This window comes from Jaculus jaculus, chromosome 1 (genome assembly GCF_020740685.1).
Source record: "Jaculus jaculus isolate mJacJac1 chromosome 1, mJacJac1.mat.Y.cur, whole genome shotgun sequence".
NCBI lineage: Eukaryota > Metazoa > Chordata > Mammalia > Rodentia > Dipodidae > Jaculus > Jaculus jaculus.
The window spans coordinates 178,243,096-178,307,145 of NC_059102.1; the positions used below are offsets into that span (position 1 = coordinate 178,243,096).

General features: G+C 48.0%; 3 protein-coding genes, 1 non-coding gene and 1 pseudogene across 10 annotated transcripts; 2 read left to right on the forward strand and 3 right to left on the reverse strand.

Moving 5' to 3' along the window:
* Positions 1-296: 296 nt before the first annotated feature.
* LOC105943947 lies at positions 297-515 on the reverse strand (annotated as a pseudogene).
* A 7,525-nt stretch (positions 516-8,040) lies between these two features.
* Rapsn (receptor associated protein of the synapse) lies at positions 8,041-18,562 on the forward strand. The gene is made up of 8 exons (XM_004657243.2): positions 8,041-8,232; positions 8,804-9,142; positions 14,808-14,966; positions 16,043-16,141; positions 16,216-16,338; positions 16,789-16,842; positions 17,822-18,021; positions 18,419-18,562. The coding sequence occupies exons 1-8, from the start codon at positions 8,041-8,043 to the stop codon at positions 18,489-18,491; spliced, it is 1,239 nt and encodes a 412-aa protein (XP_004657300.1). The 3' UTR covers positions 18,492-18,562.
* LOC123458189 lies at positions 14,213-14,319 on the reverse strand. Its single transcript, XR_006635487.1, has one exon. It is a non-coding gene; the product is annotated as a U6 spliceosomal RNA (small nuclear RNA).
* A 5,708-nt stretch (positions 18,563-24,270) lies between the features above and the next one.
* Positions 24,271-32,665, forward strand: Psmc3 (proteasome 26S subunit, ATPase 3). 2 transcript variants are annotated; one of them, XM_004657242.2, is made up of 12 exons: positions 24,271-24,533; positions 24,745-24,828; positions 26,123-26,248; positions 27,755-27,859; positions 27,972-28,034; positions 28,255-28,392; positions 29,656-29,799; positions 29,916-30,064; positions 31,092-31,188; positions 31,362-31,507; positions 32,262-32,343; positions 32,495-32,665. In XM_004657242.2, the coding sequence occupies exons 1-12, from the start codon at positions 24,459-24,461 to the stop codon at positions 32,603-32,605; spliced, it is 1,320 nt and encodes a 439-aa protein (XP_004657299.1). In that variant the 5' UTR covers positions 24,271-24,458; the 3' UTR covers positions 32,606-32,665. The 2 variants fall into 2 exon arrangements, with proteins under 2 accessions (XP_004657299.1, XP_044997860.1); XM_045141925.1 differs by lacking the exon at positions 24,271-24,533 and adding an exon at positions 24,637-24,663.
* A 3,595-nt stretch (positions 32,666-36,260) lies between these two features.
* Slc39a13 (solute carrier family 39 member 13) lies at positions 36,261-47,891 on the reverse strand. 6 transcript variants are annotated; one of them, XM_045141241.1, is made up of 10 exons: positions 47,848-47,891; positions 46,050-46,358; positions 40,239-40,352; positions 39,809-39,930; positions 39,352-39,453; positions 39,161-39,250; positions 38,099-38,149; positions 37,722-37,850; positions 37,448-37,547; positions 36,261-37,363 (listed from the first exon to the last, which is right to left on the reverse strand). In XM_045141241.1, exons 2-9 carry the CDS (start codon positions 46,348-46,350, stop codon positions 37,485-37,487), a joined length of 972 nt encoding a protein of 323 aa, XP_044997176.1. In that variant the 5' UTR covers positions 46,351-46,358; positions 47,848-47,891; the 3' UTR covers positions 36,261-37,363; positions 37,448-37,484. The 6 variants fall into 6 exon arrangements, with proteins under 6 accessions (XP_044997176.1, XP_044997165.1, XP_044997160.1 ...); XM_045141230.1 differs by having other exon boundaries at positions 37,448-37,570; XM_045141225.1 differs by having other exon boundaries at positions 37,718-37,850.
* Between the last annotated feature and the right edge of the window lie 16,159 nt (positions 47,892-64,050).

Consider the following 64,050-nt stretch of genomic DNA (forward strand, 5'->3'; position numbering starts at 1 on the left):
ATGGAAGAATTTCCTGAAAGTAGAGGTATTCTGGTTAAGGATAAAAGTGTGGTCAGGTCAAAAGCAAAATTAGTAATACAAATGCAATCCACAATAAGAAAAATAATTCTCCATAGCTATTCTGTAGAGAGGTATCACTTCTAAGTCCCAGTGGAAGGAATGGAGTCACCAGTTTTGTTTCTACTTATGTGCCTTTAAGCTACCTTACTTCAAAACAGAAGCACTTCTTCCCACTGTCTCTGAAGGCAAGTCCTTGTTTGTAGTGAAATCTGATGAAAAATGTCACTTTTTCCAAACTACTGCACAAAAAGGATGCTGAAGACAATCACTACACAGCACACTGCGCCATAAGGACCTTTTCATTCACCAATTCTGGCGTATTTCCAAAATATCCCCAACAATCCAGTCTTATTTCTGTCCAGGATGCTGGGTGCCAAGGACCGGATGTAAGCACACGTATATATAAGCAGCAAGATGACGATCAGCAGACTTTGGAAATTGAAAATGGTAGACATAATGAGGCCGGCTGATCCCCAGCCACATCACCCTTTCGCACCTGTGGAGGAAACCCGCAGTATTGTTTGTTTGTTTGTTTGTTTGTTTGTTTGTTTGTTTGTTTTTCAAGGTAGGGTCTCACTCTAGCTCAGGCTGACCTGGAATTCAGGTGGCCTGGAACTCACAGCTATCCTCCTACCTCTGCCTCCCAAGTGCTGGGGTTAAAGTTGTGGGCCACCACCCCTGGCTTGCAGTATAGCTTTTTCCAGCTTTGTGTCAGCTGGTCTACATGGAGGAGGCTTTCAGCTCAGCTCCAGTAGGATTTCCTAGTGACCTTGCAGCCCAAGTATGTGGAGTCTTCAGCAATAGGGTCTTACCATCTATTCCAGGTGGGAAATCAAGGACCTTGCCAATGACCTGTAATGTGTTTGGGGGCATCAGGGACTGCCCTGGCCAACAACTCACTGGAAGGTATCCCATCCCTGGCACTGAAGTTTTTCTAAAAACAATCTTAAGGTTTCTGGGTGCACCGTTATCCAAAAAAATGAGGTTTCCATATGGCTCATTCACACCTTCTTAAATATTGATTACCCTCCTCCCTGTTCTGCCTTTACTCAACTTCCCTTGACCTCAGGCCATTCCACCCCCACTAACCCTTTCATCTATTTACATATATACAATACCATCCTCTTAAGTCCTCCTTTCTCCTTCCTTCTAGCTTACTAGCCTCTGCTACTGATCTTTCTGGTTTTTTTTGTTGTTGTTATTTTTTTGAGGCAGGGTCTTGCAGTAGCCCAAGCTGACCTGGAATTCACTATGTAGTCTCAGGGTGACCTCGAACTCCCCATGATCCTCCTACCTCTGCCTCCCGAGCGTTGGGATTAAAGGTGTGCACCACAACGCCTGGCTTCTTTATGCATACTCCACCTTGTGCATCTGGAGAATCGAACCTGGGGTCTTTAGGCTTCTCAGGCAAGCACTTCAACCGCTAAGCCATCTCTCCAGCCCTCTGCTACTGATTTTTACCCCAACTTGCATACAGGTAGCAATACATTTGCATACATTTGTAGCTAGGATCTACGTATGAGAGAGAACATGCAGCGTTTGGCTTTCTGGCCCTGGGTTACCTCAGTATAGTCCTTTTCAGATTCACCCATTTCCCTGCAAATTTCATTTTTTTTTTTTAACCACTGAATAGAACTCCATTGTATAAATGAACCACATCTTTACTATCCACTCTTCAGTTGAGGAGCCTCTAGGTTCCATTTCCTAGCTGTTGTGAATAGAACAACAATAAATATGGATGTGGAAGTATCTCTAAGGTAGTGAAAAGAGTCCTTAGGACACATGTTTAGGAGTGGTATAGGTGGGTCATAGAGTAAATACTTTATCATTATTATTATTATTTTAGTTTTTTGAGGTAGAATCTCCCACTACCCCAGTCTGACCTGGAATTCATTCTGTAGTCTCTAAGGATGGCCTGCAACTCATGTTGATCCTCCTATTACTGCCTCACAAGTGCTGGGTTTAAAGGTGTGTGCCACCGTGTCTGGCTGGCAAATCTTTTTGTCTCAGGAACCTCCACATTGATTTCCACAGTGGCTATACCAGTGTACATTCCCACCAACAGTGTAGAAGGTTTCCTCTTTTTCCCCCCAATTCTCAACAGCATTTATTATTCTTTTTTCTTTATGATAGCCATCCTGACAGGAATGAGATGAAATCTCAAAGGAGTTTTAATTTGCATCTCTCTGATTGCTAAACCATGAGTTTGTGACCAGGCTGCCTCAAACTGAGCCCCAGATCAGCTTGGACAAGATGGAGACTCTACCTTGGAAAAATTAAAGAGAGCCAGGTGTGGTGGTGCACACCTTTAATCCCAGCACTTGGAAGGTAGAGGAAGGAGGAGCACTGTGAGTTTGAGGCCACCCTGAGACTACATGGTAAATTCCAAGACAGCCTGGACTACAGTGAGACCCTACCTCAAAAAAACAAGGAAAGAAAGATCAGGATGCAGAGCTCAGCACTAAAGGAGACTTAAAACCTAGAGGACATTGCAGAGCAGCCACAGGAGATGGGAAGGAGTATCCCATGGCAGTCCCCACACACACTTAGAAAGACTGGTGCATTGCATTCATGACCTCACAGTGAATACCAAAAGCCCCACAGAGGAAGGCCTTCAGTTAAATGGGTGAGGGGATCAGAAGGACAGGGCCCAATGACACGATGACTAATATTTTCATACAGTAACTTCACGATACTTGCTTGAGAGGCAGAAATAGGCAGAAAGAATGTACACGCCAGGGCTTCTAGACACTGCAAACAAAATCCAGATGCATGTGCCACCATGCGCATCTGGTTTACATGGATACTGGGGAATTGAATCTGGGTCCTCAGGCTTCACAGTTAAGCACCTTAACTGCTAAGCCATCTCTCCAGCCCTAAATTTTTTTTTTAAATTTAATTTATTAGTTTCCTTTTCAGTAAATACAGGCAGTTTGGTGCCATTGTTTAGGCTCATCTGTTATCTACCCCCTCCCATTGGACCCTCCTTGTTGATGAAAATGGGTTGTGCATTGTGGAGTTAGCCCCCAGTTATTGGTATGATAAATGTCTCTGCAAATCATGCCCCAACATGTGGCTCTGACATTCTTTCCGCCCCCTCTTCTACAAAATTTCCCTGAGCCATGTTGGGTTCATTTTTGGTCTGCTTCAGTGCTGAGGTGTTGGGGGCCTCTGAGGCTCTGGCTCTCTGATTTGGTAGAAGTTGACTCTGAGTTTTTAAAATGATGCCCATTACACTGGGTGTGGTGCATACCTTTTTTTTTTGTAAGTTTTTTGTTTTTTTATTATTTTTTTGAGAGCAACAGAGAGAAAGGGACAGAGAGCAAGAGACAGAATGAATGCGCCAGGGCTTCCAGCCACTGCAAACGAACTCCAGATGCATGCACCCCGTTGTGCATCTGGCTAACATGGGTCCTGGGGAATCGAGCCTCAAACTGGGGTCCTTAGGCTTCACAGGCAAGCGCTTAACCACTAAACCATCTCTCCATCCCTTTTTAAGTTTTTTGTTTATTTATTTGAGAGCGACAGACAGAGAAAGAAGCAGAGAGAGAGAGAGAATGGGCATGCCAGGGTCTCCAGCCACTGCAAACAAACTCCAGATGTATGCATCACCTTATGCATCTGACTAACTTGGGTCCTGGGGAATCGAGCCTCGAACTGGGGTCTTTAGGCTACATAGGCGAGTGCTTAACCACTAAGCTATCTCTCCAGCCCATGGTGGTGCACGTCTTTAATCCCAGCACTTGAGAGGCAGAGGTAGGAGGATTGCTGTGAGATCCAGGCCACCCTGAGACTACATAGTTAGTACCAAGTCAGCCTGGGCCAGGATGAGACCCTACCTCGAAAAACCAAAAACAAATACATAAAAATCCATTGCTAGAGAGATAGCTTGCCTGCAAAGCCTAAGGAACCATGTTCAACTCTCCAGATCCCACATAAGCAGGGCACACAAAAGGTGAGGCAAGTACAAGGTCGCATGTGCCCACTAGGTGGCACAGCATTTGGAGTTCAATTACAGTGGCTGAGGCCCTGGTGTGCCAATTCCCTTTCTGTCTGAAATAAAAATTAAAAATAAACTAAAAAATGCCCATCATCAGTAGAAATGACAAAGTGGTGATGTGCCCATACCATGAATGCAGATCAAGCATAGAGAGAGATGGAGTACTGATACAGGGTAAAATGTTAACGCTACATAAAAGAATCCAGTCACAAGCTGGGCATGGTGGCACACGCCTTTAATCCCAGCATGCGGGAGGCAGAGGTAGGAGGATTGCTGTGAGTTTGAGGCCACCCTGAGATGACAGTGAACTCTAGGTCTGCCTAAGCTGGAGTGAGATCCTACCTCAGTTGGGGAAAAAAAAAAAGAATCCAGTCACAAAAGACCATGTTTGGGGCTTGAGAGAGGGATTAGCGGTTAAGGTGTTTGCCTGCAAAGCCAAAGATTCTGGTTTGATTCCCCAGGACCCACGTAAGCCAGATGCACAAGGTGGTGCACACATCTGGAGTTCGTTTGCAGTGGCTGGCAGCCCTGGCGCACCCATTCTCTCTCTCTGAAATAAATAAAAAATATTTTTGAGCCGGTCGTGGTGGCACACTCCTTTAATCCCAGCACTTGGGAGGCAGAGGTAGGAGGATCGCCATGAGTTCGAGGCCACTCTGAGATACAGAGTGAATTCCAGGTCAGCCTAGATTCGAGTGAAACCCTACCTCAAAAAGAAAAAAAAAATTTTTTTTAATGGCTATGTTTGGTGTTGGGGAGATGGCTAAATGCAAGCATGAGTACTTGAGTCCCTGAAGAGAAGTGAGGCACAGAGAGGAGAATTTTGTAGAAGCCTACAGACTAGATAATGTAGCTAACACAACAGTGAACCACAAGAACCAGAGACCCTTTTACCAAGGTGGAAGGCAAAGACAAGCTTGTGAAAATTGTCCTCTGATCTCCAGACCCATGCCAGACACACAGCTCCCCAAAAAGCCTGTAACCCCAATGCTAAGGGACCACAGACAGGAGGATGACTAGGGCTCGCTAGTCAGCCAGTGTGACTGATAAGCAAGGGTTCTTGTTTGTTTGTTTTTTTGAGAGCAAGAGAGAGAGAAAGAGGCAGATAGAGAATGGGTACATCAGGGCCTCCAGCCACTGCAAATGAACTCCAGATGCATGTGCCACCTTGTGCATCTGGCTTACATGGATCCTGGGGAATCAAGGCTTGAACTGGGGTCCCTAGGCAAGCACTTAATCACTAAACCACCTCTCCAGCCCTTTTTTAAAAAAGTTTTTTTTTTTTAATTTTTATTTATTTGACAGAGCACGAATGAATGGGCGCACCTGGGTCTCCAGCCACTGCAAACGAACTCCAGACACATGCGCCCCCTTGTGCATGTGGCCAACGTGGGTCCTGGAGAATCAAACCTGGATCCTTTGGCTTTGCAGGCAAATGCCTTAGCCACTAAGCCATCCATCCCTCCAGCCCATCTCCAGCACCTGTTTTAAAATATTGTTTGTTTATTTTTTATTTATTGATAAGCAAGCTTTAAGTTCAGTGAGAGACCCTGCCTCAAAGAAATAATGTGCAGGCATGATAGAGGAGGATTCCTGACATATTTCCCTGGCCTCTGTGCCTGTGCATGGGGTGTGTGCATCTGTAAGCATGTACACATAACCATATGCATGCATGCATGCCAAAAGCCATTATGCTGTCTGCAGTGTTAAGAGCAGTCAAATCCATAGACCCTGGGTGCTTAACAGAAATTTATATTACTGCTATTTCAGTCAGTTTCTCATTGCTGGGACAAACAGCCAAACAGAAGCAGCTATTGGGAGAATAGGTTTATTTCAGGCCCACAAACTCTAGGGGACTACCAACAATGTGGAAGCTAGCTCATTGCCATAGGTCGAAGCAGAGAGACAGCACTGGACGTCCAGCAGACACCAGCAGCCAGTGCTCCAGCTGCTCTGCACACACCTTAGGGCTGGACTTAAGGGTCTCCCCCAGTGACGTACCTCTTCCGCAGCAGGACTCCGCCTGCTGGAGACTGTTGTTGCAAGCCTGAGCCTGCAGGGCCACACACTCAAACCACCACATAGGCTCTCATAGTTCAAAGTCTAGGTCAAGGTATCAGCCAGGTTATCCAGAGGTGGTTTCCCTTGAGGCCTTTTTTGAGTTACTCTCAATGTAGCCTAGGTCTCAAACTCCTTATGTGGCTGAAGATGACTTTGAACTCCTGACCACCTTCTTCTACCTCCTGAGTGCTGGGATGATAGATATAGGCCACTAGACCTGGCTTCACATGGTGGTCTTGTGTTTGTGTCCTAAGCCTTTATTCTAAAGACACCCATAATATGTATTAAGGCCCACCCTAACACTGTGTAGCTGTTTTCCTACCAGTTTCCTGGAGCATGGAGGGAGGTTCAGAAGCTAAGGAAGTTTGATCTCAGGAAGCTGACGATCCAACAGGCCCCTCCCCAAGGTTAGTGCCCTGTAAGCATTTGGGTGAGGGACTGGAGGAGCTTCCTGAAGTTGTACCCTATTTATCCCAAAACAAATACTCCCTCTTGGGGAAACTTCACAAGGATGCAGCTTCCAGGAGTTGTCACCCATCCTGGGGTGGGCTTTCTGGTGATCCATGCTTCTGAAAATAACCCCAGTAAACTCACTGGTTAACTAAGCTCAACTTGGGTGAGATTTTCTTTGGTCTGTTGTCAGTACCCTATATGTGAATGGGTGCATGTTCACGTATCTCCAGAAAAGGTCACACAGCACACCACCTAATGACTTCACTTTAAATGCCATATTTCTAATTATTTTTTGTTTGTTTGTTTGTTTTTGTTTTTCAAGGTAGGGTCTCACCCTGGCCCAGACTGACCTGGAATTCACTATGGAGTCTCAGGGTGGCCTTGAACTCAAGGTGATCCTCCTACCTCTGCTTCCCGAGTGCTGGCATTAAAGGCGTGCGCCACCATGCCCGGTTTAAACATAGTTACATTCTGAGGAACTAGATCAGGGTGGGATAGAAACAATTCAGCCATAACCCAGAAGAAATGGAGAAAATTTTACTAGGTGCCAAGTACCTTTTACTTTTCCTTTTTTTTTTTTTTTTCTCCTCTTTCTCTTTCTCTTTCTTTTTTTTCTTCTTCCAAGTAGGGTCTCCCTCTAGCCTAGACTGACCTGGAATTCACTCTGTAGTCTTTAAAGGCATGTGCCACCACGCCTGGCCAAAACTAGGTACTATTAATTACTTCTCTTCTTTCTACAGGAGCAAGTAATTTGCCCCAGTTCCCTGTGCTCCCCTGAGCTGCACTCTGCGTGAGCCACCACACTGCTGCCTCACCTTAGAGATGAGGCCCAGGGATGTACATAACTTTGGTTAGGGAGTTGCAGGGAAACCCGACCTCTGGCCTCAGCTAACACTCCTTTCTCCAGCCTTCTCTGGGATGATCTGTTGGAAACGGCATGGACATCTGCATAGGTGTCAGGTGCATCACATGACCAAAGCCTCAGGGCTGGGCAAAGGGGAAGTGTGAGTGAGAGGGAGCAAATAAGCTGAGTATCCGTCCACCTCCCTGAGGCCTGCATCTTCCTCGAACACTTCAGGAGATTCTGACCTGCCAGGGGCATTAGGGTCAATGTCAGAGGTTCAAAGAGATGTCCCAGCAGGTACCCAGGTGGCAGGATGCTTGTATCCCTGGGGAAGCAGCCTCCAAGCTTGAAGTGGGTGCAGCAGAGGCCCGTGTGACCTTGCTACTAACATTCCTCAGAGCCCACGTGGCCCTCGACTGGCAGGAACAGCTGCAAACAGGGGCCGAACCAGCTTTGTTCCCAGTGTGGCGCCTGCTCTCCATCCAGGCCCTGCTCAGCTCCTGCCTGACGGTGTTTTCCTTCCCGGGACTCAGTGGGCTGCCACAAGTGGGTCTCATGCCATGAGGGCATAGAGTACAGAGCCACCAGGGTCTGTCTCCTTGGGGTACGAGGCTGTGGGACAATGGGGCAGGACCAGACGAAGCAACAAATTGAGAAGGGACTGCATCTGTACCAGTGCAACCAGACAGAGAAGGCACTGCGGGTGTGGACCAAAGTGCTGGAGAAGAGCTCTGACCTGGTGGGCCGCTTCCGCGTGCTGGGCTGTCTGGTCACAGCCCACTCCGAGATGGGCCGCTACAAAGAAATGCTGAAGGTGGGCGTACCCTCCTGGGGTGTTGTGAAGGCTGGAACAAGGGCCAGCTTGCTCTTAGACTCCCAGACCCCCTTGCAGCTTCCTCGGGCTTCTCTATGTCAGCTAGTGGCCCGGCCTGAGGTCTTAGATGCCGGGGCTTACTTTACAGAGATGGGCCTTGGCCTTCAACTCAATGTCTGAGATTTTCAGTCCTTAGGACCCAGAGTTCAAGGTTCTCAAGATCAGATTTCTAACCCCAAGTTACAGCCTTATGCTGGGAGTTCTGTCTCAGCCTGGAGATGCAGACTCCGGGTCTGAAGCTAGGGCTGGTGGGTTGTACAGACTCCATATCTGAAGCTGGGGGTGGAAGTGATGGCTGGGAGTCTAAGCTCCAGGGTTGAAGCTTCTAGGCTGTGGCAGAGGCCTGGAGAAGATGTCAGAGACAATGGGTGGAAAAGCTCTGGGTCTGAGCCTGGGGATTGGCTGCTGTGGCTGTGAGAGAGGGGCCTGAGGGGAGCAGCTCCAGGTCGGACGCTGGGAGTGCACATGGGGTCTCGGCTGAGAGCTGCCTGCCTACCATCCCTGGGGTCAGTTTGCAGTGGTCCAGATCGACACCGCTCGGGAGCTGGAAGATGCCGACTTCCTCCTGGAGGGTTACCTGAACCTGGCCCGCAGCAACGAAAAGCTGTGTGAGTTCCACAAGACCATCTCCTACTGCAAGACCTGTCTCGGCCTGCCTGGCACCAGGGCAGGCACCCAGCTCAGGGGCCAGGTCAGCCTGAGCATGGGCAATGCTTTCCTGGGCCTCAGCCTCTTCCAGAAAGCTCTAGAGAGCTTTGAGAAGGCTCTGCGCTACGCCCACAATAATGACGATACCATGCTGGAGTGCCGGGTCTGCTGCAGCCTGGGCAGCTTCTATGCCCAGGTCAAGGTGAGCCTCAGTCTCAGCAGGAGGGCAACAGGGCTGGGACTCCCTGAGAGCCTATTAAGAGCCACACCCTGTGGTACTGCCTCCTTCAAGCCTTTATTTATTTTCATGTATGTGTGTAGTATGTATGCATGCATACACGTATGAGCATGGGCACGTATGCATTTGGGGACCAGAGGTCCATGTCAGGTATCTTTCTCACTGATTTTTCACCTTACTTTTTTTGTTTTTTTTTTTTTGTTTTCCAAGGTAGGGTCTTATTCGAGCCCAGGCTGACCTGCAACTTACTCTATAGTCCCAGGCTGGCCTTGAACTCATAGCGATCTCCTCTACCTTTGCCTCCTGAGTGCTGACACCACATCTGGCCTTTTTTTTTTTTTCTTTCTTTCTCCTTTTTAAAAAATTTTTATTAGCATTTTCCATGATTATAAAAAAAATCCCATGTTAATTCCCTCTCTCCCCCCCCCAACACTTTCTCATCCTTTTTTTTGAGGTAGAGTCTCACTCTAGTCCAGGCTGTCCTGGAATTCACTATGTAGTCTCAGGGTGGCCTCAAATTCACAATGATCCTCCTACCAATAATGTGTATATATAAAACCAGAGGGGCTAGAGAGATTGTTCAGTGTTTAAGGCACTTGCCCGCAAAAAACTAATGACCTGGGTTCGATTCCCTAGTACCTTCGTAGAGTCAGATGTACAAAGAGGCGCATACATCTGGAGTTTGTTTGCAGTAGCTGGAGGCCCTGGCATACCCATTCTGTCTGTCTCCTTTCTTTCTCTCTCTGCTTGCAAATAAATAAAAAATACATAAGAATATATATATCAGAAAGTCACCTATACACCATGTGCTTAGGAGAAAGTAAAGCAGACCAAGGAAGGTAGGTGGTGCCATTGTGGGGATGGGGCACAGTTTTTTTTAAAATTTTTTTGTTTATTTATTTATTTTTCTCAATTTTTATTAACATTTTCCATAATTATAAAAAATATACCATGGTAATACCCTCCCTTCTCCCCCACTTAACCCTTTGAAATTCCATTCTGCATCATATCCCCTCCCCATCTCAATCATTGTACTTACATATATACAATACCAACCTATTAAGTACCCTCCTCCCTTCCTTTCTCTTCCCTTTATATCTTCTTTTTATTTGAGGGTGACAGACAGAGAGAGAAAGAGGCAGAGAGAAAGAGATAATGGACGCACCAGGGCTTCCAGCCACTGTAAGTGAACTCCAGACACATGCACCCCCTTGTGCATCTGGCTAACATGGGTCCTGGGGAATTGAACCTTGAACCGGGGTCCTTAGGCTTCACAGGCTTAACTGCTAAGCCATCTCTCCAGCCCTGTTTTTTTTTTTTTTTTTTGTTTGTTTGTTTAAAATTTTAGACATACAAAATTTCTAGGGCCTCAGCCACTGCAGTCGAACTTCAGATGCTTGTACTACCTAGTGGTCATATGCAACCTTGTGCTTGCCTCACCTTCGGGTGTTTGACTTATGTGGGATCTGGAGAGTTAAACATGGGTCCTTAGGCTTTGCAGGCAAGTGCCTTAACCGCTAAGCCATTTCTCCAACCTGGGGGCACAGTTTTAAAGGTCAAAAGGTCTCAGTGAATGATGAAAGAGGAGAGGGGTATGCCAGGCAGAAGTCTAGGGCAAGAGCATTCCAGGCAGAGTCCCACCAGAAGGGACAGAAGCCTAGAGTGGCTGCAGGTGAGGAGGAGATGGTGCAAAGAGGAAGGGCTGATCTCCTAAGTGCTGGGGTTGAAGGTGTGTGCCACCATGCCTGGCTTAAATTTTTATTTTATTTTATTTTATTTTTTGATTTGCTTTTCATTGTAGGATATCACTCTAGCCCAGGCTGACCTGTAATTCACTGTTTATAGTCTCAGGCTGGCTTCAAACACATGGTGATCCTCCTACCTCAGCTGTCTTGAGTGTTGGGATTAAAGGCGTGTGCCACTATACCCTGCTAAAATTTTATTTTATTATTTGGAGGTAGGGTCTTGTAGCCCAGGCTGACCTGGAATTAGTCTCAGACTGGCCTCGAATTCACAGTGATCTTCCTATCTCAGCCTCCAGAGTGCTGGGATTACAGGCATGTACCATCATGCCCAGCTCACTTTAGCACAGGCTGACCTGGACCTCACTCTGTAGCCAGGTTGCCCTTGAACTCATGATGAGCCTACCTCAGTCTCATGAGTGCTGGTATTAAAGGCCTCCATGCCTGGCTCAAAATGGCTTTTTAAAAAAATATTATTTATTTATTTATTTGATAGAAAGAATCAGAGAGAAAGGGAGAGGGAGAGAATGGGTACACCAGGGTCTTCAGCCAGTGCAAAGGAACTCCAGATGCATGCACCCTCCTGTGCATCTGGCTTATGTGGGTCCTGGAGAATCGAACCAGGATCCTTTGGCTTTGTAGGCAAACGCCTTAACTGCTAAGCCATCTCTCCAGCCATCAAAATGACTTTTTAAAGTTTAGAGATGCAGGGCTAGAGAGATGGCTTGTGGATAAGGTGTTTGTCTACAAAGCTGAAGGACCCAGGTTCAATTCCCCAGGACCCACATAAGCCAGATGCACAAGGTGGCACATGCATTTGGAGTTTGTTTACAGCAGCTAAAGGCTCTGGTGCACCCATTCTCTTTCTCTCTCTCAAATAAATAAAATAAATAAACATAAAGTTTAGAGATACAGATAGAACTAGTTCAGGGAAAAATACCATCATGGTTAATGTCAATAATTTTCTTGGGGGAGGTGTGACAATGTAGCCTAGACTGACCTCCAACTCTAATTCACTATATAGCAGAGGATGAACTTGAACTTCAGACCCTCCTGCCTCTACCTCCAGAGTGCTGGGGTTATAGGTATAACTTTCTCCATAGTATAAAAGATTTTTAGGGCTGGAGAGATGGCTTAGTGGTTAAGCACATGCCTCTGAAGCCTAAGGACCCTAGTTCGAGGCTCAATTCCCCAGGACCCACGTTAGCCAGATGCACAAGGGGGCGCATGCATCTGGAGTTCGTTTGCAGTGTCTGGAAGCCCTGGCGTGCCCATTCTCTCCCTCTCTCTCTCTCTCTCTCTGTCTCTGTCTGTTGCTGTCAAATAAATAAATAAACAAAAAAATAAATAAAAATAAAAATAAAATAGATTTTTATAGGTAGCATAGCACTTGAAAAGCAGAGACAAGAGGACCAGGAGTTCAAGGCCAGCTTCAGCTACAGAGTGAGGTGAAGTTTGTACTTGTCTCAAAACAAAAACTATTTATTTTACTTTTTTGTTTTTTGAGCTAAGGTCTCACTCTGGCCCAGGCTGACCTGGAGTTCACTTTGTAGTCTCAGGGTGGCCTTGAACTCTTGGCAATCCTCCTACCTCTGCCTCCTGAGTGCTGGGATTAAAGGCGTGTGCCACCACACCTGGCTTATTTTTTAAATAATTTTTTTACTTATTTATTTGAGAGAGAAAGAGAATGGGCACACCAAGGCCGCTAGTCACTGCAAATGAACTCCAGACACATGTACCACCTTATGCTTATGTGGGTACTGGGGAATTGAACCTGGATTCTTAGGCTTTGCAGGCAAGAGCCTTAACCACCAAACCATCTCTCCCACCCCCAAAAAATCTCCCCCTCCCGAGATAGGGTCTCACTCTAGCCCAGGCTGACCTGGAACTTACTGTGTAGTCCAAGACTAGCTTCATTCCCAGGCTAGCTTTGAACTCAAAGAAATCCTCCTACCTTTGCCTCCCAAGTGCTGGGATTAAAGGTATGTGTCACCAAGCCTGGCTCCAAAAACTATTTCTAAAAAAATAAATCCCTGTTACCAAGATTGGCGATTTATGCCTCTCTCTCTCTCTCTCTCTCTCTCTCTTTTTTTTTTCTTCTTCAAGATAGGGTCTCACTCTAACTCAGACTGACCTGGAATTCACTCAGATCCATTAGTATTTAGTCATTTACTCCAAGATTTTTCAAGTCTCTACTATGTGGAAGGCCCACACATGTAATCACAGGTCTTGGGAGGCTGTTTGTTCGATAAGGATATTTTTTTATATAATCACATATGAAAATTGGTATAATATCTGAATAGCATCTGAATAATCTCTGAATGCTTCCTCTATATTTACATGTTTCTTCTTATCTAAAAATATGCCCATAACCTCAACTTGCTTGGAAGTGACTTCCATGTCTCTGCAGAGAATTTTCCTCTCTCCCCTTTATTCTCTACTACGCATTGCAGAAGCCAGATTAGATGCATTGCAAATGTTCCATCTCATTTCCTTCTTTCCTCAAGGAGTCATGAAACTTCTTTTTCTCCAAGGAGTTTAATAAAACATAGGTCACACATCTGTGGTAAGATTGCTATATTCAGCCGGGCGTCATGGCGCATGCCTTTAACCCCAGCACTCGGGAGGCAGAGGTAGGAGGACTGCTGGGAGTTCGAAGCCAGCCTGGATCTACAGAGTGAATTCCAGGTCAGTCTGGGCTAGAGTGAGACCCTACCTCAAAATAAAGAAAGAAACAAACAAGCAAAAAAAAAAAAAGAATACTATATCAGCTTATCTATCCCTTCACTTTACATTGTATCAAATGATTAGTTAGTTAGGCAGTAAAAATAAATAAATAAAAAGATGGTTCAGGGAGTGGCACAAAAACCCTCTATTTTCAGGATTATCTTTCCCATTTGTTCCCAGTCATCCACCTGTTCTTACTTGAGTGTGAGTCTTTTACTGATCCCGGAGCTTGGAAGTTTGTTTCATAAGCCCCAGCAATTCTCTAGTCTCTGCTCCCAACAGGACTGGGGCTGCCAATGTGTATGGCCATGCTCAGTTATTTATGTGTGTCCTAGGATGGAACTCAGGCCCTCATGCTTGCTCAGAAATTTTCTTAACCACTGATCCATCCTTCTAGCAATGTCCCCCCCCACCCCCCCGAGATAGGGTCTCACTCTAGCTAAGGCTGACCTGGAATTCACTTTGTCTTTTCAGGGTGGCCTCGAACTCACGGCAATCCTCCTACCTGTCTCCTGAGTGCTGGGATTAAAGGAGTGCACCACCACGCCCAGCTGTTTGTTTTGTTTTTAATATGGAATGTTTCACGAATTTGCATATCATCCTTGCACAGGGGCCATGCTAATCTTCTCTGTATTATTCCAATTTTAACATGTGTGCTGCCAAAGTGGGCACTGGCCACTCACTATAGGTGAGCACACCCCACTGCAGACAGGCGCACAGTGTGTCACATGGGCACATACATGTGCATACTCCACACACATGCCACACACACATAAAAAAGTGAATGAATGAATGAATGAACATTGAGGCCTTCGGCTACCAGAGAAGTCAGAACCTGGAGTCCTGGGCTTGGGGCAGTTACTATCAGCACTGTCCCTTCTTTTTTTTTTTTTTTAATTTATTTTTTATTTTTTTATTTATTTTATTTGAGAGCGACAGACACAGAGAGAAAGACAGATAGAGGGAGAGAGAGAATGGACGCGCCAGGGCTTCCAGCCTCTGCAAACGAACTCCAGATGCATGCGCCCCCTTGTGCATCTGGCTAACGTGGGACCTGGGGAAACGAGCCTGGAACCAGGGTCCTTAGGCTTCACAGGCAAGCGCTTAACCGCTAAGCCATCTCTCCAGCCCTGTCCCTTCTTATTTTGTGTCCCCTGCAGGACTATGAGAAGGCCCTGTTCTTCCCCTGCAAGGCTGCAGAGCTCGTCAGTGACTATGGCAAAGGCTGGAGCCTCAAGTACCGGGCCATGAGCCAGTACCACATGGCTGTGGCCTACCGCCTGCTGGGCCACCTGGGCAGCGCCATGGAGTGTTGTGAGGTCAGGCAGTTGGCTGTGATGGGTGGTGGTAGGTACTGGGGTCGCAGGCCCACAGAATTTCCAAAGGCTTGACCGTGGTCAAGCTCTGCAGTGGAGCCCTGGAGAATGAGTTTATACTGCCAAGTCTCCCACAGACTGCACTCATTCCAGGCTGTCCTCAGGGTGAAGGGCTGCCAACGGTCCCTGTGGACCACTCTGAAAAGTAGACAGGGCTGGAGAGATGGCTTAGCAGTAAGGTGCTTGCCTGCAAAGCCAAAGAGCCCTGGTACACATGTAAAGCCAGACACACAAGCACACAAGGTGGCGCATGCATCTGGAGTTCGTTTGCAGTGGCTAGAGGACATGGCATGCCCATTCTCTCTGTCTGCCTCTCTCTCTCTCTCTCTCAAGAAAATTAAACATATATATATATATATATATATATATATATATATATGGGGTTTTTTTGAGGTAGGGTTTCATTCTAGTTCAGGCTGACCTGGAATTCACTAGTCTCAGGGTGGCCTTGAATTCAAGGCAGTCCTCCTACCTCTGCCTCCCAAGTGCTGGGATTAAAGGTGTTTGCCATCGCTCCTGCATATATATATATATATATATATTTAAAGTAAAACAGGCATACTGGTACATGCCTGCAGTCCCAGCACTCCAGAAGATTGACACTGGAGGATCACTGAGCTTGAGGCCAGCCTGGGCTACATGTGGTCCTGCCTCACACACAAAAAAGGAGGGAATGAGGAAAGAATGAAGGGAAGGAGGGGTTCAAAACAAAAGTGAAACAGGAAGAGAGCCAGTCTCTAGAGTCCTGTCAACTGTAAGTTTTGCTACTTACTAGCTGGATGGCCTTGATCTAGTTACTGCTCTTCAAGCCTCAGTTTCCACCTGTCAAATGATAGATGCTCCCACAGTGGCACTATGACCTCAGTGGCTCAGTGAAAGAGGCCTCAGCAAGCCAAGAGATAGTTGTATTCAGTTTGGAGGATGTGGCAATCCCTGGGCTAAACCAAGGGGGACCGTCTGTGGAGGTTGCCCCATACCAGGGTGTCTTGAGCAGGACTGAGAGACCAACTCCCACACAGGAGTCCATGAAGATTGCTCTGCAACACGGAGACAGACCTCTGCAGGCGCTCTGCCTGCTTTGCTTTGCTGACATCCACCGGAGCCGTGGGGACCTGGAGGTGAGGTCACCAGAATGAGGTGGGGTGGCCTCAGGCCTGTCTCGGTTTGATTCCAACCCCAGTTGGCTCTGCAGACAGCCTTCCCTAGGTACGACTCTGCCATGAGCATCATGACTGAAATCGGAAACCGCCTGGGGCAGGTGCATGTGCTGTTGGGTGTGGCCAAGTGCTGGATGGCCAGGAAGGCGCTGGACAAGGTGAAGTCAGGCCCTGTCCTGTGAGCCCAGCTCTCCCAGTGTACCTTGCTTGAGACAATCCTGTCAGATAACAATCTGGGGGAGGAGGGTGCTGCAAACGAACTCCAGACGCATGCGCCCCCTTGTGCGCGCACGTCGTCCGCTTCCACGAGTGCGTGGAGGAGACAGAGGGTACCAGCATCAGGCTTGCCCAGGGACCCACACCTTACAAATGACCAGAGCTGGGGTTTGAACCTGGGGCTGACTGCCTGCCCCCCATGTCACAGCAATCCATAAACTAGTCATTTTCTGCCCATTCTGTGACTGCATAAACCGAGGCAGGCTTTCCCTGTCGCGTCCCCTCACAGGGCAGTGGCCCTGGCCTGCTGCCCTCCCCAGGCCCATCGTGTCTTTCTTTGCTATGAGCCAAGGAGGACATTGCCCACAGCTCTATGCTCTGCTCCTTTCCAGGCTCTAGACACCATTGAGAGAGCCCAGGACCTGGCTGAGGAGGTGGGGAACAAGGTCAGACATGATTCTCTGTCCTGGGTCTGGGGTTAAGAGCCAAGGGTGGCAACATGGATTCTGGTGGAAGGCCTCCTCATCCCCTGAGATTGTATGACCCTCTAGGAGCTACTCATGACTATCCCCATCCCTAGATCTCTTGCTTCCACCCAGACAGGACTTCTGGGGCAGGGTAAGCATTCCGTGACTTAGGGAACTGAAGAATTCCTTATAGCCTCTTTGTTGTTCATTAAAACCCCTAATGGGCTGGAGATGTAACTCTGTTGGATTGGTTTGATCCCCAGAACCTTATAAACCAGGCATAGTGGTGCATTTTTCCCAGCACTTGGAAGATACAGGCAAGAGAATCTGAAGTTGAAGGTCATCGTTGCTCACACAGCAAGTTTGAGGTCACCCTTAATTACATGAGACCCTGTCTTAGCAAGATAGATAGGGAGGTAGATGGTCAAGCAGATACACAGATAGTTATATATAAAACCCCTGGGTCTGGAGAGATGGCTCAGGAGTTATGGCGTTTGCCTGCAAAGCCTAATGATCTGAGTTCCCTCGTCCCCACATAAGGCCAGATGCACAGTGGCGCATGCATCTGGCGTTCTCATTTGCGGTGGCTGGAGGCCCTGGTGTGCCCATTCTCCCCCCCCCATCTCTCTCTCTCTCTGCTTGCAAATAAATAAATAAATATATTTAAAATTAAAAATAACTAGCTGGTGTGGTGGCACACATCTTTAATGCCAGCACTCGGGAGGCAGAGATAGGAGAATTGTCATGAGTTCGAGGCCACCCTGAGACTACATAGTGATTTCCAGGTCAGTCTGGACTAGAGTGAGACCCTACCCTGAAAACCCAAAATAAATAAATTAATTAATAGAATAAAAAAAAAAAAACCTAACAATGGCCTCCAATAGCTGGCATGCACAGGTCTTTGTCGGGGTTAGCTCCAGTCTCTCCCCTACTTTCTCTCCTGTTCCCACCGCCTCAGCTGAGCCAGCTCAAGCTGCACTGCCTGAGTGAGGGCGTCTGCCGCAGCAAGGGGCTGCAGCGGGAGCTACGCGCGCACGTCGTCCGCTTCCATGAGTGCGTGGAGGAGACAGAGCTCTATTGTGGCCTGTGTGGCGAGTCCATAGGGGAGAAAAACAGCCGCCTTCAGGCTCTGCCGTGCTCCCACATTTTTCACCTCAGGTAAGGCCACCTGTAGGCAAGGACATCTGGTCTCTTCAGACTGGATCTTGCCTCACTAACAGTACGAAAGGCAAACATTTCTTGCCTGCTGGGGCCCTGAAGTGTTCTAACAACTTCCCACCTATTTTCTCGCTGAATCTCCCAGCAGCTTTGTGAGGTCCTGCCTCATACCACCTATCACTGCCCCAAGAGGAATTCAGAGAGGCCTGCTGAAGGTCATCAAGTCGGACCCCATGGCTTGCCTTGGAGTGGCAGCTCTGTCCCAGCCTGGATGCCTCTGGGGCAGAGCAGATAGGAACCTGCCCCCTCCTGCCCCAGGGAAGGGAGGAAGGCACAAGGCCAGAGCTCCAGGGAAGTCTGGGCCACAGGGAGTGGACAGAACCCTTTGTCTCATCAGGTGCTTGCAGAACAATGGCACCCGGAGCTGCCCCAACTGCCGTCGCTCCTCCATGAAGCCAGGCTTCGTGTGACTACAGCAACCATCCTGGGCTTCTACATACCTCCCTTTCCTCCTGCTCCACCATCAGGTCAGAGGCTCCGTATAATCCTGGGGGAGCAACCGGGCCTCCTGGGCCACAGCCAGGGCCTGGGGTCTGTCTGCTGCTGCTCTTGGGCCTAATTTCCCTCCCCTACCTCTTTCTTTGTACTTTGGTCTTTATAGAGAATAAACTGTTTGTACCTGGTCTCAGTGATTCTGACCTTTCCTCCCCCGAGTCTGAGGGGCTGGGAGAGTAGAGGTGAGCTCCCCACAAGCCTCCCTCCATGGTTAGTTTGAAGCCTTCCAGCCACCCTCATAGGAACTTGGATGCCATACCATACACTGGAGACAAAACCCCTTTTGGAGCCAGGCGTGGAGGCGCATGCCTTAAATCCCAGCACTTGGGACGCAGAGATAGGACGATCCCTATGAGTTCGAGGCCAGTATAGAACTACATAGTGAATTCCAGGTCAACCTGGGGTATAGTGTGACCCTATCTTGCCAAAACAAAAAACAAAAACCCTTCTGGTAAGACACTTCCAGGCATGGGGGTGAGAAAGGAATACTATAGGCAGGAACACAATAAGCAAGCAATGGGTATAGCTGTGTGGACTGACTTGTACTACAACCGTCCATTTTATCTGCGGATGCCTTGTGCTATTTAGGCTGTTATTACAATGCACCGTGAACTATCTTATAAACAACAGAAACTGAGTTGGGCATAGTGATGTATGTCTTTAATCCTAGCAGTTAGGAGGCAGAGGTAGGAAAATTGCCATGAGTTTGAGGCCTGGCTGAGACTACATAATGAATCCCAGGTTACCCTAGGCTAGAGTGAAACCCTACCTCGAAACATTGCCCCAACTGGCCAAAAAAAGAGGACAGGGTTACAGAGATGGCTCAGCAGTTAAAGTGCTTGCCTGCAAAGCCAAAGGATGGAGGTTCAATTCCCTAGTATCCATGTAAGGCCAGATGCACAAAGTGGTACAAACATCTGAAGTTTGTTTGCAGTAGCTGCAGACATTCCCATTCTTTCTCTCTCTCCCTCTCCTCTCTCTCCTTGCAAATAAATATATATTTTTTTTAAATGGGACTAAGCCGGGCATGGTGGTGCACGCCTTTAATCCCAGCACTCGGGAGGCAGAGGTAGAAGGATTGTTGTAAGTTCAAGGCCACCCTGAGACTCCATAGTGAATTCCAGGTCAGTCTGGGCCAGAGTGAGACCCTACCTCACAAAAAAAAAAAAAAAAAAAATAGGACTAGGCATGGTGGTGCATGCCTTTAATCCCAGCACTCAGGAAGCAGAGGTAGGAGGATTGCTGTGAGTTCGAGGCCACCCTGAGACTACATAGTGAATTCCAGGTCAGCCTGGGCTAGAGTGAAAAAAAAAAAGTGGGGGCTGAGAGGATGGTTAAGGCACTTGCCTGCAAAGCCTAAGACCAGGTTCAGTTCTCCAGTACCCATGTAAGCCAGATGCACAAAGTGGTTCATTTGCAGTGGCTAGAGTTCCTGGTGTGCCCAATTCTCTATCTGCCCCTCTCTCTCAAATAAATAAATAAAATACAGGAATAAAAAAAGTGAGGGCTGGAGAGATGGCTTAGCGGTTAAGCGCTTGCCTGTGAAGCCTAAGGACCCCGGTTCGAGGCTCGGTTCCCCAGGTCCCACGTTAGCTAGATGCACAAGGGGGCGCACGCATCTAGAGTCCGTTTGCAGAGGCTGGAAGCCCTGGTGTGCCCATTCTCTCTCTCTCCCTCTATCTGTCTTTCTCTCTGTGTCTGTCGCTCTCAAATAAATAAATAAATAATTAAAAAAAAAAAGTGAGAGCTGGGAGTGGTGGCACGCACCTTTCATCCCAGCACTTGGGAGGCAGAGGTAAGAGGATATCTGTGAGTTCAAGGCCACCCTGAGACTACATAGAAAATTCTAGGTCAGCCTGGGCTACAGTGAGACCCTACCTCAAAAAACCAAAAAACAAAAAAGACTAGAGATTAGAGATGTTACAACTAAATGTAATATATGAGCCTTCACTTGATACTTTGTTAAATAGAGGAATGTGTCATGGACAGCTGAATTCTTGTAATAAGGACTGGACATTAGGTTTTATTGTATCCTCCTAAGTATGAACATGTATTTTACTGCATAATATTATAGCTACACATGACAATATCTTTGTTCTTAAAGGGACACATAGAAATAGGGTAAGGTGACATGAAATTTAACTTATTTTGTTGGGCTTCTGCGTGAGAATGAAAATACTTAGTAGCAGAGGCCAGTAAGGTAAAAAGGAGACATAAAGGGTAGAGAAAGGAAGGGAGGAGGATACTTAATAGGTTGATATTGTATATATGTAATTACAATGATTGTAATGGGGAGGTAATATGATGGAGAATGGAATTTCAAATGGGAAAGTGTGGGGGTGGGGAGGGAGGGAATTACAATGGGATATATTTTATAATCATGAAAAATGTTAATAAAAATTAAAAAAAATTAACTTATTTTGAAATGGCAGGGGGGGGGATATGTTCATACAGAGAGCAAAAGTAAATGTGGCAAAATGTTATTAAATTGGTAATTCTACAAGAAAGACGTAGAGGTTTTCATCATTTTTTATTCAACTTTTTGTGTATTTAAGATTTTTAAAACAGAGTATTTTTTTTCCAGGTCTCACTCTAGCCCAGGCTGACCTGGAATTCACTATATAGTCAGGGTGGTCTCGAACTCACAATGATGCTCCTACTTCTGCCTCCTGGGATTAAAGGTGCTGTGTCACCACCGCACCCGGCATTTATTTACTTATTTTTTTTAATTATTTTTTGCTTTTTCGAGGTGGGGTCACTCTAGGCTAGACTGATCTGGAATTCACTATGGAGTCTTAGGGTGGCCTCAAACTCACGGTGATCCTCCTGCCTCTGCCTCCCGAGTGCTGAGATTAAAGGCATGCACCACTTTGCCCAGCTATTTTTAATTATTTATTTGAGAGCAACAGACAGACAGATTAAGAGTCAGAGAAAGAGAGAAAGAATGGGTGCGCCAGGGCCTCCAGCCATTGCAAACGAACTCCAGACTTGTGTGCCCCCTTATGCATCTGGCTAACGTGGTTCCTGGGGAATCGAGCCTCGAACTGGGGTCCTTAGGTAGGCTTCACAGGCAAGTGCTTAACTGCTAAGCCATCTCTCCAGCCCTTATTTTGGTTTTTTAAGGTAGGCTTTCACTCTAGTCCAGGCTGACTTGGAATTCACTAGTAGTCTCAGGGTAGCCTCAAACTCATGGTGATCCTCCTACTTCTGCTTCCCAAGTGCTGGGATTAAAGGTATGAGCCACCACCCCTAGCCTGGGCCTGGCTTTCAATTTTTATTTATTTATTTGAAAGACAGAGGGAGAAGCAGATAGAGAGTGGGCACACCAGGGCCTCAGCCACTACAAATGAGTGCCAGACATAGGCACATCACCTTGTGCATCTGGCTTTATGTGGGTCCTGGAGAGTTGAACCTGGGTCTTTAGCTTTTGGTTTTGGCTTTTTTTTTTTTTTTTTTTTTTTGGTTTTTCAAGGTAGAGTCTTACTTTAGTTCAGGCTGACCTGGAATTCACTCTGTAGTCTCAGGGTGGCCTCAGACTCTTGGCGATCTTACCTCTGCCACCCAGAACCTGTGTCCTTTCGCTTTGCTGCCGACCATCTCCCGAGTCCCCTCTTCTATTTCATAGCATCACTTTTTTTTTTTTCTTGTACTATGCAGGTATTGTACAAGCTACTGTCAGGTCATGAGTGCCACAGCCACTTAGTGTATGAACAGTATTGCAAAGCAGTCCTCCTCTTCCTTAGACTTTATTTTATTTATTTTATTTTAATTAATTAATTAATTAATTAATTTATTTATTTATTTTTGGTTTTTCGAGGTAGGGTCTCAGTCTGGCCCAGGCTGACCTGGAATTCACTATGGTGAATTTGAGGGTGTCCTCAAATTCATGGCAATCCTCCTACCTCTGCTACCCGAGTGCTGGGATTAAAGGTGAGCGCCACTACACCTAGCAGACTCTTAAAAATTTAAAAATATTTTTAGCCAGGCATGGTGGCACATGCCTTTAATCCCAGCACTCGGGAGATAAGGAGGATAGCTGTGAGTTTGAGGCCACCCTGAGACTGTGGAGACTATGTAGTGAATTCCAGGTCAGCCTGAGCAAGAGTGAAGCCCTACTTTGAAAAACTAATATATATATATATATATATATATATATATATATATATATATATATATACACACACACACATATTATATATATATATATATAATATATATACACACACATACACATACATACACATATATGTATATTTCTTTTATTAGAGAGAGAAGCACAGAGTCAGGGAGAGAAAATGGGTGTGTGCCAGGGCCTCCAGCTACTGCAAATAAACTCCAGATACATGCATCACCTTGTGCCTCTGACTCTATGTGGGTGCTGGGGAATTGAACCCAGGGCCCTGCTGAGTGCTGGGATTAAAGGTGCACACCACCATGTCCTGCTATATTAAATTCTTTCTACCACCTCTTCCACAATGGTCTCTGAGCCTTGGCAGGTGTGATAGAGATACCATACTTAGTGTTGTACACACCACTGTCTTTTCTCAGCACTTTTATGAGTTTTGGATTTCCTCAGTGGCCACCATTTTCTGAAAAGAAAAAACTTCTCTAACCAAAAGTGTGTATGTGTGGTAGAGTCTCATTCCAACTGAACTGACACTCTGTAGATATATATATATATCAGCTGGGCGTGGTGGCACATGCCATTAATCCCAGCAGCACTGGGGAGGCAGAGGTAGGAGGATAGAAATGAGTTCAAGGCCACCCTGAGACAACATAGTGAATTCCAGCTCAGCCTGAGATAGAATGAGACCCTATCTTGAAAGACCAATAAAATAAAGTAAAATAAAATAAAATAAAATAAAACTGAGCCAGGAGTGGTGCCGCACGTCTTTAATCCCAGCACTAGGGAGGCAGATGTAGGAAGATCGCCGTGAGTTCAAGACCACCCTGAGACTACATAGAGAATTCCAGGTCAGCCTGGGCTAGAGCGAGACAACAAAACAAAAACAACAACAACAAAAACTAGTTAATGTTTCTTCACTAAGTCGGCATTGCCATTTATATTTAATAACTTGTGCCAGGCGTGGTGGAGCTCGCCTTTAACCCCAAGCAGTCGGGAGCCTGAGGAAGGAACATCGCCAAAGCAGGAACTACTGAGTGAATTCCAGGTCAGCCTGGGGTAGAGTGAGACCCTGCCTCCAGGAGACGAATAACAGCTTGTAAAAACACAGCCTAGCCCGGCCTGGTGGCACATGCCTTTAATCCCAGCACTCAGAAGGCAGAGGTATGAGGATCACCATGAGTTCGAGGCCACCCTGAGACTACATAGTGAATTCCAGGTCAGCCTGAGCTACAGTGAGACCCTACCTCGAAAAAAAAAAAAAATGCAGCCTAAACTGACACCCCCCATTGTTCTAGTCCTTTGCACACTGCTACAAGATGCTGAAGGCTGTGGAGGCAATGACTGTGCAAATCTTACCTAGCCGCCCCGCCCCTCTACGGGGGCCTCTCCACTTACCATGCAGGTTAAAACTGCATTTCCCGAGCGACCCCGCGGCTGCCGCCTTGCTCCCGCCCCTTCCGGTCTCACACCCGGCCCGGAACCGCCCCCATGCTCACTGGCCAATAGTAGTCCCGCTTCTCACTGCCTACGGCAAGCGGAGCGGCCAGCAAGCGTTGGGGGCGGGCTTCGCGTTCCGGCCTTGGTTCTTGAAGACCAAACGGCAGATTCGCTGGGCCGGGGGCCGGGCGGGTTCTGTCTAGAATCAACGTTTGCTGGGGAAGTTCGCCACTCGTTAAGAAAGGGCGCGAAGAGGCGCGGCATTCATCTTCCGCCGGGACTCCTGCGCAGTCTGTTCTTGGGCCTTTTCTCTCCGAAAATGAATCTGCTGCCGACACCGGAGAGTCCAGTGACTCGGCAGGAGAAGATGGCGACGGTGTGGGATGAGGCAGAGGTGGGCGCGGAGAGAACCGGGTCCCGGAGTCGGGGCCACAGGGGAGATGCCCTTGGCAGGAGGGGAGGAAGAAGCCAGGAGTCGAGGTCTCTGGGGACCGGGAAGAAGGCCGCTTGGCATGTGGGCAGAGGTCCTGACTGCTTCATCCTGCACTTGGGGAAGGGAAACAGGCTGGGAATGTGGTAAAGCGAATATGTATTTTTTTAAACAGCAAGATGGTATCGGGGAGGAGGTGCTCAAGATGTCCACAGAAGAGATTATCCAGCGTACACGGCTGCTGGACAGCGAGATCAAGGTGGGCACAGGCTTCCGGTGCAGGCGGGGGACCTCCCACTGAACTTACTTCTTTGCACTTCCCTGCAGGAGGCAAGGGGCCCGTGATTTCCCCCTGGGACCACAATAAGAAAAAATCAAAATCTTTAAAAGACAGAGAAGAAATAGAATGATTGGGAACCAGGCCCAAGATGAGGAGTTGTCACATCTCCTTTCCCAAACAAGTCTTTTCAGTATTGTTCTTAATATTTACACAGCCCTGCCTGAGCTAAACAGTCACAAGAACTTACACCAAAACAACAGAAAATTCCCTTATGTATTACTAGTTTTATTTGGAAGCAGAGAGAGTGAATGCCTCTTCTTGGCTGCAAACAAACTCCAAAAGCATGCACCACTTTATGCATTTGGCTTTCCTGGGTACCATGAAATTGAACCTAGGCTAACAGGTTTGCAAGCAAACCTGAGCACCTCTGTGGCTGCAGAAATTGCTCAGCAGGTTAAAGAAGCATGTGCTTGCAAAGCTTGCCTGTCTGAGGTTGATTCCCCAGTGCCCACATAAAACCTGATACACAAAGTGGCACATGCATCTGGATTTTGGTTGCACTGGCAAGAGGCCCTGGCGTATGCTCTTTCATTTTCTCTAACAAATAAAAAACTAAGAGCTAAAGAGATGGCTTAGCGGTTAAAGCACTTGCCTGTGGACTCTGGTTAGAGGCTTGATTCCCCAGGGCCCACATTAGCCAGATGCACAAGGTGGTGCATGCATCTGGAGTTCGTTTGTAGTGTCTGGAGGCCCTGGTGTGCCCATTCTCTATCTACCTCTTTGTCTGTCTGTCACTCTCAAATAAATAAAAATAAAATTTAAAAACAAATCCATTAAAAAATTAATTTTCGCTGGTGGTGGTGGTGGTGCACGCTGGTAGGAATTTGCTGAAGAGGCAGAGGCAGGAGGATCAGGAGTTCGAGGCCAGCCTGGGCTACACATTTATGGTACCAAACTGCCTGTATTTGCTGAATAGAAAACTAATAAAAGAAAATTAATGGAAAAAAATAATTTTCATTTTACAGATAAGGAAACAGGCTCAGAAAGGGTCCTTCCTATGAAAAAGTACCCAGCCCTATACCACATCTTCATCAGCTGGTTTTCAAACTAGCCCCTTGTCTTGAGTTCTGCCTGATGTGGGCACAAGCAGGCTGAGCTTGAATCTGATTGAATTGATGTAGGAAGGTCTCCTGGGCAGCCTGGACCTATTAATTACAGGGGCCTAATGCAAGCTGAGCCAGGGTTGAACATTTACTTCCTCTCCTCATTCCAGATCATGAAGAGCGAAGTCTTAAGAGTCACCCATGAACTCCAAGCCATGAAAGACAAGATCAAAGAGAACAGTGAGAAAATCAAAGTGAACAAGACCCTGCCATACCTTGTCTCCAACGTCATCGAGGTGTGTGTGTATGTGGAGGGGAAGAGGGGGTATCAGTAGGGCTTGGGGACAGCTTGGGATGGCACCAGTACAAGTAGGGAGGGTGCAAGTTTAGAAGCTACATTGTGTGTTAGGGTTAGTCCTCTTTGGCCCTTTCTTTTTTTTTTTCTTTTTTGTTTTTTCGAGGTAGGGTCTCACTTTGGCTCAGGCTGACCTGGAATTCACTATGGAGTCTCAGGGTGGCCTCGAACTCATGGCATTCCTCCTACCTCTGCCTCCCAAGTGCTGGGATTAAAGGCATCCACCACCACACCTGGCTTCTCTTTGGCCCTTTCTTTCTTTTTTTTTTAACTTTTTGAAAATTTTTATTTAAGAAAAAACACAAAAACACAGACTTTCTCACTTCATGTGGTATGTTGCATTTTCCAGTTTGTTCAATGCTTTAAAGCTCAAGTATGCCTCTGTTTTAAATTGTACATGGGCCTGAAGCATCCTAGCTTTTGGCAAGCAGGCAGGAGACTCAACAAAAATCAAAATAAGAACAAGGCAGACTAAATGTAGGGCACATCTGTAAACATATTATACATTTGAAAATTACAGTTATCAGTAAAAGTGATACAGTTTACAGGTGAAATGAAACTATCTGAAACTGGCCTACCACAAGTTTCTGAACCTGGACTGATAAAATAAGTTATTATATATGTATATTATGTATAAAAAGTTTTGTTTACATTAAGTGGAATTGGCAATCCATGCTTATACTTTTTAAAAATCTAAGCAGGGCAGAAATCCAGACTAAAAAGGTATTTTCTCCAACAGCTTCTTTCTAGAACTATTTGTTAAAAGCCTCAAATAATTAGCAAAACAAGAAAACCCATCCATACTAGTCACTCAAAACTGGACATAATAGAGGAAAAAAAAAAAAAGCAACTACTTTCCCCCCAAATAACCGGAAGGATCCAGTCTACTTTTATTAGAAGACTGAAAATCTATATAAATGCCCTGCTATTTTAACCTGTGTTTGACATACACGGATATACTCATTTTTGTATATATGTGTGTGTGCGCGCATGTGTTTGTGTATATGATGTGATGCTATGTCAGGCTCTTTGGCCCTTTCTTAGACATAGGCCTGCAAAAGCCTTGGGAGGCTCCTGTCTCCTTTATTTTTCCTTTGTTTTTTGAGGTAGGATCTCGCTGTAGCCCAGGCAGACCTGGAATTCACTATGTAGTCTCAGGGTGGTCTTGAACATTCTGCAATCCTCCTACCTCTGCTTCCTGAGTACAGGGATTAAAGGCATGTGCCACCACACCTGACCTGTCTCCTTTCCTAATGGTTCTTCTGTGGACAGATAAGCTTTGAGCATAAAAGCAGCCCCTAAACAGAAGCATCAACTGCATCTTTGCTAGACTCAGGCTAGTTGGAGGAGGTAGGCCTGTTGGGCTTGTGAATGTGGGGAACGGTCTTGGGCAAGGCAGTTCTGTACTCTCTGGAAGTTCAAGTGGCTGAACCTTTTCCCTTTTCAGCTATTAGATGTTGATCCCAATGACCAAGAGGAGGATGGTGCCAATATTGACCTGGACTCACAGCGGAAGGGCAAGTGTGCAGTGATCAAAACCTCCACACGACAGGTGAAGCTGGCTCAATAGTAGAAAAGAGGAGGGTGAGGAATGAATGTGGGCCAACACCAGGGAGCTTCAGTGAGGACAGAAGCTTATAATGCACCTGTGTTCTTTCCCACAGACATACTTCCTGCCTGTGATTGGGTTGGTGGATGCGGAAAAGCTGAAGCCAGGAGACCTGGTGGTAAGTGGTGACTAAGTCCAGGCATGGCTTTCCCTGTATCAGGTCCCTATTGCTCTTACTATGGTAGAGCAGCCTGAGAGTCAGGGACCCTGTGTGCTTGCTCTTTGATTCTGGAATTGTGCCACCCTACAGCTTTCCTTTCTGTAGAACACCCATTCCCCAGCCTTTTGGGCAGTCCTTGAGCTGGGGTCATTCTGAATGCTCTATGCTCTGTCCTCAGGGTGTGAACAAAGACTCCTATCTGATCCTGGAGACCCTGCCTACAGAGTATGACTCACGAGTGAAGGCCATGGAGGTGGATGAGAGGCCCACAGAACAATACAGTGATATTGGGGGCCTGGACAAGCAGATTCAAGAGGTGAGGAAGGCATCTCACAAGCCTTTCATGGTTCTCCACATCCTTGACCAGAATGCATGCCTTTACTGTGCCTTTCATCCTAGTAGCAGCGTAGGGAGGAAGAGAACACGGTTGTGTGATAATAGGAGATAGGTTCCAGATTAAGCAACTTGCCCAAGGCTACAGAAAGTTAGAGCCAGGGACTGGAGAGACGGCAAAGTGGTTAAGGGCCTTGCTTGCAAGGCCTGGTGACCTGTTTGACTTCCCAGTATACATGTAAAGTCAGATGCACACAGAGTGGTGCATGCATCTGGAGCTCCTTTGCTGTGGCCTACCATTTTTCTGTCTTTCTTCTCTGCAAATAATAAATGTATCAAGTCAGGTGCAGGGTCGCATGCCTGTAATCCCAGCACTTGGGAGGCAGAAATAGGATTGTCGTGAGTTTCAGGTTAGCCTAGACTAGAAGGAGATCCTACCTCAAAAAAATGAAAATCATCATAAATAAGATAGAGTTAGAGCCAGGACTGGCATTCAAGCTTCTGTTCTTGGCTTCATGTCTTTTTTGTTTTAATATATTTAATTAATTTATTTATTTGAGAAAAAGAGGCAGATAGAGAGAATGGGCATGCCAGGGCCTCCAGCCACTGCAAACAAACTCCAGATGCATGTGCTCCCTTGTGCATCTGGCTTACGTGGGTCCTGGAGAATCGAACAGGGATCCTTTGGCTTTGCAGGCAAAGGCCTTAACTGCTAAGCCATCCCTCTAGCCTGGCTTCATGTCTTTTTTTCTAATATCTTGCTTTTTTTTTTTTTTTTTGAGGTAGGGTCTCACTCTAGCCCAGGCTGACCTGGAATTCACTATAGACTCTCAGGGTGTCCTCAAACTTTTGGTGATCCTCCTACCTCTGCCTCCCAAGTGCTGGTATTAAAGGCGTGCACCACCACGCCCAGCTTTATCTTGCTATTCCTGCAGAGGTTATTGGCCAGCCTTCTTGGGGGGACTCTCCCTGTCCTTTTTTTTTTTTTTTTTTTGAGGGAGGGTCTCACTGTAGTTTAGACTGGAATTCACTACTTAGTCTCAGACTGGCCTCGAACTCACAGTGAGCCTCCTACCTCTGCCTCTCGAGTGCTGATATTACAGGTATGTGCAAGCACGCCCAGCTCTGTCCTCTTGATGTGGGGAAGAATGTCCCTGAATTGGAGTAGTAGGGGTACAGATTAAGGTTGAAGTCACTGAGGGCTCCCTTAGAGCTTCATTCTCAACCCAGGGCTTCTTCCTCACAGCTGGTGGAGGCCATTGTCCTACCCATGAACCACAAGGAGAAGTTTGAGAATTTAGGGATCCAGCCCCCAAAGGGCGTACTGATGTATGGGCCACCTGGTACAGGAAAGACATTGCTGGCCCGAGCCTGTGCTGCACAGACCAAGGTGTGTGATGGGGAGCACTGAGGAGGTGGGTGGGGCTAAGGTTGTATAAAACGGGGGTGAGGGTGGGGGTGGGGAATGACTTAGGCCTTTGGCCTTACTTATCCCATCTCCCTCAGGCCACATTCTTGAAGCTAGCTGGCCCCCAGCTGGTGCAGATGTTCATTGGAGATGGTGCCAAACTGGTCCGTGATGCCTTTGCTCTGGCCAAGGAGAAGGCACCATCTATCATTTTCATTGATGAGTTGGATGCCATTGGCACCAAGCGGTAAGGAGTGCTGGTGACCCTCTGGGGCTGGGGACTTGGCTCAGTGAGTAAAGTGTTTGCCATGCATACATAACAACCTCAGTTCATATCCCCAGAACCCATGAAAATTGCTTGGCATTTTGTCATGAGCCTATAATCCTGGTGCTGGGAAGTGGTAGGGGTTCGTTGGCTAGCTAGTCTAACTGAATTAATGCTGTTCTGTGTTTAGTGAGAGACCCTGTCTAAATAAGATGTAGAGCTGTTGAGGAAGATAACCAGCACTGAACTCTGGCCTCCACATGCATGTGCACAAAGTATACGGCACTTGCACTCATGTGCCCCATACATACCAACATCCACAAAACACACACACGTCAATCAAAGCCAAGAAATCTGGTCACATGTGTACGCCCTCCCACAGAAAAGTCTTATTTAAAACCTTTCCTGGCTGCCCCATTGCCTGTTGGCAAGAATGCTGGTCTTGTGTGAATGTCAGCTCCATGTGTTCCTGCTCCCTCCATCTGCAGTGTGCTCTCATCATGTGGATGCCCTCCTCAATGTCCTCTTCACTACTGGGTGGTTGACCTGCCAGTGTTTAGAGCTTCAGGGACCCTTCTTCAGGCTGGCTGCCTGGGGTCCTGGTGCTCCAAACCTGTTTTCTTTTTTTTCAAGGTAGGGTCTCTAGCTCAGGCTGACCTGGAGTTCACTATGTAGTCGCAGGTTGGCTTTGAACTCACGGCGATCCTCCTACTTCTGCCTCCCGAGTGCTGGGATTAAAGGCATCCACCACCATGCCTGGCTCCAACCTGAGTATTTCTGAGCATCACTTCTGTAGTTGTACATTGATCGGAGCCACAACTCTAGCTCTGGCTTTCTTTGTTTACTGTTTACCTTCAGCCTAGCATCTGATGCCAAGAGCCTCTCTCCCTGATGTGAACACTACAGTCAACTATTACTGACACCTTCCTTTGTTCTAGTCCCCAGGAGTGGGTGGAAAAGAGAGCTCTGCTGAAGTCATGACCTCACTGATGTTTTATGTCCTGTGCAGTTTTGACAGTGAGAAAGCTGGTGACCGTGAGGTGCAACGGACCATGCTGGAGCTTCTCAACCAACTCGATGGCTTCCAGCCCAACACACAAGTAAAGGTGAGTGAAGAAAATGAGGCTTGCATTGTGCTGGCCAGGGCTGCCTCGGATCTCAGCTAGTGAGTGCTAGAGCTCTGTCTGTAACCATCTCCCCTGCCCCTGTCTTTTGTGACCATGTCCATGCCCATGGGTGGATGGCCCTGCTCCTGAATTGCTGCTTCTTCCCTCCTCAGGTAATTGCAGCCACTAACAGGGTGGATATTCTGGACCCTGCCCTGCTCCGCTCAGGCCGCCTGGATCGCAAGATCGAGTTCCCGATGCCCAATGAGGAGGCTCGGGCCAGAATCATGCAGATTCACTCCCGGAAGATGAATGTCAGGTAAGCAGAGAACTTGAGGGAGCAGCCAGTGTCTTGTACCATCAGCTCTCACAGCCTCCGCTCCAGCCTGTGTGACCGCCTTCTCCTTTGGTGTGTATGCACATAGCTGTTCCATATGCTGGGCTCCATTTCTCCCTAGCTGCCTGAAGTAGTCTTGTTGGGGTCCAGACCCTTGTTCTGGATCCTCTTATTCAGAATCACCTGTACCCCATCCAGTACCCATCTAGAGCACATAGACTTCCACAACTCAGCTTTTGGGCGCAGCCTCAAAATGGCCAGAGGAAATCTAGCCAAGGTTACATGACCTGCGCTCAGATCTGTACATCCTTCAGGGGAAACTTAACCCTCCAAGGATGTTTTACTATTTGAGGCTTGGGATAATTGCTCTGACTTTTGGGGTCATGGGAAGAATTAGGACAGTTGAGCATAGTGCTCATAAGACAGCTGTGGCATCAGCAGTGTTATGCTGGCTGGTGCAGGGCTCTGCAGGATTGTGATACTTTTGTCTTTGTAACCTCCTGCTCCCCTACCTCAGACTAAGTTGGTTCCTGGAGTTTCAGATAGCAGATTCTAGAAGGCTGGAGCACAAGATACCTTAAACAACCTAGTTTAACCTGCCATCCCTCTTGTCTTGTACTGAGAAGAAAAGGTCATGGAGGTAAAGGATATGCCTACCTCCAGTTAATGTCACTGCTTATTTGGGACATTTTAGGACATAAGTAACTTAAGACCTGTGGATCTGTCCTTTTTCCAGTCCTGATGTGAATTACGAGGAGTTGGCGCGTTGCACTGATGACTTCAATGGGGCCCAGTGCAAGGCTGTGTGTGTGGAGGCGGTAAGTGGTCAGGAGGGGTGAGAGGGTTGTTTCCGGTCTTCTTGCCCCTTCCTTGGACAGGACAGGGAAAGAGGCAAAGAAGACCCTGGCTTCTGGGACCCAAGCCTAGTATATGAAGAGGCACCTTAGACTTTGTCTGTTCTGGCTCCAGGGTATGATCGCACTTCGCAGGGGTGCCACAGAGCTTACCCACGAGGACTACATGGAGGGCATCCTGGAGGTGCAGGCCAAGAAGAAAGCCAACTTGCAGTACTATGCCTAGGGCACCTCTGGCCTGTTCTCTAGTCTGCTGGCTAATGTTGGTAATAAAAGGTGGTTTGGATTTCTGCCGCCTGTCTTGTCTTCCCTGGGCACTGGGTGGAAGATGGAGTCCTATTTGGGAGGCCCTTTCCCCAAGGAGTTGCAGCCTGGAAATCCTGGAGGCAGCTGTGGGCCCCAGACCAGTTGCCAGGGTTCAGCCCTCTGAGGCAGTACAGGGCACAACTGTTGCCTGGAGTCATCTGGCCTCCTACTGCCCTAAGTCTCCTTAAACCCTCTCTGCCCCATTCTCTGCCCCACCTTGCTGAGCTTTGAGAGGCTGTGACTCTTAACTTTCAGAAGGAAGGGCCTAAACAAAAGCCAACATCTTCTGTTTTGCATTTTGGCTCTTCAGCCTAGTCCTTGTTGCCTTGTAAAGCCAGGGCTTAGGTTTTTGTTCCTTGAAATGTCCCCCTAGTTTCCTGTTTTGTAGGCCTCCTGTTTCTCCATAGGCACCCATTAGCTCTTTAGCTGTGTGCTATACAGGTCTTACTGTATAATCTTATCTACTTATTAGAATAGCCACTGTAGGGTGTCCCTGTTTTTTTTTTTTTTTAATTTTGTTTATTTATTTGCAAGCAGAGACAGACAGAGTGAGAATGGGCATGCCAGGGCTTTCAGCCACTGCAAACAAACTCCAGATACATGCACCCCTTTGTACATCTGGCTATTGTGGGTCCTGGGGAATCGAACCAAGTTTGGCTTCACAGGCAAGCACCTTGACCACTAAATCATCTCTCCAGCCCATGTCTCTGTTTTATAGATCTGATTTCCTCACTAGGCCAATGGGATTCAAACCTAGGGTTGAGAATGCCATTAGTTAACTTTGCTTTGAGCTGTCTTCTCAGTGGCTTTGTTTGCCCCAAATGGACTTTGAAAGATGACACAAGAACTTGATGCTCTTGCCCAAAAGAGGCAAAATCCCTTAGCCACCTCTTTTTCCCAAGTAGACATGATTACAACAAGCTACTTGACATACCTCTTCCCAGCCCTGTCTTTCCAGCTCTGACTTCTCACCCTGGGCACCATATGCCACCTGGTGAACTGCTGACCTCTCGGCTCCCTGTTCCATGAGCCCAGCCACCCAGCTGCTGAAGTGCTTCAGGTTCTGTCCCTTCCATGGGCACCCTTACCCCTCTTGGCTTCCTCATTATAAAATGTTCCCCTTTCTTTATCTTCCTCAGAGGAGTGATGCTGACTGAGCCCTAGGCATGTGCCCATCTGCTTTCCAGCAGGACTCCACACCTCAACTGGCAGCCAAGCACTTGCTGAGGCAAGAGACAACTGGCCTTTTGTGCCTCGCCTCAGATCTGTCAGGCCTGGATTGATGAGGTCCTTGGGACAGTTGTCTTACTGGATATGTCACAACTAGATAGAACAGATATCTTTGTCCCTCTTGAAAATGTAGTTGATGGCTTACTGACAGCTGAGCATTCTGGGCTAGGGAAGTAGCTGAGTCTACTCAGCTACTCCTCAAAGGAAGGAGTCTACCTATGTTAGACTCCATGAAGCTGCATAGACTGAAGGCTGTGGTGCTTGACTTGGAAAGAAGCAGGCAGGACTCCCCCTTCTGCAGCTGCTGTGGCACCATGGGGAAGCAGCACCCTTCCCCTACCCCTGCCTGGTGTTCTTGATACTTAGTTCCTTCAGAGAAAGAGGATATGTCTTAAAGATCTCTCCCTCATTTGGGGAGGTAGGATAGAGGCAAGGGGTTGAAGGTTTTTGTTTGAGACAAGGTCTTGGTGCTTAGCCCAATGTGACCTTGAATTTACAATCCTTCTGCCTCACTTGCCCAAATGCTAAGTTTAGAGGCATGGCCCTCCACATTATTTTATATTAACATTAGTCTCTTGGGCTGGAGAGATGGCTTAGTGGTTAAGCGCTTGCCTGTGAAGCCTAAGGACCCTGGTTCGAGGCTCGGTTCCCCAGGTCCCACATTAGCCAGATGCACAAGGGAGCACATGCATCTGGAGTTCGTTTGCAGTGGCTGGAAGCCCTGGCACACCCATCCTCTCTCTTTCCTGCTGTCTTTCTCCCTGTGTCTGTCACTCTCAAATGAATAAATAAAAAATGGACAAGAAAATATTTTTAAAAAAAAGACATGTGCCACCACAACCAGCCCCTATTTAAAAAAACAACAACATGGGCTGGAGAGATGGCTTAGCGGTTAAGCGCTTGCCTGTGAAGCCTAAGGACCCCGGTTCGAGGCTCGGTTCCCCAGGTCACGTTAGCCAGATGCACAAGGGGGCGCACGCGTCTGGAGTTCGTTTGCAGAGGCTGGAAGCCCTGGCGCGCCCATTCTCTCTCTCTCCCTCTATCTGTCTTTCTCTCTGTGTCTGTCGCTCTCAAATAAATAAATAAAAAATTTAAAAAATTAAAAAATAAAAAAACAACAACAATAAAAAAACATTAGTCTCATGTAGCTCACTTGGCTTCCAACATGCTATATCTATTTTAGGCTGTCCTTGAACTCGATTCTTTTGCCTCCACGTCGTGCTGGAATTAGAGGCAAATGTGACTATGTCTAGCTCTGTTAAGTGAGGTATGGTCTCATCAAAGTCAAACCTAGAGATAGATGACTTTGCAAAAGGAGCTCCCTTAAAGAAATTGTCGGGGAGGGCTGGAGAGATGGCTTAGTGGTTAAGTGCTTGCCTGTGACACCTAAGGACCCCGATTTGAGGCTCGATTCCCCAGGACCCATGTTAGCCAGATGCACAAGGGGGCGCACACATCTGGAGGTCGTTTGCAGTGGCTAGAGGCCCTGGTGCGTGCATCCTCTCTTTTCTCTCTCTGCCTCTTTCTCTCTGTTGCTCTCAAATAAATAAATAAAATAAAAATTAAAAAAAAAGAAATTGGCCGGGCGTGGTGACGCACGCCTTTAATCCCAGCACTTGAGAGGTAGAGGTAGGAGGATTGCCATGAGTTTGAGGCCAACCTGAGACCCCATAGTTGAATTCCAGGTAAGCCTGGGCTAGAGTGAGACTCTACCTCAAAAAACAAAAAAAACAACAACAACAACAAAAAAAAATTGTCAGGTGGTTAAGGTGTTTGCCTGCAAAGCCAAAAGACCCAGGTTCGATTCCCCAGGACCTATGTTAGCCAGATGCACAAGGGGCGTGCACGTCAGGAGTTTGTTTGCGGTGGCTTGGAGGCCTTAGTATGCCCATTCTTTCTCTCTCCCAAATAAATAAATCATAAAATATATTAAAAAAAATTGTCAGGAAGCCAGGCATGGTGATGCATGCCATCACTCAGAGGAAGGAGGATCACTGTGAGCTCAAGGCCACCCTGAGACTACATAGTGAATTCTAGGTGAGCCTGAGCTAGAGTGAGACCCTACCTCAACAACCCCCCCCCCGACAGAAATTGTTGGAGATGAGGTAGGGGCAATGCTTTGGCTTATAGGTCCATAAAATCATCCTTGAGGGTGCTAAGGGGCCAAGATGATAGTGTCAGGCTCATATCAATCAGTGCTCAACATTACTAGGTTAAAAGGCTAACAACAATGCAAGGCAGGAAAATGTGAACTGTTCCGAGGCGCACAGCAAGTGTACCAGGCACACCGAGCTATAGCACTAGCAAAGATGCTTGGCCATGAACCCTGGTGTATGGAGCAGGCAGCCAGTCTGGATAGTGTTTATTCATATCTATAGGACAGATATTTACAGATAAACATGAACCACATCTGTGGAACCATTCAGGCCTGATGGCCTCTTCTCTTTAACACCCACGGTTGGTCAAGCAGCAGGGCTGGAGCCTGGCTGTGGAGTGGGCCAGCTGAGTGCCTGGGCGTCAGCCAAGGGAAATTGCTGGGGATTATGGCTTCAGCATTCTCCCAGTTCACATTCCTGAGTGCTGACAATGTGGAACCTTCGTCACATCCCTCATCCCCAATTCAAAGGACAAGGGGCCTGCACAGGGAAGGGCAGCATGGCTTGCTGCCTGTCCTGGGCATGTCTGTGGACCCTGTGCAGGAGGAGCATCCCTGAGCTGGACCGGGAGGCCTCTTTCCTGGGGCTGCCCATTGCCTACTGCCCTGTGGGCTGCTGTTTGGCAGCTGGAGGTGACAAGAACTGCTGGTGCTGCCAGGGAGCATTCACTAGGGGAATAGCTGGTCAGGCAGGCAGCCCTGAGAAAGAAGTCCCGGAGCACCTGCTCAGTGCGGAAGGGTAGGGCTTCAGTGCTGAGTGGGGCCAGGGCTATGCAAGCACCCACATCTCCTTTCTTTGGCTATACAGGTGGAGGAAGGGCCAGGAAAAGGTACACAGCAGACAAAAGATGCCCAGCCTCTGCCCCTAGGCTTTGCTCCCTCAAGCCAGAGGCCTAGAAAACCTCAGAAGGAGGGGCATTTTGGGGGAGGTTCCCTGGAGCCCTGGTGGGGTGAGGCCTCTGTTGTGACCAGTGCTACTGTCATCCTGACAGGTACAGGATGACAAGTGAGTGGCAGGGAGAGGGGACTGCAGCAGGAGTGGGGCGCACGCTGTGCACAGGGACCACAGTGTCAGTCTTAGACCTCTGTGTACCACACACCCTATGCATCTGATGCAAGGCTGGTTCGCATAGCACTCGTCTTCGGCCTCACACACATGGTCACAGAGCAAATCCGAGTCATGTTGCTGTCAGGGCGGGGCATCGTGTCAGCACCAGTCACTCAGTGCAGAGGGAGAGCAGCGCCATCAGGACGATGCCGGAGCCGAGCAGCAGCAGCTGCTGCAAGGAGTGCCTGTGGGGACAGAGTGCCTCAGCAGGCAGCAGAGGCCACAGCTCCTCCTGACCCTGCTGCAGGCCATCCCAGTAGGTCACTCACCATGGGTCATTTTCCTCCAAGAGGTCCGGCAGCACGTTCACCAGGGCAATATAGAGAAAGCCCCCAGAGGTGAAGGGCAACATCCAGGCCACAGTTTCTTCTGCATGGGAGGAGGACGTCCCACTGTAAGCCCAGGGGGGGACTGTTGTGTATACCCCACCCCCTCCCACAGGGAGGCCAGGCAGACCCCAACCCAATACCAGCAGCAAGGCAGCTATGCCATTTGGCTGGTGTCCCTCTGCTGATTGCCACCACCCACCATGCCCGTACCTACTCCCTTGGGGGACTGTGTACAGATGGCGAAGCAGGCACCCAGCAGGCCCCCCAGTGCCGTCGAGAGCTGCAGCTTGGCTGCACTCCATCGGTCAAAGCCAGCCCGGAGCAGGATGGCAAAGTCACCCACCTGAGGGGAGGTCCACATGTTCACCCTAGGTCAGTTGAGCCAGATCACCTGGGCATCTTGGTTTGGATGTGGACAACCAGCCTCCTGCCCCCACCCTGCCCTGGGCCAGCCAGTACTCAAGGAGGCTGTGGTCCTGGGCCCGATACTGCTGGTCCGGCCCAACCCAAAGCCCCGGCTGAGCTCAGAGCCCACCACAACCATGAGAACCCTGTGATCGTAGGCCCTGAGACTACCTTCCAGACACTCACCTCATGGGGGATCTCATGCAGGAGGATGGCCATGGTTGTCAGCAGACCAATCTGCAGAGAGGGGAACCTGAGTCTGTGGAGTCTTTGTTGGAGACTCTCCATGCCCACTCACTACAAATATGTACTCTGCTCTAGGCTGGATATTTGGCTATGGGAAAGGCAAATGACTAAAGGAGACAAGGAGCCAGCCTCATGACTGACAGTCTAGAGGGCAAAGATGGGATGTACAAGGACCAAGCTCATGGGACGGGGCCGGAAGAACAGGCCTTAATGGAGGAGGGAGCCTCTCAGAAGAAGTTCTGAGGTCTCAGAGATGAGGATTTAGTTGTTCCAAGAGTGAGGGGAAGAACATTCCAGGTGGGCATAGTGAGGGGGGAAAGAGCTTGGCTAGCTCAGGAGTAGGTACTGGGCCCAGAGCATAGAGGGCAGAGCAGGAGATGGAAGCATTGCTGTAGAAGCAGACAGGGCCAAGATAAGCCACGTGACTGAGGCGACATCATCCAGGAGATGGCAGGGAGGACTAGGGTTTAGAAAGAGTACTGCTAGTGAAAGCAAGAAAGAGACAGGGCAGAGGGCAGGGTGGGGGGTGGAATGCAGGGATGGCTTAGTGGTGAATGCATTTGCCTGCAAAGTCAAAGAACTTGGGTTTAATTCCCCAGTACCCACGTAAGGCAGATGTACAAGGTGGTGCATATGTTTGGAGTTTCTAGTGGCTGGAGGCCCTGGGGTGCCCATTCTCTTTCTCTGTCCTTGTCTGTCTCTCCCTCCCCCTTCCTCCCTCTCTCTGCCTCTTTCAAACAAATAAATAAAATTAAATATATTCAAAAAAAGGAAAAGCCAGGTGTGGTGGTGCATGCCTTTAATCCCAGCATTCAGGAGGCAGAGGTAGGAGGATCACTATGAGTTCGAGGCCATCCTGAAACTATATAGTGAATTCCAGGTCAGCCTGGGCTAGAGTGAGAACCTACCTCAAAAAAAAAAAAAAAAAGGCCTATTTTGGTGTTGGATCAACATAGGTACCACCACAAATAATGGAGTCCTACCTACCAAACTCCCACTTACCTTCTTGCTCACAAGGAAACTGGCGGCCACGGCCAGCCCATGCGTGAAGTTGTCTATGGTGTTGGCCAGCAGATTGAGATAGCCACTGACCTGGGAGAGGGAAGAAAAAGCCACGCTGAGCCAGGCAGACAGGGCGGAGTCAGTCTTTCAGCTTTGCAGCTGTAGGAGGGGGGCCCTAATGGGCCACTCACTTTGAGATTCCGGACCACGGCTCTCAGGCCGGGCTCTGCAGCCGGCTGGGCCAGACAGTGGCCTCCATTGAGCGCGGCAGCAGTGGGGTCTTTTCTGGGGGCCTAGGGCCAGGAGAAGGAGAGAGAGGCTCCATTAGATGCCCTCAAGTCAGGCAGGCAGACAGAAGGGGAGAACAAGATGGACAAAAGACACCAGGAATACTTTATCTGTCTAAACTCTGCTGCTCCATCAGCTGGGTTTCCCAAACTCATCAAGGCCCAACACCTACGCTGCTGCCACTATTGATTTACCAGAAAAAAAACACTGTAGGGGCCTATGCTTTTATTCCCCAGATCCTGCTGAAAAAGTTGGCCCATGGCTCCCGGGAAAGAGCCCGGAGAACACTTTGCTCAGGGCTCCAGGCCCCGGGCACTAACCCAGAACACTAACTTATCAAGGCTCCGACGTGAGGCTCACCTGGCTGGTCCCATCCTCCTCGCTACTCAGAAACAACTTCTCCAGTGCCAGGAAGGTCAGGAAGCCAGCAATGACCCACAGCCCCAGTTGCTGCTGCTGCTGCAGGCTCTGCCCCTCACCACCTGTAGGGGGAACACTAACAGGCCATGCCAAGCCGAGCCCTAGGAGGTGCCATTTAGAATGGGACCTAGCCCAGGGCAGTGACAGGGTCGGCGGAAGCAGGATTGACTGAACAGGTGTTGGGTCCTAGGACTCATACAGAGGCCAGAACATAGGGGACAGGTCACTGACCCTCCGCCTCAGTCAAGTTTCTGCCAGATCCCTATTTCCAAATCCCTCTCCCTGTTACTCCCAGACCCTGCAGAACAGAACAACACTGGGCATGGGCACCAGCTTCCCACTTCTGCCTGTGCCCTGTGGTCTCACTTACCAGGGCTGATGCTACACGTGTAGGCCCATGCCTCCGGCAGCAGGTGCAGAAACACATTGCCCAAGAGTCCACCCAAGGCAAAGCTGAGCAGCTGCTTCAGGCGACGGGCCCCGGCTGCAAGGCAAGAGAGGCAGGGCCCAGGGCTGAACCCCTGGAGCCACTGGTCCCCGTTTCACCTGCTCTTCTGGGTGCCCTTATCCCAAAAGGCCCAACAAGCGCTAGGTACTGAGCAGGAACACCGTGGACACACTACTGCATCATACTTAAGAGACTGGCTTCAGAGCAGACTGATCCCAGCTCCATAACCCAGCTGGTAACCTGCAAATAACTTCTGAAACTCAGCTTAGCCATGTGCTAATTTCACCTCATCTGAATTAAGTAGCAATACATATAGCAAGTGCTCATTAAATGGGAATTTCTCTCCTCAGCCAGTCACCCTCAGAAAAGTTACAGATTTGAGGACTTTCAGAGATTTGTAGGGCCCCATGAGAACTATGTTCATACCCTTAATTTGACAGAGCAACTGTGACCTAGAGGACAGAGGCAGTGGTGATAGGTGGGATCCCAAGAGCATCCGTTGCTTCTAATCTGTGTAACCTTGAGCTGGCTACAGAACAAGTGTGAAGTGTAACTAATAATCCAAGTGCATCCTACTTGGACCTTACACATGCTAGGCAAACACTTCACCAGTGACCTATACCTCCAGCTACTTTGTTAATATTTTCATTTCTTTGAGGTCACACTCTAGCCCAGAGTGACTTGGAACTCACTCTGGAGTCCAGGCTCCAACTCATGGCAATCCTCCTACCTCTGCCTCCCAAGTGCTGGGATTAAAAGTATGAGCCACCATGCCTGACTCTCTTTTGCCTGCCCATTATATATTTTTTAAATTAATTTATTGGCAAGCAGAGAGAGAGAGAGAAGAGAAACAGAGATGATGGGTGTGCCAGGGCTCCAGCCATTGCAAACAAACTCCAGATGCATGTGCCACTTTGTGCATCTGGTTTTATGTGGGTACTGGGGTATAAAACTCAGGTTGTTAGGCTTTGTAGGCAAGTGCCTTAACCACTAAGCCATCTCTCCAGCCCTTCTTTCTGTCCATTCTTATTTAAACCAGAGTCTCTCACTGATCCCAGAGCTTACTATTTTTTTTTTTTTTTTGTTTGTTTTGAGGTAGGGTTTCACTCTAGCCCAGACTGACCTGGAATTCACTATGTAGTCTCAGGGTGGCCTTGAACTCACGGTGATCCTCCTACCTCTGCCTCCTGAGTGCTGGTATTAAAGGCATGCGCCACCACACCTGGCTGAGCTTACTATTTAAAAAAAAATTATTTTATTGGGCTGGAAAAATGGCTTAGCAGTTAAGGACCCATGTTCCAGTCTCCAGATCCCACCGTAGCCAGATGCACAAAGGTGAGACAAGCCCACTAGGTGGCGCAAGTATCTGGCATTCAATTGCAGTGGCTGAGGCGCTGGCGCCAATTCTCTGTCTCTCTCACTCTCTCTAAAATAAAATAATAATAATTTTAAAATATTTATTTTTTCATTTGTTTGTTTTTGAGGCACAGTTTCACTCTAGTCCAGGCTGAGCTGGAATTCACTATGCAGTTTCAGGGTGGCCTTGAACTCACAGTGGTCCTCCTACCTCTGCCTCCTGAGTGCTGGGATTAAAGGCGTGTGCCACCACACCCAGCTTAAAATATATTTATTTATTTGCATGTGTGTGTGGGTGGGTTGGGAGCTAGGGTCTCTTGCTTCTATGTGCCAAATGTACATGCCAATTTTTTGTGTGTCTGGCTTTACAAAGGTGTAAGTGAATGACTTTAACTGCTGGCCCATCTTTCCAACCTTCTTTTTGATTTTTAAAAAAATATATATAGGGGCTAAAGAGATGGCTTAGTGGTTATGTGCTTGCCTGTGAAGCCTAAGGACCCTGGTTTGAGGCTGGATTCCCCAGGACCAACATAAGCCAGATGCACAAGGTGGCACATGCATTTGGAGTTTGTTTGTAGTGGCTGGAAGTTCTGGTGTGCCCATTCTCTATCTGCCTCTTTCTCTCTCTCAAATAAATTACTAGAAATAAACAAAAAAATTAATTTATATATATTTGCACATAGAGTGAGACAGAGAAATGAGAGAGAGAACAAGCGCATCAGGGCCTCCAAACACTGCAAACAAACTCCAGATATATGTGCTACTTTGTGCATCTGGCTTTACACCAGGTCGTTAGGCTTTGCAGGCAAGAGCTTTAACTGTTGAGCCATCTCTCCAGCCCTTTTTGATTATGTGAGACAGGATCTTGCTGGTTATTCCTGGCTGGATTGAAACTCACTACATGGCACAGCATCTTGCCCATCCTAAGTGCCCATGACATTGTTTTCCTGCTGGTAACTACCAACATGAGAATCCCAATGGTGGGTACACAAAGGAAAGGGGCTCTGCTGGTCCACACTCAACTAGCAGGCTGGCCTCAAACTTGCAGTGATCCTCCTGCCTCTGACTTCCAAGTTCTGGATTACAGCAGGCATGTGCCTCCATGCCCAGTATTTGTTATTTTTTGAGACAAGGGTTCACTATATAGCCAAAGCTCTTCTTCCCACCCAAGTATGGTAATTACAACTATGTGACTTTTTCTCTTTTTATTTTATTTGGAATGCTGGGGGGGGGGGTGGAGAGAAAGGTACATCAGGGCCTCCAGCCCCTGCAAAAAACCCTCCAGATACATGTGCCACTTTGTGCACCTGGCTCTGTGTAAACCAGGGCTGTCAGGCATTTCAAGCAAGCACCTTTAACCACTGAGTAATCTCTCCAACTACTACTTCCCTTCCTTTCTTTCTCTCTCTTCCCCTCTGTCTGTGTTTTGTTTTGGGTCTTTTGAGGTAGGGTCTCACCCTAGCCCAGGCTGGCCTGGAATTCATTTATGTAGTCTCTGGGAGGCCTCAAACCTATGGCAATCCTCCTACCTCTGCCTCCCAAGTACTGAGATTAAAAGACGTGCACCACCACACCCAGCTCTCTTTCCTCTTTTTTTTTTTTTAAAATATTTTATTTATTTATTTACTTATTTGAGAGAGAGAGAGAATGAGCAGGCCAGCCACTGCAAAGGAACTCCAGGTGCATGTGCCTCCTTATGCATCTGGCTTATGTAGGTCCTGGGTAATCAAACCAGGGTCCTTTGGCTTTGCAGGCAAATGCCTTAACCGCTAAGCCATCTTCTCCAGCCCTTTCTTTCTTTTCTTCTTCTTCTTTTTTTATTTTATTTATTTATTTAGGTTTTTCAAGGTAGGATCTCACTCTAGTTCAGGCTGACCTGGAATTCACTCTGTAGTCTCAGGGTGGCCTTGAACTCATGGTGATCCTCCTACCTCTGCTTCACAAGTGCTGGGATTAAAGGTGTGCCACCATGCCCGGCATTCTTTCTTTATTTGTTTACTTATTATTATTTTGGTTTTTTAAAAAAAATTGTTCATTTTTTATTTATTTATTTGAGAGTGACAGACAGAGCAAGAAAGGCAGATAGATAGAGAGAGAGAATGGGCGCGCCAGGGCCTCCAGCCACTGCAAATGAACTCCAGACGCGTGCGCCCCCTTGTGCATCTGGCCAACATGGGTCCTGGGGAATCGAGCCCCGAACTAGGGTCCTTAGGCTTCACAGGCAAGCGCTTAACCGCTAAGCCATCTCTCCAGCCCATTATTTTGTTTTTTTTGAGGTAGGGTTTCACTCTAGTCAGGCTGACCTGGAGTTCACTATGTAGTCTCAGGGTGGCCTTGAACTCACAGTGATCCTTCTACCTCTGCCTCTCAAGTGCTGTCATTAAAGGCATGCACTACCACACCCAGCTTTTTAAAACATTTTTTTTCATTATTTATTTATTTATTTAAGAGTGACAGAGAGAGAGAAACACGCAGAGAGAGAGAGAGGGAGGGGGAATGGGCATGCTAGGCTTCCAGCCACTGCAAATGAACTCCAGATGCCTGGTCCTCCTTGTGCACCTGGCTAACGTGGGTCCTGAGGAATTGAGCCTCAAACCGGGATCCTTAGGCTTCACAGGCAAGCGCTTAACTGCTAAGCTATCTCTCTAGCCCCCAGCTCTCTTTTCTTTATTTTTTAAAAATATTTTGTTAGCCAGGTGTGGTGATGCACACCTTTAATCCCAGCACTCAGGAGACAGAGATAGGAGGATCACCGTGAGTTCGAGGCCACCTTGAGACTCCATAGTGAATTCCAGGTCAGCCTGGGCTAGAGTGAGACCCTACTTTGAAAAACCACCAAAATATATATATATATTGTTTATTTATTTATGAGACAGAGAAAGAGGCAGAGAGCAAGAATGGGAATGCCAGGGCCTCTAGCTGCTGCAAACGAACTCCAGATGCATGTGCCACCTTGCACCTCTGGCTTATGTAGGTCCTGGGGAATTGAACCTGGGTCTTTAGGCAAGTGCCTTAACTGCTAAGCCATCTCTCCAGCCCTTTTTCTTTTTCTTTTTTTGTTTTTCAAGGTAGAGTCTCACTCTAGTCCTGGCTGACGTGGAATTCACTATTGTAGTCTTAGGGTGGCCTTGAACTCATGGATCCTCCAACCTCTGCCCCCTCTCAAGTGCTGGGATTAAAGGCATCCACCACCACACCAGGCTTTCCATTCTTTTAAAAAGATTTTTACTTATTTATTTGTAAAGAAAGAGAGAATGAATGGGTGCGCCAGAGCATCTTGCCACACAAATGAATTCCAGATGCATGCACCACTTTTTGCATCCTGCTTTACAAGGGTACTGGAGAATTAAACCAGTGCCTATGTAAAGGCTTTGCAAGCAAGCACCTTAACAGCTGAGTCATCTTTCCAGCCCCCAGCTTATTTTATTTATTTATTTTTTCAAGGCAGGGTTTCACTCTTCCCAGGCTGATCTGGAATTCACTATATAGTTCCAGGCTGGCCTCAAACTCAGAGTGATCCTCCTACCTCTGCCTCTCAAGTGCTGGAATTACAGATGTGTGTCACCATACCAGAGTGTCTCATTCACATTTAATTGCAACACCGTGTCTGAACAGGCAGTGCATACACACGGTATAGATGTGTAGTCAATAACCTCCACCCCCCACCCCCAACACACATACCATGTCCTCCATGCCTCCTCCTAGAGGAAGGCCCTGGCTGCCATCAGCCTCCCATGTACTGCTGGGCAAAGATGATCCAGCTGCTCCTGGGTGTCTGATGATTCTTACACTGTGAGCCATGACTTGGGGGAGAGGCAGCATTTGCTCAATGATGCATCCAGCAGTTCAACATGAGCTTGTAAACACTGGCCCCTTCCCTGCTCCAGGAAACCTTCAAATGCTTTCTGTATATAGTTCATGTAACACAGGGGTGCCCTGGACCTACACTAGCACTACCCTCATTTGCAGGGTAATGGGGATCAAACCCAGGTCATGCATATGATATGCTAAGCAAGCTTCTACCACTGAGCTATGTACATCCTCTGGCCTTAGTACCCCCATTTTTACGTTTGGGATACTGAGACAAAGTGAAGGTAAGTAACTTGCCATATGCTATTTAGTTGGTCAGTGGAAGAGGCCAGATTTGAACCACTGTTCAAACTGAGTCTGTTGACTGTGGCTGACTGAAACAATAAACAGATTCATGGATAAATGAACACATGAGCATATGCACTCTGTGGCCACAGGACCAAGGTGGCGTTGCCTTCCACCTTAGATGCAGTGTGACCTGGCACCTGAGGCCTGAGTTTTCCTAACAGCAGGAGCATGCTTCCTACTCTGCTGGTTGCCCCTCTAGGCCATTGGAGGGTCACTCACCTTCTGAACGCAGCATGGTCCCCATCTCCAGGGGAATGACCAGCAGGGGGAAGACCCCACTGAGCCCCACTATGAAGGAGCCCAGGAGGGAGCAGATCCAGGTGTCCAGCCTCTCCCCACTCAGTAGGGCTCCCCAGGACTCATTGTCCTTGTTGTCCAGACGACAGGCTGCTGCAGCCTCCAGGCTCCGGAGGGCTGGTTGGGAACTCCCAGCCCTTCCCAGGAGTTCCAGGGCAAAGGCAGTAAGGAAGAGGAGCCTTTGGCCAGCCATGCCGCAACCAGAGGAGGGACATCCAGGCATGCCACGTGCTGAAAGACACAAAGGCCGCCGCTTATGTGAGCTGCCTCTCTGGATGCCATACCTACTTAGGAAGCCTGGCATCTCACCCTTCCTAAGTGGCCATGGCATTGCTCTCTTATTGGTTACACCTGGCTGGCTTGGAACTCACTATATAGCATGGCACCTTGCCCATTCTAAATGGCCATGACAATGCCCTGCTGCTAGTCCTACTCAAGACACAAGGATCCCAGTAGAAGGCACACAAAACAAAGGGGCTCTGCTGGTCCACATTCCCTCTCCCAAGGACTACACACTTGTTCCTTCCAAGCCAGCTCCAGCCTGTGTGTCACCGTGTCTGCCTGAGGCTAAACTTTCCTTAATGACTGGGTGAGGTGCTGGCAGGGCTCCCTTCAGCCACCGGCGGGCCCAGCCCTGCTGGGTGTCTCTGGCTGCCAGAAGAGGCTCTGCTGCCGGGATGTGCCCTGTGAAGACATCCCAGGGACCGAGCCAGCATTGTCTAGGTTGGTGGGATGGCACTGAGGGGCACAGGTGTGGGGGAGAATGACCAGTGGAGCTAGATAAAACCATCCAAACCGCTTTCTGTGAAATGAGCTCAACGTCCCTAGGGCATCCTGAGTTGGGGGACGGGGCTGCTTTACACCTGTCTCTGTGCCAGGTGCGGAGGGGAGCATTAGCATCAGAGACTCTAAGGTGCTGTACACTTTACAGGCAAATCCTTAGATCCCTTCTGAGTCTCAGAGTCTTTATCATGGAGTGGAACTAGGTACTGCCTGCCTTGCACAGCTGTGAAGAGGCGAGTTTGACAATGCAGGCGGCAGCTGGCACGGAGGGGCACACCGTCCTTGGGTGTGCTGGGAGAGGTCTGGAGAGGTCCCAGCAGGAATGTGCCCCGCCGGCAGATCACAGGATGGGGATGTGTGAGTCAACCAAGAAAGAAGTTCAGTCTGGAAACTGGGGCATGAGGTTGAAACAGGGTCTGCCCTGCCTGATCCTGGCTATGACCTTGAGCTGCCTCAGTTTCCTCATCAGCTAATGGAGCTGGAGGGAGAGAAAACAGCTGACTCCCGGGTGGTGGCAAAGAAGTCCATGTCTGAAGTCCCCAGGCGTTAACTAGTGGGACCCTCATGAAACCAGCAGGGTTCCCCTGGGAACCCGGCCAGGCCAAGCCCTCGGCGGGTCATGCCGAGGCGAGGGGACCACAGAGGTTTGGGAGAGGGGCATGGGATATGGAGGGAGTTCATTCTAGACGAGAAAGAACGGCGAAAGCGAGAGGGAGGAGAGTCAGGAAAGAGCCAGAGTGGAGGGGACAGAGGGGAGCGATGAGGGGCGGAGGGTGGGACAACAGGGAACGAGCAGAGGCCAAAGCAGGCAAGTTAGACTCCGGGGCTCCGGGAGAGGGGCTCGAGGAGGTGTGCGCTGGGCGACGGCGGACCTGGGGGGCCCGGCCGGCTCCCTCCCGCCTCGGGCGCGGGCCCCGAGGGTCCAGCGGTCACTCACCGTGCGGCGGGGGCCGTGGCGGCGGCGGCGGCAGCTGCGGCGCTCCGGGCGGGCCCGGCCATCCAGCTGCAGTGCCGCGCCCCGCCCCGGCTGTGCCCCGCCTGGCCCGGCCCGGCCCGGCCCGGCCGCCAGGCCCCCGGCCCGGAGCCACTCCCGGCGCGAGGCCACGTCACACGGGACCTTCCGGAACCCGACGCGCCGGGCTCCGCGAGGGGCCACACGGAGCGGCGGCTGGGGGGGCGCTTCCGTCGAGCTGCCAGAGGGGAACCACGCAGACAGTGCACTTCCGCCCGGGCCGGACTACGGGGCTGCGGGGAGAGCGGGACGGGAGTGGCTAGCCCCCATAGGCTCCGCACTTGGCCAGGCTCAGCTGGGACGAGGGTGGCAGCCACACGGGCACCGCGATCAGCCCGGCGGCGGGGCTGGCGGGGGTGGTCACCGCGTCCCTTCCGGCCATGCAGTTCCGCCGGTGGCCGCAAGAGGGCGCGCGCGTCCGGCTGACTACCCCGAGTCCCGGGATGGGAGGATGGCTGTGGCTGCCTGCTTGAGTCAGATGGTCTTGCTCCTCCATCAACCAGGGAAAGGGGAAGTGCCTGGCCCAGAGAGGGAGGGACCTGGCCCCGGGAACCTCAGAAGAGGGAATTTTATTCTTACTCATCGAATTATTTTTATGCTTTGGTTTTGCACTGGGAACCTCAGGCCACTGTCTCTAGGACTTGTAACCCTTTGGGGGCCAATACTCGGTGTCTGGACTCTGCGCCCGAAATTCAAACCAGAGTTCAAAGGATTCTGTACTCCATTCGCCTAGCAGAAGATAGGCTGGATCGCTTCTGTCTAATGGCAACTACAATAATTTACTATATTCGGTGTGGCAAGGTACTGACCCCCTTACTACCCAGCGTTCACTATTATTATCTCAATAAACCCTCATTTTATCCTCCCAATGAATACTGTTAGCCTAAGGCCATGCAGCCATACTGATGGCAGAGCCAGAATTCAAATCTGAATGTCCTCAACCCAGACGACGTGGTATCACCTCTCACTTTCAAGGCCTCAACACCAGTACGAGTGTGGCCTAGTTTTTCCACTTCGCATCCTTCTCTGGGAATTAGCCAGCATGGGGAATATTCAGGAAAGAGCCGGTGAATAATCACTTGGACAGACTGTGGCAAAGCAGAGTCTTAAGTCTGTCTGTAATCATCCTTAGTCCACAGCCGCTCTTTGATTTTTCGAGGTAGTGTCTTGCTCTAGCCAGGCTGACCTGGAATTCACTGTAGTCTCAGAGTGGCCTCGAACTCACAGCGGTCTACCTACCTCTGCCTCCTGAGGGCTGGGATTAAAGGCGTGTGCCACCACACCCGGCCCTGAAACAAGAGGAGAGATGTTCAGGAATGCCACACTAGGAACTCTAAGATGTCCTCAGTATGCAAATCATGCTGCTTTATGCAAAGCACTTCACAATATGCAAATGATTTCACAATCATACTGTCAGCATTCCTGCTTCTAGGGACCAAAGGCTCCAGGTCAGCAAGGGTACTGGCCTAGACCCACTTAGAAATACTACTTGTTATGTATGTACTCACCGCCTTTCCCCTGTCCTGGCCTGGAGTCTCTACTATCAGACTTGATTGGATTAAAGAGGCATGCCTGTGGGGTAGAGATGAAACCATGAGCTGGGACGGCCAGCCCATTTTATATATGTATGAAAATGTCATAATGAAACCTATTATTATCTGTAATTTGCATGTGCCAGTGGGTGGGCCCATATGTGGCTGCCCAAAAAGTTGGCGGCACACACCTTTAATCCCAGCACTTGGGAGGCAGAGGTAGGAAGATTGCCATGACTTCAAGGTTACCCTGAGACAACATAGTGAATTCCAGGTCAGCCTGAGCTAGGGTGAGATTGAACCTTGAATAACCAAATAGTAATAATAAGTTGATTTTTTCCCAGAGGCTGAGGCAGGAGGATTGCTTTGAGCTCAGGTCCAGCGTGAGTTACAATAGTGAGTCCTAGCTCAACGTAGGCTAAGTAATAGGTTGATCTGATATCATAGAAGTAGAGATCAATTGATCGTGTGTGTGTGTGTGTGTGTGTGTGTGTGTGTGTGTGTGTTTGGTCTTTAAGTTTTTTTTTTTTCTAATGGGCATACCAGGGCCTCCAGCCACTGCAAAGGAATTCCAGACACGTGTGCCACTGTTGTGTATCTGGCTTTATGTGGATACTGGGGAATCGAATATGGGTCCTTTGGATTTGTCGACAAGCACCTCAACCACTAGGCCATCTCTCCATACCTGTTGTTTTACTTTGAGACAAGGTCTCACTCTAGTCCAGTCCACTTCAGCCTTTTGAGTGCTAGGATTATAGGTGTGAGTCACTATGCCTGACTGTATGTTGTAACTTGTCTCTCGTTTTGTTTGTTGCTTATTTTTGCTTTTGTTCATTTGTTTGTTTTCAGGGTAGGGTCTTGCTCTAGCCTAGGCTGACCTGGAATTCACTATGTATTCTCAGGGTGACCTTGAGATCATTGCAATCCTCCTACCTCTGCCTCTTCAGTGCTGGGATTAAAGGTGTGTACCACCACACCCGGTTTAATTTTTTTTTTTAAATTTTTATTTACTTTTGAGAGATACAGAGGGATAGAGAGAGAATGGGCTTGCCAGAGCCTCCAGCCTCTGCAAATGAACTCCAGACACATGTGCCATCTTGTGCATCTGGTTTATATGTGTTGTAGGGAATCAAACCTGGGTCTTTTGGCTCTGCAGGCAAATGCCTTAACAGCCAAGCCCTTGGTTTGCTTTTTCTTCTTTTTCTTCTTCTTCTTTCTTCTTCTTCTTCTTTTTTTTCTAGGTAGGGTCTCACTCTAGTCCAGGCTGACCTGGAATTCACTATGTACTCTTGTACTCTCAGAGTAGCCTGGAACTCACAGTGATCCTCCTGTCCCTGCCTCCCGAGTGCTGGGGTTAAAGGCATGCGCCACCACACCCAGTTTACCTATATCGCTATTATTTGTGTGTGTGTGCGTTCATGTGTGAGTGGGTCACATGCCTGCCATGGTGCATATTTGGGAAGTCAGAAGACGGCATTCAAGTTGATCCTTACCTGTCCACCTCACTTGAGGAAGGGTTTCTCACTGGACCTTCCAGGAAATTCTGTTCCTGCCTTCCATCTCACTGTCAGCCTCAGCATGTTGGGATTAGGAAACCTGCCACAGTTTCCAGTCTAGGGATCAAATTTAGGTATGCTATCCAGTTTGAACAGCGTTTTGTCCACTGATCCATCCCTCCAGCTCCTTGGTATATATTCTTTTTACTTACTTTATTATTATTATTTTATTTATTTATTTTTGGTTTTTTGAAGTAGGGTCTTGCTCTAGCCCAAACTGACCTAGAATTCACTATGTAGTCTCAGGGTGGCCTCAAACTCATGTCAATCCTCCTACCTCTGCCTTCCAAGTGCTGGGATTAAAGGCGTGTGCCACCAAGCCTGGCTCTTTTTTTTTTTGAAAGACAGAATGGGTGTGCCAGGACCTTTAGTCACTGTGAATGAACTCCAGATGCACCCCCATGTGCTCATGTGTGACATTGCACACTTGCATCACTGAGCATCTGGCTTACGTGGGATTCGAACATGAGTTCTTAGGCTTCACAGCCTTAACTGCTAAGCCATCTCGCCAGTCCTCTTTAGTAAATATTTTATATTGAACTCAAAGAGTGGTATTAATAGATTCTCAACACAAAGAAATGGTAAATGTTTAAGGACATGGGAATGTAATTGCTGTGTTTCATAATTGCACACATACCGAATGATCACACCGTCCCACAAATCTGTAATTATTAAGTATGAACTGGCAATATACCATGGGCTCAGGTGTAGCTCAGTGGTGGAGTACATGACCAGCATGAGATACCCCGGATTGGACTCCATTGGATTTGTCAGAGACTTGCAGGTACATGAGCCAGAAAAAGCGAGGAACATAAATTTTTTTATTGACAATTTCCATAATTGTAGGCAATAACCCATGGTAATTCCCTCCCTTCCCCCACTTTCCTCTTTGAAACTCCACTCTCAATCATACCCCTTTCCCTTCTCAAACAATCTGTCTTTTAAAAAAAATATTTTTATTGACAACTTCCATGATTGTAAACAATATCCCATGGTAATTCCCTCCCTCTCCCCACTTTCCCCTTTGAAACTCCACTCTCCATCATATCCCCTCCCCCTCTCAATCAGTCTCTCTTTTATTTTGATATCATGATCTTTTCTTCCTATTATGATGGCCTTGTGTAGGTAGTGTCAGGCACTGTGAGGTCATGGATACCCAGGCCATTTTGTGTCTGGAGGAGCACGTTGTAAGGAGTCCTACACTTCCTTTGGCTCTTATATTATTTCCACCACCTCTTCTGCAATGGACCCTGAGCCTTGGAAGATGTGGTAGAGATATTTCAGTGCTGAGCACTCCTCTGTCACTTCTTCTCAGCACTATGTTAGGTGAGTCATTCCAAGGTCACTGCCATCTGAAAAGAGAAGTGACAGTAGCATTAATATATGGATATGAACATTAAGAGGAGTGCTTACTGGGAAGTTTGGTGAGCATAGTATATACACTTAGTCAGATACCAGCAGATATTACACCCCTAGGGCTCATAACTACCCCTGTTGTAGATTTTCAGTATCAGGGATGTGTTCCCTCCCATGGAGTGGGCCTCCAGTCCAATTAGAGGTGAGTTGGTTTCCCCCATAACAGACATGGCACGATTGCACCCATTCTCATTTGGCCTGCTTGCCAAATTTAAGGCTTGTAGTGTCCACTGTTAAGTAGCTCCACTGGTGATTTCTCTCCCATGGAACTGCATGTGGCGTAGCTTTTTCCAACTTTCTGTCAGCTGGTCTACATTTTTAGCTCAGCTCCAGTGGGATTTCTCAGTGGCCTTGAAGCCCAAGTATGTGAAGGCTTCAGCAACAGGGTCTTACCATCTATTTCTGGTGGGAAACCAAGGGCCTCAACATTGGCCTGTAATGTTTTGGGGGCATCAGTGACCTCCCTGGCCAACAACTAACTGGAAGGTATCCCATCACTGGCACTGAAATTTTTCTAGTAACAATCTATGGCTTCTGAGTGTTCCATTGTCCAAAAAAGTAAATTTCCATATGACTTATTTATATCTTGTTAGATTTTGATTAGCCCTCCCTCCACCTTTCCTTCACTCAATCTCTTCCTCTGACCTCACTTGGGCCTTTTCACCCCCATTAACCTATTCTTCTACTTACATATATGCAATACCATCCTATTAAGTAACCCCCTCCCTTTCTCTTCCCTTTGTATCTCCTTTCTAGCTTACTGGCCTCTGCTACTGAATTTTATTCCAACTCACACAGAAGTCCAATCATCTGTAGCTAGGATCCACATATGAGAAAGAACATGTGACATTTGGCTTTCTGGGCCTGGGTTACTTCACGTTGTATTATCCTTTCCAGATCCATCCATTTTCCTGAAAATTTCATAACTTCATTTTTTGTTACTGCTGAGTAGAATTCCATTGTATCATTATGCCATATCTTCAGTATCCACTGATCAGTTGAGGGATCTAGGCTGGTTCCATTTCCCAGCTATTGTGTATTAAGCAGGCACAAACGTGGTACAGCAAGTATCTCTAAGGTAATGAGATGAGTCCTTAGGATATGCCTAGGAGTGCTATAGCTGGGTCATATGGTAGATCTATTTTTAGCTGTCTCAGGAACCTCCACACTGATTTCCACAATGGCTGGACCAGATTGCATTCCCAACCTTGTAGAAGGGTTCCTCTTTTTTTTTTTTTTTTTTTTTGGTTTTTCGAGGTAGGGTCTCACTCTGGTCCAGGCTGACCTGGAATTAACTCTGTCATCTCAGGGTGGCCTTGGCAATCCTCCTACCTCTGCCTCCCAAGTGCTGGGATTAAAGGCGTGTGCCACCACGCCCGGCTAGAGGGGTTCCTCTTTTTCTGCAGCCTCGTTAGCATTTATGGTCATTTGTTTTCATGATGGTAGCCAATCTGACAGGAGTGAGATGAAATCTCAATGTAGTTTTAATCTGCATTTCCCTGATGACTAGGATGTCAAACATTTTTTTAGTTGTTTATATGCCATCTGTATGTCTTCTTTTGAGAACTCTCTATTTAGTTCCATAGCCCATTTTTAAAAATTTTATTTATTTATTATTATTTTGGGTTTAAATTTATTTATTTATTTGCGGGCTGAGACAGATAGAAGAGAAACAGATATAGAGAGAATGGGCAAGCCAGGGCCTCTAGCCACTGTAAACGGACTCCAGATGCATGTGCCCCTTTTGCATCTGGCTTACATGGGTCCTGGAAATTGAACCTGGGTCCTTTGGCTTCACAGGCAAACATCTTAACTGCCAAGCCATCTCTCCAGCCCCCATAGACCATTTTTAATTGGGTTGTTTGATTTCTTTATTTTATTTTTATTTTTATTTTTTGGTTTTTCGAGGTCGGGTCTTGCTGTAGCTCAGGTTGACCTGGAATTCACTATGTAATCTCAGGGAGGCCTCGAACTCATGGTGATCCTCCTACCTCTGCCTCCCGAGTGCTGGGGATTAAAGGCGTGTGCCACCACGCCTGGCTTTGATTTCTTATTATTTAGTTTTTTTGAGTTCTTTATATATTTTGGATATTAATCTTCTGTCAGATGTATATATGGCAAAGATTTCTCCCATTCTGTAGATTTCCTGTGCTCTATTCACAGTGTCCTTTGCCATACAAAAGCTCTGTAATTTCATGAGATCCCAGCAGTTGATCAGTGGTTTTATTTCCTGAGCAATTGGGCTTATATTCAGAAAGTCTTTGCAAGACCAGTATGTTGAAGGGTTTTGCTTACTTCTTCCTCTAGCAGTTTCAGAGTTTCAGGTCCAATATTAAGGTTTTTGATCCATTTGGACTTAATTCATGTGCATGGAGAGAGAGAAAGATCTATTTTCATCCTTCTACAGATACATAACCAGTTTTCCCAGAACCATTTGCTGAAGAGGCTGTCTTTTCTCAAGTGAATATTTTTGGCATTTTTGTCAAAGATCAGGTGGCTATAGCTACCCAGACTTACATCTGTATCATCTATTCTGTTCAGTCTATCTACATGTCTTCTTTTTTTTGTGCTAGTACCATGCTATTTTTGTTACTATGGTTCTGTAATATAGGTTAAAATCAGGTATGGTGCTACCACCAGCCTTTTTTTGTTGCTCAACCTTGTTTTAGATATTCGAGGTTTTGATGCAGTTGTGAAGGGGAGTGATTCTCTGATTTTCATCCTGTGTTTTTGTTGTTGGCATATAAGAAGGTTAGTGATTTCTTTTCTTTTTTTTTTTAGTTTTTCAAGGCAGGGTTTTCACTGTGGTCCAGGCTGACCTGGAATTCACTATGTAGTCTCAGGGTGGCCTCGAACTTACAGTGATCCTCCTACCTCTGACTCCCAAGTGCTGAGATTAAAGGTATGTACCAACCAGGCCCAGCTAAGGCTACTAATTTCTGTGTGTTTATTTTGTATCCTGTCACATGGCTATAGGTGTTTATCAGCTCTAACAGTTTGCTGGTAGAGTCTTTAGGGTTCTTTATATATAGAATCACATCATCCGTAAATAATGATAAGTTGATCTCTTCCTTTCCAATTTGCATCCCTCTTATGTGTGTCTCTTGCCTTATTGCTATAGCAAAGACTTCCAAAACTATATTAAATAAAAGTGGGGACAGTGGACACCCTTGTCTTGTTCCTGATTTTAGTGGGAAAGCTTCAAGTTTTTCTCATTTAGTATTATGTTGGCTGTAGGTTTGTCATAAATAGCCTTTATTATGTTGAGATATGTTCCTTCTATTCCCAGACTCTGTAGGCCTTTTATCATAAAGGGGTGTTGGATTTTGTCAAATGCTTTTTCTGCATCTAATGAGATGATCATGTGATTTTTGTCCTTCAGTACATATATTTTTCAAATTATTATTATTTTTTGTTTGTTTTTGAACCATGCCTACATCTCTGGGATAAAGCCTACTTGGTCAGGGTGAATGAGCTTTCTGATATATTCTCATATTCTGTTTCCCAATATTTTGTTGAGAATTTTTGCCTCTATGTTCATGAGGGAGATTGGTCTGTAATTTTTTTTTTTTTTCCTAAGGTAGGGTCTCGCTCTAGCTCAGGGTGACCTGGAATTCACTATATAGTCTCATGGTGGCCTCAAACTCATGGCGATCCTCCCTCCTCTGCCTCCCGAGTGCTGGGATTAAAGGTGTACTCCATCATGCCTGGCTGTAATTTTCTGTTTTTGTTCTGTCTTTGTCTGGTTTGGGTATCAGGGTGATGCTAGCTTTGTAGGAGTTCAGTAGGATTTCTTCCTTTTTTATTTTATGGAAAGGTTTGAGAAGCATTGGTATTAGTTCTTCCATGAAAATCTGATAAAATTCTACCAGTGAGCTGGGCGTGGTGGTGCACACCTTTAATCCTAGCACTCAGGAGGCAGAGGTAGGAGGATCGCCATGAGTTTGAGGCCATAGTGAATTCCAGGTCAGCCTGGGCTAGAGAAAGTCCCTACCTCGAAAAACAAACAAACAAAAATCCACCAGTGAGGGTGGTGAGATGGCTTAGCAGTTGAGCACTTGCCTGTGAAACCTAAGGACTCTGGTTCAAGGCTTGATTCCCTAGTACCCATGTAAGCCAGATGCATACGGTGGCACATGCATCTGGAGTTCATTTGCAGTGCCCAAAGGCCCTGATGCACACATTCTCTCTCTCTGTCTCTTTCTCTCTCTGTCTGTGGCTCTCAAGTAATAAATAAAAGTCAACAAAAAAATATTCAACAGTGAATCCATCTGGGCCTGGACTTTTTTTTAGGTGGGAGATTTTTTTTTATATATATAACTGCTTAGATCTCCATACTTGTTATAGGTTTATTTGAGTGGTTAATCTCATCTTCTCATCTTGATTTAATTTTTGTAGGTCATCTAAATCAAGGAAATCATCCATTTCTTTCAGATTTTCAAACTTAGTGGAGTATATTTTCTTATAGTATGTCCCTATGATTTTTTGAATTTCTCTCTCAGGGCTCATGGTGACCTCATGGTGACCCTCCTCCTTCAGCCTCCTAAGTGCTGGGATTAAAGGTATGCACCACCATGTCCGGCTTCTAATTTCTTTCTTTCTTTTTTTCTTTTTTGGCTTTTTGAGGTAGGCTTTCACTCTAGCTCAGGCTGACCTGGAATTCACTATGTAATTTCAGGCTGGCATCAAACTCACAGTAATCCTCCTATCTCTGTCTCCCAAGTGCTGGGATTAAAGGCGTGCACCATCACTCCCGGCTTCTAATTTCTTAATATAGGCAATTAAAGATATAAATTTCCCTGTTAGGACTGCCTTCATTGTGTCCCAAAGGCTTTGGCATGTTGTGTTCTCATTATCACTTGAGTCTAAGAATTTTTCATTTCCTTCTTGATTTCTTCATTAACCCATTCATCATTTAGTGGTGTATTGTTTAGTTTCCATGATTTTGTGTATGCTGTGTAGCATTTCTTGATATTGATTTGTAGTTTAATCCCACTGTGATCAGGTAGATTGTAAGGAATTATTTCAATTTTCCTGTGTTTGTTAAGATTTGCTTTGTGTCCTAATATATGGTCTATTTTAGAGAATGTTCCATGTGCTGCTGTAAAGAATGTGTATTCTGCAGCATTTGAATGAAATGTTCTATAGATATCTGTTAAATGTTGTTTTTTTAAATTTGTTTGTTTTGTTTTGTTTTTCGAGGTAGATTCTCACTTTTGCTCAGGCTGACCTGGAATTCATTATGTAGTCTCATGGTGGCCTCGAACTCGCGCTGATCCTCCTACCTCTGCCTTCCAAGTGCTGGGATTAAAGGCGTGCGCCACCACACCCAGCTATTAAATGTTTTTGTAATATGATTTGCTCTTTTAAAATAATGACAAAAAGCTGAGTGTGGTGACACACACTTTTTTTGTATACATCATACATTTATTAGTAAATATCTCTCTGAAATCAGAAATAATATTAAAAAGATAATAACTGCACTATTTGATCAAGCAGAACTAGCAACTTTCATTTTTTTCTTTTTATTATTTATTTATTTATTTATTTGAGAGTGACAGACACACAGAGAGAAAGAAACACACACAGAGAGAGAATGGGTGTGCCAGGGCCTCCAGCCACTGTAAATGAACTCCAGATGTGTGCACCCCCTTGTGCATCTGGCTAACATGGGTCCTGGGGAATCCAGCCTCAAACTGGGGTCCTTAGGCTTCACAGGCAAGTGTTTAACCCTAAGCTATCTCTCCAGCCAAAACTTTTGTTTTTTTTTTTTTCAAAATTTTTTTTTTTTTTGTCTATTTATTTATTTATTTATTTGAGAGCGACAGACACAGAGAGAAAGACAGATAGAGGGAGAGAGAGAGAATGGGCGCGCCAGGGCTTCCAGCCTCTGCAAACGAACTCCAGACGCGTGCGCCCCCTTGTGCATCTGGCTAACGTGGGACCTGGGGAACCGAGCCTCGAACCGGGGTCCTTAGGCTTCACAGGCAAGCGCTTAACCGCTAAGCCATCTCTCCAGCCCAAAACTTTTGTTTTTTTTTTTTAAAAAGTACAAATCTGCTAAAAATTTCAATTAGCATGCACATTATATATAATACAACCTACTAGTTATTTTAGATGCTACAAACCAAAGTTAATCCAATGGAAAGAAAAACAAACCCACATATTTAAGCTTTAAGAACTATTTTTTTCTCTATATATTAGCATGTTCTCAGATACTCACATGGGAAAAATGAGGGAGCTGTAAAATGTGCAAGGAACATATCTGTTCTAACACAGAACATGGGCACCGGGCCCAGCGGAAGGTGCCCACTGTCATGGGTAGGCCAGAAGTTGGTAAATTAAGTCATAAACAAGGCCAAGCCCCCACTACAGGAAATCATTGGTAACATGGCATCTATAACAAGGTCAGCAAATCAAAAACATCCCAAATAATTGTTTCATACAACTTTGGTTTTTCAAAGCAGGGTTTCACTGTAGCTCAGGCTGACCTGGAATTCACTATGTAGTTTCAGGGTGATCTCGAATTTACAGTGATCCTCCTATCTCTGCCTCGCAAGTCCATTAAAGGCATGCACCCCCAGGCCCAGCCTACAACTTTTTTTTTTTTTTAATTTTTTGGGTTTTTTTTTTTGTGGGGGGGCCGGTAGGGGTCTCACTCAATCCCGGGCTGACCTGGAATTCACTCTGTAGTCTCAGGGTGGCCTTAAACTCACAGCGATCCTCCTACCTCTGCCTCCTGAGTGCTAGGATTAAAGACGTGCACCACCACACCTGGCAAATGTTTTTTTTAAATGTTTATTCCCTCTAGTAGCTGCTTGTTGGAGTCATTTGCTGCAGCTGACACTATCCATCAGCCATTTCTGCCTGACCCAGAAACCCTAAGGGTTTGAAAACCTTTTGTTGGGATGGGGAGGGGACAGGGGTCTGGGAAGGTTCTCTATGTAAAACACGTGGGTTTTCAACACTGCTATAAATGTAGAAAGGTCACTTGGAATTACACAGTGAGACTTTGGGTTCTCTTGGGAGGGAGCAGGCCCTTGGCAGGCAGGGGTAGGAGGCAGGAAGCCAGGGCTGCTGCCAGGGTGGCTGGAGCATCCCTGAGGCAGCGGACACCCAGGGCTGCCCGCTAGGATGTGCCGGCCCCCCACGCAGCAACCCCAGCGGGGGGTAGGGAAGGAAAGGGACCCAAAAGGAGGGTGAACATAGCCAGACCCTACAGGGGCCTCCTCCAGACCTTGGGGGCAAGATCAGGATTGTCTTTTTCTTAATTTGGTTCATTTTTATTTACTTAGTTGAGAGTGACAGAGAGAGAAAGAGGCAGAGAGAGAGGGGAGATGAGAATGAGAATAGGCGCGCACAGCCACTGCAAAAGAACTCCAGACGCGTGCGCTCCCTTGTGCTAACGTGGGTCCTGGGGAATCGAGCCTTGAACTGGGGTCCTTAGGCTTCACAGGCAAGCGCTTAACTGCTAAGCCATCTCTCCAGCCCTTTCTTTTTCTTTTTAACATATTTATTTTTATTTAATTTAATTAATTTACTTATTTTGGTTTTTCGAAGTAGGGTCTCACTCTAGCTCAGGCTGACCTGGAATTCACTCTGCATTCTCAGGGTGGCCTCACCACGATCCTCTTACCTCTGCCTCCCGAGTGCTGAGCTAAAGGTGTGCGCCACCACGCCCGGTTTCTTTTTAACGTATTTATGTATTTATTTGAGAGGGAGAGAAATAAGCAGACGGAGAGAGAAATTGAGTATGGGTGCATCAGGGCCTCTAGCCACCGCAAATGAACTCCAAATACATGTACCACATGAGCATTTGGCTTTACCTTGGTACTGGGAAATTGAACCCAGGCTGTCAGACTTTACCAGTAAGCATCTTAAACGGCTGAGCCATCTCTCCAGCCCTCTCCCCAACTCCCCCGCCCTTTTCTTTTCCTTTTTTTCTAGGTAGAGTCTCATTCTAGCCCCGGCTGGCCTGGCACTCTGTAGTCCCAGGCTGTCCTCGAACTCACAATGTTCCTCCAACCTTAGCCTCAGGAGCGCTGTGATTAAAGGTGGAGCATCACCTCACTGGGCTGTGTCTATTTTGGAGCAGAGGAACAGTCTTCTTAGATTAATTTTTTTTGGTTTATTTTATTTATTTATTATGATTTATTTGAGAGTGACAGAGAGAGAAAGAGGCAGAGAGAGAAAAAAAAAATGGGTGTGCCAGGGCCTCCAGCTACTGTAAACGAACTCCAGACACGTGCGCCCTCTTGTGCATCTGGCTAACGTGGGTCCTGGGGAATTGAACCTCGAACCGGGGTCCTTGGCAAGTGCTTAACTGCTAAGCCATCTCTCCAGCCCAAGCCTTCTTCGATTTTATGTCTGGAGGATATGCTGGCTTCGAGAGTCAACCTCCAGCTTTGTAGGCTAGGGCTGGATGGTTTTTTCAAGTAGCTCCACAGCTGTTGAGTTGTGTGGTAACAGGCAGCACCGTGGCCATACTGTCACCCCAGGCACCCACCTTTTCTCCAGCTCCTGATGCTGCAGGCTTGCTTTGTTCTGTTTGGTTTGAGCCGGCTTCTCACTGTAAGCTGCTGGCTGAAACTCACCATGTAGCCCAGCCTGGCATTGAACTCTTGAGCTAAACCCCTGAGCACTGGCATTACGGGCGTGAGCCACCGGGCCCATCTCTTGTGGCTCATGCTGTCCGACAAAGGGTTGGAGCAAGACCGCCTCTCAAGGTGGTCTGCATTTGCATCTCCCTCCTCGCCAAGGAGGTGGAAGAGCATCCCTTAGGTGTTTATTGGACACTGTTTCCTCTTTTGTTGGCGAGTCTTTTGGTTGGATTTCTTGCTCTTTTATTCCCCCCACCCCATGCCAGGCAAGAGTGCTGTATAGTTTTCTGGGCGTGACCTCTCCCGTGGAGACACAACAGACATCTCTAGCCTTGTGGCTTGCTTTTCACTTTCTCTGAGGTGTGGCCACCTTTCTCCTCCCCGCCACGCCCGTGCGGAGAGTGCGCACCCGGCTGTGCGTGTCAGCAAGTGCGTCGGGCCGAGGCGGGCCACTCAGGACCCCAGTGTGGACCGACGAGCCGCGGGGCAGTCTGGTTCGGGGAGCATCCGTGGGCTGGGGAGGGATGCAGGGGGCCCGGTGCCAGGGGGCTGGTGCCCTCTGCCGCGCACCTGGGGTCGCCCTCCGCGCCCGGCTCGGCTCGGCTCGGCCCGGCTCGGCTCGGCTCGGCTCTGCCCGGCTCGGCTCGGCTCGGCTCGGCTCGGCTCGGCTCGGCTCGGCCCGGCTCGGCTCGGCTCGGCTCTGCCCGGCTCGGCTCGGCTCTGCCCGGCTCGGCTCGGCACGGCTCTGCCCGGCTCGGCTCGGCACGGCTCTGCCCGGTTCGGCTCGGCTCGGCTCTGCCCGGCTCGGCTCGGCTCGGCTCGGCTCGGCTCGGCTCGGCTCGGCTCGGCTCGGCCCGGCTCGGCTCGGCTCGGCTCGGCTCGGCTCGGCTCGGCTCCCAGGGCCCTCGGGCCGGCCCTCCCGAGGCGGGGCGGTGCCCGGGCCTCGGCGGCGCGGCTGCTGGTCCGGAAGCTGCCGGAGCCGATAAGGCCGAGGTCGGTGCTGCGGTGAGACAGTGCGGGGACGCGGCGGCCCCTCCCCTGCTCGCCTCGCCCCCCGCCCCCCGCGGGGTCACCGTCAGCCCGGAGACCTAAGGGCGCCTTAGGGGAATGGGGCCGTGCTCGCTCCCGGGCCTCTGGACGAGCGACAGCAGGGTTCCCAGCCTCACTTCTCTGCGCGGGACAATGGGGCGAGGAGCCCCGTTTTCCGCCACAGCGATGTGGGGCTAGGACGAGTGCAGACGTGGAGGCCCTCGGAGAGTTTTGGACCCGTTGTGAATGTTGAGCCACATGTACCCGGAGGCCCTCGCCGCCCCTGCTGCACCTTCCTGTCAGGGTTCACTGGTCCCCGATGTATGGGGGTGCCACTTAGCAAACTCGCAGCCAGCGAGCAGATTTGGGTTCTGTGGAGCCTGAAGCTTAAACAATCTGGGGGTGAACTCTTCAGGCAAAGGTTACATAATCATGAACACAGAATTGCTGACTGCCCCCCTCCTTCCAGGGCAAGGGGGGAAGGTCAAGTCGAGCTCTCTCAGCGTCCCAGCTCCACACAGGGAACCCTTGACAGTGTTTGGACTCCTCTCCTGGGAGCGTCAGAGAACAGCATGGGACAGGGTGTCGCCCAGAGATACAGCAGGGGGGACAAAGCCGGGACAGAATGTCCCCACGCGACAGAGGGCAGGGGCAGTGGAGCTTCTGGGGACTGCAGCCCCAGCCGTGCAGGCCCGCGCCTTCCACTTCTTCCAGCCCGGCTTCACTTGCCGCTCCGGTTCGTGGCCCTGGGCCTTCCCTCCCCGGTGCAGTGAAGTGCAAACAGCCTGAGTTATTCCCGTTTGGGGCTCAGGCTGGGAAGGCTGTGGACCCGGGCGTCCTCATCCGTTCATCCGTACAACTCCTCCTGGGCAGAGCTCGGAAGCTGTGCAAGCCAGTCCAGGCATTTCTCTTCCAGCCAGGCGAGCGAGCGTGCGTGTGTGCGTGTGTGTGTGTTTGGTTCACTGTTCCTTTTGTGTGCTTGCAGGAAATTTTCCCGTCTCTGCCTCCAGCTTTTTTTTTTTTTTTTCATATGAAGTCTGGGGATCTGAACTCAGGTCCTCAAACTCAGGTCCTCAAACTCAGGTCCTCAGAGTTACATCACTTTATCCACTGAGCCATCTCCCAGAGCAGGAGAGATGGTTTAGCGTTTAAGCACTTGCCTGTGAAGCCTAAGGACCCCGGTTCGAGGCTAGATTCCCCAGGACCCATGATAGCCAGATGCACAAGGGGCGCACGCGTATGGAGTTCGGTTGCAGTGGCTAGAGACCGTGGGCACCCATTCTCTCTGTCTGCCTCTTTCTCTCTCTGTTCGTCGCTCTCAAATAAATAAAAATCCATTTTTTTATCTATCTATCTATCTATCTATCTATCTATCTATCTATCTATCTATCTATTGTTATATATATATATATTGTTATATATATTGTTATATATATTTGCAAGCACAGAGAGATAGACGAGAAACAGACAGAGAGGATGGGCTCACCAGGGCCTCCCATTGCTAAAGGACTCCAGATGCGCTAGGCATGGTGGCATACGCCTTTAATCCCAGCAGAGGTAGGAGGTTTGCTGTGAGTTCAAGGCCACCCTGAGAATATAGAGTGAATTCCAGGTCAGCCTGGGCTACAGTAAGCCCCTACCTCAGAAAAAAAAAGAACTCACATGCACAACTTTGTGCATGTGGCTTTATGTGGGTACTAGGGGAATCAAACCCAGGTCAATAGTTTTTGCAGGCAAAAATCTTAACAGCTGACCCATTTCTCCATCCCATGAAAGGCTTCTTAATCAAGGAAGCTGCCCCATATTTCATTTATTGGGTTTTTTGTTTTGCTTTGTTCCCCCTCCCAAGGCCTTGAACTCATGGCAATCTTCTGTCACTTTCAAATAAATAAAAATATTAAAAATAAAAGAAACAAAGAAGACATTGTTCCAAAGCACTCCTCCCCATCCTCTGGCTCTTACATTCTTTCTTTCTTTCTTTTTTTTTTTTTTTTT

Bases quoted from the DNA above. Each gene is read 5' to 3' on its own strand.
- Rapsn (XM_004657243.2), top strand. From the start codon at position 8,041: ATGGGGCAGGACCAGACGAAGCAACAAATTGAGAAGGGACTGCATCTG. The intron at 14,967-16,042 runs GTCAGGCAGTTG...ACTCCCACACAG, and splicing joins GCGCCATGGAGTGTTGTGAG to GAGTCCATGAAGATTGCTCT. The intron at 16,843-17,821 runs GTCAGACATGAT...CCACCGCCTCAG, and splicing joins CTGAGGAGGTGGGGAACAAG to CTGAGCCAGCTCAAGCTGCA.
- Psmc3 (XM_004657242.2), top strand. From the start codon at position 24,459: ATGAATCTGCTGCCGACACCGGAGAGTCCAGTGACTCGGCAGGAGAAG. The intron at 28,035-28,254 runs GTAAGTGGTGAC...CTCTGTCCTCAG, and splicing joins TGAAGCCAGGAGACCTGGTG to GGTGTGAACAAAGACTCCTA. The intron at 31,189-31,361 runs GTGAGTGAAGAA...TTCCCTCCTCAG, and splicing joins AGCCCAACACACAAGTAAAG to GTAATTGCAGCCACTAACAG.
- Slc39a13 (XM_045141225.1), bottom strand. From the start codon at position 46,350: ATGCCTGGATGTCCCTCCTCTGGTTGCGGCATGGCTGGCCAAAGGCTC. The intron at 39,454-39,808 runs GTGAGCCTCACG...TCCTGGCCCTAG, and splicing joins AGGAGGATGGGACCAGCCAG to GCCCCCAGAAAAGACCCCAC. The intron at 37,364-37,447 runs GTGAGTGACCTA...CTGTCCCCACAG, and splicing joins TTGGAGGAAAATGACCCATG to GCACTCCTTGCAGCAGCTGC.